This window comes from Lissotriton helveticus, chromosome 4_1 (genome assembly GCF_964261635.1).
Source record: "Lissotriton helveticus chromosome 4_1, aLisHel1.1, whole genome shotgun sequence".
Taxonomy (NCBI): Eukaryota; Metazoa; Chordata; class Amphibia; order Caudata; family Salamandridae; genus Lissotriton; species Lissotriton helveticus.
This window is the reverse complement of record NC_136063.1, coordinates 52,600,431-52,672,519: the sequence shown is the minus strand read 5'-3', so window position 1 is coordinate 52,672,519 and position 72,089 is coordinate 52,600,431. Positions and strand designations below refer to the sequence as shown.

At 41.9% G+C, this 72,089-nt stretch overlaps 1 protein-coding gene across 1 annotated transcript; it reads right to left on the bottom strand.

Annotated features, from left to right (window-relative positions):
* Window positions 1–27,723: 27,723 nt before the first annotated feature.
* On the bottom strand, window positions 27,724–64,721 carry LOC144827847 (GTPase IMAP family member 1-like). Its single transcript, XM_078686009.1, has 4 exons — window positions 64,619–64,721; window positions 32,937–32,981; window positions 31,405–31,449; window positions 27,724–28,376 (listed from the first exon to the last, which is right to left on the bottom strand). Exons 1-4 carry the CDS (start codon window positions 64,719–64,721, stop codon window positions 27,724–27,726), a joined length of 846 nt encoding a protein of 281 aa, XP_078542135.1.
* Between the last annotated feature and the right edge of the window lie 7,368 nt (window positions 64,722–72,089).

Here is a 72,089-nt window from a genome sequence, read left to right as displayed (position 1 = left end):
GTAGAAAGAAAGCTTGCACTGTTTCTGCCCTACCTGTACCGGTCCACTAAAGGAAGGAAACTTTCACGCTCTCTGCCAGCCTCTGTCATATTGGTTTACTTCAGGTCTTTATTTTCCGTGCCCTATTAAACATTTCCATTCCTCAAACTCATGCTCTCCTCCTCTTCGACTGTGGCCTACTCTCCCCTTCTTTCTCACACACTCTTTCTGCTTCTCTGTCTGGAGTTCATTAACCACTACCTGCACAAACTACCAATCCTTCTCTATCTTTGTGTTTGTCTACTATGTGCAGCTCTCACTCCTAGCTGTTCACCATACCGCATAATTTCCTAGACAAATACACTACACACCACACAATTCCGACCCACACAATTCCACAGCTAACAATTTCAGTTCAACCCACAAAAATCTACTCCAAACCACATGCATCCACTACACTCCAAAGCAAAACACATTGGTAAAAGTCATTGTCATTTACAATGCCAATAGCCCTAACTCTGACAAATGCGAGACCGATGCATTGCAAATGCTTGTTATAAAAGAAGTATTGGCATGAAGTCATATGGTTTCCTACCTTGGGGTCCGCATCAGCTTCTGTTTGAGACTTGTAAATGTGAGCACTGTATAGGATGCTGCACACCGGGCAGGGGGGTTTCGGGTCCTCCTTCCGGGCACCTTTCAGCAGCTCCAGGTGCTGATCGCACAGAGGCTGCCCATTGGGTGTCTCTGGTCCCACAGGGAGCTGTCTCACCAGCTCTACCATCCTCAGCAGCTTCCTGTTGAGTTTGAGGGTATCTTGTGCACAGATGTTTCCACACTGTGGGCAGGGGGTGCTGGGCTTTGCTCCCTTGCAGCGCTTAGTGATACATGTGCAGCAGAAGTTGTGTCCACACTCCGTGGTCACCGGATCTTTATAAAACCCCCGGCAGAGGGAGCAGGTGGCTTCATCCTTCAGACTCTGCAGAGGGTTTGCAGACGCCATCTCGCCAGCAGGAGCACAAGAGGGAAGTGAGGCTCACTTACTTGAAACGCTTCTCAGGCTGTGAGTGTTAACTCTGCTCTCACCAGAGCTGGTCGTGCTGCATTCCAGCCTCTCGGCGTGCAGGGTCACACCCTCCACACCTGCACAGAACCTCTGGAAGCTTCTCACACGGAGCAGTAATGCTTTGAGGGCAGAATAAACAGTGCTGAGAATCCGATTCTATCACAATGGTACACAACAACTTCCAGTGCCTAATGGCACCAGTTTATTTCACACAATAACTTCTTTGAAGATTCTTTTTCAAGCTACAGTCTGACTCCTTTTGACTATGTATATATCTATGCATATTTAAATAGTGTGGACATTACCCAAAGATGCTACAGTGCTTTACACATTTAATTACATGGAAGTTACAGATGGTTTAAGATGAACAAATACTTCTGTAATTACAAAAGTCAGGAATACAACATAGTAGATCATTAAATAAAACAAACAAAACGTACAAGAGGTATATACAGCAGTGAAAAGGCTGCGTTACTGTAGCTGTCTGTTCCAAGAGGAGATTACAGTGATGGAGCAAGGTTTCACATAAACTGATACTTGCTTGGACTCAACCCTCTCAATTTAACTTGTAATATATTAATCAATATGTTTTGTTTACTAATATTTGCACAAACACGACATATCTAGTATCTAGGGGAAGCTTGCCTATGTGCTTTTACTAACATTAACTTGAGTGAACTAAAATGGCCGCCGAAACCGTGGGAATTGTATTGCGCATGCGTCTGCCACACTCCTGTGGTATTACGTACCTCTATGCTTGGTGGGAATTTCTCACTTCTGCGCACTAGTGCCAGAAATGGCTGCTTTAAATTTCACATGCTAATGCTTATTCTGCAGCTTGTGCTAAGCTTGTTTGTTCTGCTTAACTATTAACGCACAATTTAAAATAAAGTAATGGAGTTAGTGGTATACAGTGCATTCATTTATTTTTATATTCCAATATGTTTCTTTTTGACTTTGCTACTAGTTCGTACATTGGGGCTGACCATTGTCTCATCCTCCATCTTAAATGATGCTGAACATGCGCCCTCTGACTCTGAAATTGTTGAAGTATTGGTATTGAAACCCTGCCAAGAAGCATCTTACCCACGATGTTCCTGGGAACCTGCTCTACTGACCTCAAAAGAGGAAGCAAGAAGACTCAAATAAATACAATGTATATGATTTGTATGCCAATATTGTTGGGTGGAATAAAGTCATGGGAAAGTAAATTGTGGGTGGAGATTCAATCAATATGAATCAAACAGAAATTACATTATCTTAGTATGGTGTGATGTCCTCTCCTCGTCTTTCCAACCAACCACTGAAGGGGAACACATAGATTTGCAACATGTAGGGGTGGTACATTGCCCGCATAATGGTATAACTAAGGAAGGTTTAGATAGAGAAATTGTCCGACTTGTCCGAATAGCTGATCTGTCACTGACCCAATGCACTTTCAATCACAGAAAATTGGGGGAAATGTGTGTTTGTTTACGTTTGATGTTTGCATGGGACTTTGGGTAACAGAACCTGGTGAAAGCAATAAAGTCACTTTATCCTGAATTCTCCTAGGTGTCTAATTTTCAAAAATTTACAGGTTTACTAGGTTTAACTTGGTGCTGGCTAAGTTAGGCTCCAAAAACCTCAGGTAAGCACATTGCGAAAAAAGGGCCAGTTTTCACTGGGGAAAATGTTATGCACCCATGTTGCTATTTGGGCTGTTTCCTGTCACTGGCACTAGGCCTAGCCACACAAGTGTGGTACCATTTTTAACGAGAGACTTGGGGGAATGCTGTGTGGGCAAAAGTGTGTGGCTCCCCATAGATTCCAGAACTTTCCATCACAGAAAATTGATGAAATATTTGAGGTTTGCAAGGGATTCTGAGTAACAGAACCTGGTAGCACAATTTACCCCATCCTGGATTCCCGTGGGTGTCTAGTTTTAAAAAATGTACAGGTGTGCTAGGTTTCTCCAGGTGCTGGCAAGGCTAGGGTTCAAAATCTCCAGCTAGGCACTTTGTAAAAAAAAGGGTCAACTTTCATTAGAAAAATGTGATACGTCCATGTTGCGTTTAGGGCCATTTTCTGTTGCAGACATTAGGCCTACCCACACAAGTGAGGGAATAATTTTATTGGGAGACTTAGGGGAACACAAAATTGTAGGACAAGTGTTATTACCTGTTGACTTTCTATGCATTTCTGCCTTCCAAATGTAAGAAGGTGTGTAAAAAATAAGTAAATTAAAAAAATGCCCTCTAATTCACATGCTAGTATGAGTATCTACAATTGCAAATGACTACTGCTTTTAAACTATATATTTTGTTCCCATTTTGGAAATACATATGTGTCTTTGATGCCTATCTTTCACTCTTTATATTTTACCAAATAAATTGCTATACACAATGAAAACCCAGTGCAAGGTGCAGCATAGTTAGTGGCTCTGGGTACCTCGGATTCTAAGTAAACCTACAGTCCTATTAATCACCACAACCAAAAGTGTACAGTGGATCTATCAGTATATTGGTTTTAAAAATTAGCCATAGTTAGAAGAAGTTACAGGTGAAAACGTTGGTGCAAAAGCCTGTTTTTTTAACTCAATTTCAATATTATTTTATTTCAACTGTTAGTTTCTATAGAAAAGCGTTGAAGGATATATACATATTACCCCTTGCTAAATTCAGAATGTTGTCTACTTTTCTGAAATGTAAAGCTTTCTGTAATCCATTATTGCTTTCTCACCCATTTTTACCACTAACTGGAAGGAGGTTGAAAGCACAAAAAATAGTAAACATAGATAGTGTAAATGTAAAATGCCAAAACTGTGTAGAAAATACACTATATCTAGCAAGTAGGTGTGACATTCAGTCTCTAACTTATGATCTAGGGAGTATGCTGGAATCCTAACGTTTGTTGTGATTATTTGGGCGGCATGATACTGCTTATATTGCCCTGGGATAAAATGCTGTGTGTTTTCCTTCAATGGCTGGGTTCTCTCCTTTTCTCCATTTAGAATGGTGTTTCAATATTGAAAAGGACTAGTTAGGGAGTTCACTTCACTATTAGGAGTTTTTATGACTGCCATTGGAGGCAAAAGATAATCCATACCTCCATGGTGGACTTTGAGCCTTCATCAATTGTTTAAACAGCTTTTACTATTTCAACCTTCCAGCTTTGTATGTTTACATGGTTTTTACCTTGGCTTTGCCGATTCAGAAATCATTTTGATCCATGGTGCCAACCTGCAATCTAGGCACTTGTGTTGGGGGAGAATTACAACTTTATAAAGAAGCATGGGATTTGACTAGCTTCCCCTGTTTAGTGCCTCCCAGGTGGATTGGATCCCGCTAAGGTATGTGACTTGCTCTCATACCTCCCCACCCCTCTTACTGGACTTATTTAAGCCCCTATACCTGATTGGAGTTAGACAGGTCTTTTGTTCATTTGTTTTTATTCTTCCTTTTTGTAGGATACCCCTACTATTATATAAAACGTTGGGCATTCTTTGCCCTTTCCTGTATGCAATATAGTTATCTTGGATTTTCAGTATGGTTTTCTTTTCTGAGCGAGTTTGACTCCCTTTTATTTCATGTGTGGTGTAATGCATCTGGGGCTTTCTGTTCAGGTATGCCACTCTTACTCAACATGTATGTTTATTATTTGTTGAGCTGGCCAGGTGATTCTATTGGTTTTGTTTTTTCAAATATGACCTCATTCTGACATATGCCTTAGCCCATCTTCCTCCTTTCAGGTTGGTTTTAATTACTTCATTTTGCCCTGAAGAAGGTGTGGCCGATATCTGGGTCTTCACCGAAACGCGCGTCAGTGCTTACCTGAGAAGGAAAAACAAGCAGTAGAATATATGAATTGATTAATGTTCAGATTTGACTGACCTAATTTGAAGCATTAAATGTATGGAAGATTTACATGACAAATATCTATAAATAGATTGGACAAGAGACTATCCTTGTGGCCTCCGATAAATATTTCCATCATATTTTTATAGGTGTTTTCTGCATGAATGATATTTGTGATATGACATGTGTTTGCAACATGCAAGTGACTGTGTGTGTTTGATTGGGAGGTGATGTACAGTCATCCATAGAACGAGTTTTTCTAAGTTCATTGTGTTTCTTCTATATGTATACTTATGATATAGTATATGTATTCAAATTGTGTGTATAAAAATGTTACATTGAACTTGGAATAAAAATGCTGTACAATATTCCATGTGAAACAAACTGAGATATATTTTGTTTATGTATTTGTTGAATCAGTTGGCTCCATTGTGATGCTTTAGCATTCTATACTAAGGTGAGATATTATGTCCCATCATTTAATTAGACAGGCTGTTGTTTTGTTGACCTTTGTAGAACTGCTGCAAAGACTGCAACACAATGCAGCCCCCACTTTGGGACAAATCTTGAGCTGCAGGCCCTTATTGATGTCAGCCTCGATCATGGCAACGAACTTCGCATTGCAGTCTCACAGAACTTCTGAACTGACGCATCACCCCAACAGCGTGACTCATCCTTTATGCTGGACATTGCATCACAAGCCCTCCTTGGCAGAGTCCTTGATAACGACATAGAAGATTGCACTGCAGCCTCATCTCATCTTGAACGCAATGAATCACTTAAGCTGTGAAACACATCTTCAATGCAGATCCTAGCAATGCTCCTCACACCAGGATTTAAGGTACTTTGTTCAGCAGCCTAATTGAGTCCCTCTAGCTGGCCCGGGATCCATCGTGGTTGGCCTCAATTTGTCACTTTGCCCCCGTCCAGCGCAACCAGATATTCACAGTTGGCACTGTGTGCCTTTTGTTGCTATTTTTACTAAAACTCTTAAAATTGAAGATTTTCAGTTCTACACATTGGATTTTTGCTGTTATGGTCCTTTTTATTTATTAAAGAGTAGATGACTTTCTAAACCAGTTGTGGGATTCTTTGTGGTGTGTCTTCACTGTAAGTGTTTGAAATTTTGCACACATACTTTATACATTTCCTTTCAGTTAATCCTGACTGCTCTGTGCAAAGGGTTGCTTGTGACGTCACCCTGAGGACAATTGTGGCTGCTGCTGGAGAAGGGTTTCACCCCCAGTAACCCAATTTCTTAAACTTCTAGTTTGCCTGGCAACCAGTTGCGGTTCCAAAGTAAGATATTCTTGCCAAAGATCACTACTTCTGTCTTGCAGGTGTTGAGCTTGAGACAGCTGGATTTTGACCATTTAGAGACTTCAGCCATGCAGGCGGTGAACTTGTTTCCTGTGTTGGGGGTCATTTCTGAAGGTGAGAGTATAAGTTGCATGCCATTGGCATAGGAGAGGAGATAGATTTCATGTGCACAGCAAATGTTGGCCAGAGGAGTCGTTCATGAGCCTTGTGTCACTCCACAGATACATTTGTGGACTTCCAAGGAGTGAGGTGCATGGCTGACAGCTTGAATTTTTTGTCATTGAAGGAGAAGATCCCACAGAGAGTGGGTCCTTGGAGGCCAATCCCATGCAGGTGCCTTGTGAGGGTGGGGTGTCAGACTGTGCCAAATGCTGTAGATAGGGCCAGGAGAATAAGTGCTGCTGTGTCTTCTGTGTCAAGGATCATTTAGACATCTACTGTATTTGGGCCTGACTGTATGGTGTCAAGGAGCTGATGGTTCCTGAGTTATTGATTAGTTCTCTAAGACCATTGCAGGGTATGGTAGGACGAATATTGTTCTCTATTTGTAAAGTGTGGCTGGGGCTGCAGATGGTTTCTTAAAAAGAGGTATGTGGAGTTCTTTTTCTTTGTCTCTCTTTAAATGCATCATAAATTGAGCCTATACTAACGCAAACTGTCTTCGATCTTGTATTAATGTCTTAATACACCAGGGTCTGACTACTACTGATTAAATAAAGATTTGCATGCTTTACTGTAATAATAGGAGATTGTTCCCAGATACATTCCTAACTTTACCCAAACATGGAGTAGTGTGGCTCACTGGTTAGAGGCGGCAGGCCCTAGAGCAGAAGTCGGCCTGTGACCAGGGTTTGATTCCCGACGCGGCAGGGTCGTGGACCTTGGTCAGCGGACTCGATAATTCTCGCTTCGGTGCTTACTCTAATCAGGGGTTCCACTCGGCGACCCTGGGCATTAGCTTGCCTAATCTCCACAACGGCCCCACCAATTCCGGGGATGCCTGGCTCCACCTTGGGGACTCCCAGCAAGGGACCATCCCACAGGGAAAGCCAGGACGGGTTCCCCAGAGTTATACAGCACCAGGAGACCTATGGACGGGTAGCAGTGCGCTTTACAAGCTCAAAAACATTTACATTTACAAACATCTCAACTGTCTTAGGCTATTGTAGTACAGTGTATCAAATGCAAGCTGAGAGCAAGATTTGGTGTCCCTATGTGTGATTTTCTAACACAGGCAGCCAGGTGCATTGCTTCTTGGGTAGATTTACTGCTGCTCGAGCTGATTATCCACTAGAGTGGCATCAAAATCAACTCAAATGGCTGCGCACTCTTGTGCACCACATTGTGCAATTCGCACTGATTTTTCAGCACTTCTTGTGATACTGAATCTAAATTGCAATGCTACATGCCTATTTTCCACCAGTTGGTGGAACTCCCCAGAATCTTGTAAAGATTTTCTCTAACTCTGCTGAATTACACAAAGTGAAACTCCATGAGTTTCACCCTCCCCTATTTTTAACATGATAACTTGAATGAAGGTCTTTTATGCCTTGAAGTAATCTTTACCTTTAAAGGTACTAAAAAAGGAGGCACGTAAAAACTGGGAATGAACCCGCCCTGAATTTATTTATTTATTTAATGCAATTTTATATAGCGCAAACATTACTCGAAGGTGTCAGAGTGCTTTACAAAAGAACCAGTTGCGATACATAAGGATTTAGGATTACATGAGTTACATAAAATATACAAACAGAAAACATTGCAAATGTACAAATTGTAAAGTTACACTATGGAAGAGATACGAATGGATAAACTCTAAGAATTACATAGGAATGGTAGTGAGTACAAGGGTCTATTACATATACTTGTGGTTAGAGTTATCTCTATATACATATATACACAAATAGTAGAGTTTCTCCGGATTACATTTTACTAGCAATTAGGCTGGACAAGTATATATCACATATTTACAGAGTTAATGGGGAAATAAGACAAAAATCAAAAGGAGTAGAGAGCGGTGGGGGGGGGAGAAGAGTCGGAGGCTGAGATTGGTGAGAACAGAGAGGGCGACCTGAGGGGGAGAAAGAGATAAGGCAGTCCAGCAAAAGAGAAATGACCAAAGGTCGGCCAGATGGAATCCAATGGACCAAAGGAAAGGACAAGAATCCACAAAATGGCGGACCCGGGTAGTGGACATTGATTGAAACCACCTGAAAATGGCAAGATGCACCCAGGTCAGGACCCAAAAACCATGAGAGCAGAGTTCCATTAAGTGGGGTCGGAGGGGGGACACAGTCACAGCACCAAAATCTTTAATTTAAAACAATGGTCAGTCAGCCTAAAAGATGATGGCAGATACGAATTGAACTTTGGCTTCTGTACTGGATTGGGGAGCCTAGGGAACCTTTAGAAGCTGAGAATTGATTCTCGTCATCAAGGATTATGAGCCATGGTCCAGTGTGACAAGGATTAGAGGGGGAAGGCCTGGATCTTGGTGGAGTCCCAGAAAAAAGCCCTCCCTTGGGCACTTGGTATACGGCACACGTTAGGACCCTTCTGCATTAGACCTCTCAATCATGATCAAGCATGGTTAGTTCCAGAAAAAGGGGGTCCAGGGTTTTGCTTCTGAAGGTCAAAGAACATTTAATTTTAAAAAAGCAAAGTGACCCCACACACTTCAACAGTGATTATTACAGTATCAATAATATTGTACAAGCTGTTCCATTGTCTCTCCAAACATTCTCCCAAGGATTCCAAAGTCAGGTTTCTTCAGTAGACAAGATTCTTTATTCACAAGAGATACGTTAAAACCAATAGCCAACGCGTTTCGTCCGTTACCGGACTTCTTCAGGGCTATATTAAAAAATACAAAACATAAAAACATTTACATACAGATAACATTATTCCATTCAGAAATGATCTGTACAGATATTACACACATTATTGATATCATTGAGAATAACCAGACAATTAATGATAAACAGTCAGAATCTAAAAATGGAAAACTTCTTTACCAGGGAGAACATATCTTTTGTGAGGAAATCAAATATAACCATCATATGAGAAGCATTTACAGCTGAAAAACGTATTTATATAGAGAGTGGAAAAAGTCCCATTTATTTCTCGTTTTAATAATTGTTAATCCAAAGTGCTCAGGAAACAGGAGCTCAATTAAAGGAGTGTGATACTAAGATGTTTAGTCATTAAATACCTTGTTAGAAATCTCTGTTTAACAGAACTTCACAATGGTCTTCTAGCTTCGTACTTGAGTATTCTGTTAAAGGATTAACGTAATTTTAACATTTTATTCGACTGTCATATATTATGTAATTCCGTACTTTAACACCAGACCCTAAATAGCACATTATATTATTTCATAGTAATATCACAGATAGACAGTCTAACTATGGAATTCACAGCTCTTCATATCAGTAATAAGTCAGCATTTTTGTTGGATATCATTGTCTATCATGTTTATACATATCACCTGTTATATAACCCCACAAATAGGGGATAGGAGGGTTATCGTATATAGTTATTACTCAATTAGTGTGTTTTTTTCTCTTTTCTATGCAGATAGCATCTATAATGAGTCTATTAAAGACACAAAATCAATTAAGCTACTTACTTCAGAAAATCAGTTTGTCATCCCAGTTACAAGGGTCTACCAAGTTTCCCTTATGATTTTTAGGAATTTAGTTTATATAAAAGCCTACAGAGGAAGAGAAATTAAAAGTGTTTGTAAGGATATAACACGCTCGCGCTTGTAAAAGTATAATATACTCTAACACGCTAATATTTCCAATGTAAATATACAGTTCTAACGTTTATGGAAATATATAAAGCGCTGACATTGGTGAGAATATAAAACGCCAACATTTGCAAAGTTGGAAATGTATAGCACGCTAATTAGATCGTCAGCATCCTAGTTCGCAATAGACTGCCTGCTGTCAAGTCAAACATTGTTGGTAGCAACAGGTTAGTTTCATGAGCAGTAAATTACTAAAGGCCCAACTGAACATCTAGCTGAATTTGTGGACTCCTTCCTTGAACCGATTGTACGGAATCTGCCGTCTTTCTTACAAGACAGCAGGGAGTTGCTCTGCAAACTAGAGGATATGACATGGGATGAGGATCTTTTCACGTTCGTAACCATGGACGTGGAAAGCCTATATACCTGTATCAAACTGAAAAATGGAATTAGGTCCCTAAGGCATTTTTTATACAAACATAATGCCTGTCATCTTGAACACACTCAGATGCTGCTGGGTATGGCCGAGTTGATACTGACACAGAATGTCTTCCTACATGAAGATGATTGGTACCTGCAGAGACAGGGCACTGCCATGGGTTCCAGGTTTGCTCCATCTTATGCAAACCTTTTCATGGGTTTGTATGAGATGGAGCATGCCTGGGGCCGTGGTGCCGCACAATGGATGGATGACATAATCTTTTACGTCCGTTACATCGATGATGTCTTCCTCATTTGGAAGGGAAGTATTGATGGACTAACTGATTACTTTCGTTATCTGAATGATAATGATCGGAATATAAAATTGACTATCAATCACTCCAGAAGTGAAATTGTTTTCCTAGATTTAAAACTCTATGTAAAGGAAGGTGTAATTCATAGCGATATGTATAAAAAACCGACTGCGTGCAATAGCATACTGCATGCGGAGAGTTGTCATCCTAGAAACACCATAGCAGCCATCCCATATGGTGAGATTATACGTGCACGTCGCAACTGTAGTGAGGAGGCCAATTTTGAGAACACCATTGATAGAATGAAAAATTATTTTGTATCTAGAGGATATGCTAAAAATGACACCTTGAAAGCAGAGAACAAGATTAGAAAAAAGAAACGGTCTGATACTATAATCAAACAACCGAAAAAGAAAGCTAATCTATCGTTGAACCAATGCTCATTCATAACAGAATATGGAATGTATAGTGGCCATATTTACAATATCCTAAGGAAACATTGGCACCTCTTGAAATCTGACATATTACCAACAGGGGTTGTTTCCGACAAACCGAGAGTTGTTTATAAAAAGGGCACTACAATCAAAAATATTCTCTGCCCCAGCTATGTAAACCCACCTAAACGTTGCGGCTCTGCATGGTTAACAGAGAAAATGGCTGGCTTCTTTGTATGTGGCAATTGCTCAGTATGTGAATGTGGAGTGAATAAGATGAATAGCTTCAGCTATAACAGTCCTTAGAAGCATTCAATCACGACATTCATAAATTGCAACAGCACATTTGTAGTTTATGTCATCATCTGCCACTGCCAAATGATTTATGTAGGCAGTAGTATTAGATGCCTGAAAATACGCATTCAAGAACATCTAAGGAATATAAGACACAATGATATTCGTAGCCCGGTGGCACAACATATCGTACAACATCATCCTCTGGAAAAAGGATTTACATTCCATGCGATTGACAGAGTCTCAATGGGCAAACGGGGTGGTAGTAGGACAAGGTGCCTCAGGCAATTAGAGGCACGTTGGATCTGTAGATTGAGATCAGTGACCCAGGGTTTAAACATAAATAATGAATTTCATCATTTCCTGTAGAAATCTGTATTCTCATAATCTGCCTCGCTATTGTTCACACTTGAGCTCAAAATCCGGTAAGAACACATGCATTAGCTTATTACTTCTGCTGAAGCTTGTACCTTCCTGGATCTATGCATACTTGAATCTGGTAAGAGGAACATAGAAAAGAGAAACAAGAGAAATAATAAGTATGATGTGTTGAATCTTGGATTCTATATTATCAATGCTGTTATTTAGATTTTCGATATCATGGATCCTTTCCATAATATGATTTAGGATGATGTGGTGTGGCCCCTGTCATCAAATATTGTGGCATTCTCATACCACTACTGATTCTTGACCCTTCAAAATTATGCTTTTATTTGCCAAATGTGAGTCTAATGTGGATTGAATCTTACATATTATGGACTGAACGACTGTAACTTGTACTATACTGATATATCGTATTGTATTGATGACCACTTGATTCTACACCTTACTTTGAAGTCAAGACATCTTAGAAATATAACATCGGTCTATAATGTTGGCGATTTAAGAGTAACAATGGGGCCAATATACTGGTTGCAATTTGCCCCTTTTTCTGAAGATTTAATATCATTGGCCAATTTTGAAATTTGTGACAGGCATGGCTGATGCTGTGTGATTGCCAAAAAACATACGGATAATCTTTGATCCATGACTTATTTTGAGTGGTGCATACTGCACCCAGTTCCTTGGACCATGACCAATCCAAGATGGCAACTTATATTAAGTAAACCTAAATACATTATCATCGAATGCAAGCCTACATATAGATATATCTTGTAGGGCATTCACATATGTATTTACAATCATCGGATAATATTCGGGATCAGTACCGTACAATGTGAGCTCTTTTAATAATAACGGGTCACTTCTAAACAGTATAAATATGGGTATTGCCTAATGGCATTTGTACAAAAGGGGACGGCTATATGAGAAACTTTTTGAACTATTTTTTATTGTACACGATGTATATTTGACCACTGTAAGATGGCGGACATTATTAAATAGAGGTATATGTCATCGTCGTTCTACCCCATCTGATTTTACTACTAACTAGTGTCGCTATTCGTTTGCCAGAGATTGACCTTGGGGGGTACAAACTTACCCTTTCGAACTAGATTAACATATTAAATGATAACTTTGTCTTTTGGACGTCTGAATTGAGAAATGCGATAAATACTTTTGTTTATTTTGATGTATCTCCTACCATTACAAGATGGCTGACAACATGAGGTATTTGCACACGTCATCTTCGTGCGACCTATTCTATCGTTATTACCAATTAGTGACACCAATTGTTTGCTAATTACTGCTCGAGGGGGGTATAAATATACCGTCACAAAAAGCAGTCTACTGTACCAGACGACCGCATGATTGACGAGACGCTGTCACTTTGTTCTCGGTGAGTAACCTTCGAGGGAAGAATGGGTTGCGTTACACTAAACATAGGTTCTCGTTTCATGTGGTAGATACCTATTGTTTTGATCTTTGTAATTAGACTCGCATTGTGATAACATTCATGTGTCGAGTAAGCCCGATGAGAAAGTGGGCTTGAGATTTTGAGTGCAAGACATTGTATTTAAAGATGGCGACCGTTTGTTGTTTTTCTTATCAACTAGAATATCGAGACCGGTTACTATGGCGCCCGTAATAACTTTTTAGCTCATGATACGAATGTTTTAATTTCATTTGTGTAGAGTAGCAACAAAAACCACACTTCTATGGGCGGACATTTGTCAATCTTATCTGTACCTTGATTTATACCGTCGCTAGTATACACATTTTGAATAAATCCTATGTGTAGATTCCGCTGTTTCTTGATTGCCCAAAATGTCACATGATAAAATGGTGACTGCTTAATATGCTACTTTGTTGATTTGAAGTTCGAGACAATGTATCAACATGGTGCATTTAGTAATTTACTGCTCATGAAACTAACCTGTTGCTACCAACAAAGTTTGACTTGACAGCAGGCAGTCTATTGCGAACTAGGATGCTGTCGATCTAATTAGCGTGCTATACATTTCCAACATTGCAAATGTTGGCGTTTTATATTCTCACCAACTTTATATATTTCCATAAACGTTAGAACTGTATATTACATTAATATTAGCGTGTTAGAGTATATTATACTTTTACAAGTGCGAGCGTGTTATATCCTTACAAACACTTTTAATTTCTCTTCCTCTGTAGGCTTTTATATAAACTAAATTCCTAAAAATCATAAGGGAAACTTGGTAGACCCTTGAACTGGGATGACAAACTGATTTTCTGAAGTAAGTAGCTTAATTGATTTCGTGTCTTTAATAGACTCATTATAGATGGTATCTGCATAGAAGAGAGAAAAAAAACATACTAATTGAGTAATAACTATATACGATAACCCTCCTATCCCCTATTTGTGGTGTTATATAACAGGTGATATGTATAAACATGATAGACAATGATATCCAACAAAAATGCTGACTTATTACTGATATGAAGAGCTGTGAATTCCATAGTTAGACTGTCTATCTGTTATATGACTATGAAATAATAAAATGTGCTATTTAGGATCTGTTGTTAAAGTACGGAATTACATAATATATGATAGTCGAATAAAATGTTAAAATTACGTTATTCCTTTAACAGAATACTCAAGTACGAAGCTAGAAGACCATTGTGAAGTTCTGTTAAATAGAGATTTCTAACAAGGTATTTAATGACTAAACATCTTAGTATCACACTCCTTTAATTGAGCTCCTGTTTCCTGAGCACTTTGGATTAACAATTATTAAAACGAGAAATAAATGAGACTTTTTCCACTTTTGGAATAAATCCTTCTACCACAAAAGTCAATGATTTGTAAAGACTCTATATAAATACGTTTTTCGGCTGTAAATGCTTCTCATATGATGGTTATATTTGATATCCTCACAAAAGATATGTTCTCCCTGGTAAAGAAGTTTTCCATTTTTAGGTTCTGACTGTTTATCATTAATTGTCTGGTTATTCTCAATGATATCAATAATGTGTGTAATATCTGTACAGATCATTTCTGAATGGAATAATGTCATCTGTATGTAAATGTTTTTATGTTTTGTATTTTTTAATATAGCCCTGAAGAAGTCCGGTAACGGACGAAACGCGTTGGCTATTGGTTTTAAAATATCTCTTGTGAATAAAGAATCTTGTCTACTGAAGAAACCTGACTTTGGAATCCTTGGGAGAATGTTTGGAGAGACAATGAACAGCTTGTACAATATTATTGATACTGTAATAATCACTGTTAAAGTGTGCGGGGTCACTTTGCTTTTTTGACTTGTAAAACAAGGTTCTTGTTTTCTAATATTGGGATCTAGGGGATTGTATCCCAGACCACCTGCACCTATACACATATACATCATAGGGATCCTATCACCAGTGCGGGTAAAATAGCCTCAATCCCCTGTTCTGGCTTGATCTTCTAACATTTAATTTTGTTCTAGTTACTTTCCTAAAAACAGGTAATGATGTCCTCAATACCTCCACTATTCAACACTTTCCTTACTGTTTTTCTCACTGAAATGGGAATAGTGGGAATAGTTCATTATTGTGCAAAATACCAACAATTTGTTTCAACTGGGCACAGCCATGTCCATTCAGTAAAATTCTAATTTGTTTGTGTTGAAGAAGTAATTAATTAATCATTTATTATATGCTGAAAGAGGATCCACATGCTTTTACTAAAGAAGGGCTGAAATTGTATTGGGTTGATAGAACATATTGAAGAGTGAAATATCCAGTCTACCAGTTTGCCACTTTCTTGACAGAATTTGCTTACATGGTCTTTTTTTTCACATTAATTTCTCACTTGTCTGGAAATAAAACAAATGTTGTATTGTGCTATGTTTATTTGAAGGTGGGAGTTATGCTAAGCTTAGTGCAGCTAAAGCAGTTTCAGAACCAGTCCAAACAGAGAGAAGTAGAAGTTATTGGTTAAAAAGCAAGGTATTATTGTTTTTTCTGAATTGAATTAAAATAGGTTTGAAGTGAACAGAAACTGGGAGAGAGTTCCGCAGTGGAGAAGTATCTGTCCCTATTTACAATCGTCATTCGAGCACAGTTGGTAAGAACTGATCATGGTGCATAAGGTTTCGCTTGGCTGAAAAGGTTAATATTTGAAGGCTAGAAAGTTAGGACAGTGATGATGTAAGATTGTGTGTACGATCATAAACGCCCTCAGGGCAACTCCAGTTCAAGACCTGTGCAGGCTTCCTAAGATTGCTGATCTTCTGCAATGTTTCCAGATGTAGAATATAAGAAGGGCCACAGCATTTTGTTGAAGTTGAAGTAGATTCCGAGATTTGCCGGGGTGACTTGAATAATTGCCAATGACCTCAATGTAATCCAACCTAGATTTAATTAAAGTCATTGACTACTGTTATGTGCCACGTGTGTGTATGCAGTATAAAGGTTCTTAGAGGTCGTGAGGTAGCAAAGCACATACCAGACACTTTTGTCACTTAGGCTTAAAGTGACAGATTGGTGTTGAGATAGATTGTATATGTCCTTGGTTAGGGATAAATGAGGTTGCATACATTTGGGTGATGCTTTTGGCATTACAAGCACCTAAGCTTTCGTAGAATTTATCTTCAGGGGGTTGGAAGACCTCCAGTGGTGTGTTAAGTTAGGCACTTGGTCAGCGTCATTCGACATTGAACAAGATTGGTCTGACTAAATATGTTATGAGCTCTATCAATGAAAATTGAAAAACTGATCCCTACGTAATGCAGAGGGTGGATTAGAACTTCCAGAATAGGATTTTCTACTGCAGGACGCCACAGTTCAATTGCATAAGTGTGGAAGGAAAAGGTGCTAATCCTCCAAAGATTTGGAATGATAGTCCCATATCCATCTGGACAGCCTGAACATTACATCATGATGCAGTAGCAGTCCATAAACCATGTACTCTTCTTATCACAAACATACAGACAATATGCACTAATCTGAAAACAAACTTGAAATTTTATTAACGATATAAGGTTTAGAGAGACCTGGGGTGTGGTTTAACAGCTAAAGATAGCAGACGTGTAATTGCATTGCTCTGCACCAATCCGCAACATCATTCTGCAATAAAATTCCCCATCTGACCCCATAAGTTTGCTGTGGCTCATCTCCTTGCTGGGAGCAGACAGTAGCGTCCCTCTATGCCGCGTGGCTTTTGCGACAGGACGGCCAGTTGAAGTAGGGTGGGGACCCTGCTGTTAGTGGCAAACTAGCGGAGATCCCAGAGAACAGCACTGGGTGTGGACCCCAGATGCTTTGGTGGAGCTGACGATCCTTTATGGGAGGCGCATGACAGTGGAGCACTTCGGCCATATTGGTGAGTGCGGCCCTAAGAGTGGAACAGTGTGTGGCCACTGAGCTCACACCAGGAGCGAGACTGGCTGCTCCCCCCCACACTCTCTGGCACCCCTGAGGATTCCAAGTAAGGCACTCCTGTTCCGTGGTGGGGGCAATTACCCAGGCTTTGCCTAGAATCACTGATGACTCCTTGCGACTGGCACATGGCCCCACTTGTTGGTGGTTGCTTTCTGGGCGCGACTACCTGCCCGAAGGATTTCTGCAAAATAACAACCTTTTTTTACCCACTTAGATTACCTGCTCACATGATGCCGGCTGATAAGCTACTGTGAGGAAACCTGCAGATGATCACTCCTTTCCTTATTTGTCCTACCTGATTCCTCATTCATCTGGCAGTTGCATTCTGGGGGAGCGACAACCTGGGAACCTGGGCCCGCTCGAGGCTGCGGATTGGTGCGGAGTCTCTGGGGCGGGACAAAGGAGCTGTAAAGTAGCAAAAAAGAGACTGTACAAAACCAGACACAGATACTCCCTAGCGCCCCAAAGACTTAGAAGACACTAGGCACCGCTGAACCATTGTGCATAGGCCTTTGATGAATCCCAGCTGAGAGATGCACATTAACTAGCATAGATGCTCTGTGGTATTTGTTATGTTTGGCCACTACGCTTCTCCCAGGTGGCAATGGTCAGAAATGGGAGTGGCTATATTGAGTATTTTGGATAAATGGAAGCCGAACCCGAGCTTTTGTATTTAATGGTGCACAATTGAACACTGGCCACGAAGTTGGGATTGTCTATAGTGCCGCGCATGCCCCCCTCCTCCCAGGTCAAACAAGATTACTTTAGAAGCCATCCCAGAGTCATTGGATGATCATCCAACTACTCTAGAAGTCATGTGCATGTCATCAGACATCATCAAGCTCTTAAAGTCATCAGCAGAGTATAGAAACTTGAGCCCGATGATTTGAACATGATTTGAAAATTAGTATCTGATGACTTCACAAGATGTGATTAACCCTGATGATTTAAGGATGATTTGAAAATGATTATCCGATGACTTCACAAGGTGTTACTGTTCCTGATGATTTGAGGATGACTGGAAACTGAGACCCTGATTACTTCACAAGATGCATTGGTACTGGTGGTTTTAGGATTGTTTGAAAATTACTGTTGAATTACTTGACTAGCACCACAGTCTTCTAACTAAAAAGACGGGTTCATGATCATTTTAGAATGATTCGTTGATTACTTCAGCTAAACGCTCAACATTTTAGTTTTTTTATTTATATTTAGTGACATTCAACCTTTTGGAAGATTTCAGAATCTCCTTGTTACTGCATAATGAACACCATTTACACATTACTGCATTTTCAACTCTGGAATTAAACCTACAGTGCATGCATTATCGGAGACTTCAATGCTGGAAGGCCTGGGTGCTATGCCAATAGCTCTAACACAAACAAATGTGAAACCGGTTGCATTTTCAATGCTTGTTGGAAGGTGCATTACAGAGGGTATAAAACTTCTTGCTTTGTGCACTTTTTGGTCCTGGTATTTAAAGCACCCAGGCTTGTTTTAACACTGCTTTGTTTTATTCTAGATACCTGTTTTTTCATGATATAATACTTGATGACATTTTAGGGAGAGGCCTCGCCATTTGCAGATAAATAAGCTACAGAAAATATTGGACTGATCGAATAAAGTTTTTTTGACACACTGATTCTGATGTGGATGTAGGCTGTTCAGTTTGGGAGGTCAGGCGGGAGTTCCTCATAGCTGCCAAGGTTTCAGATTGCTAAGTGTGACATTTTCACAATTACAATGTTAATATGAGTGACAATTCAAAGAGTATGAGTGACACTTTTTCGCGAGCAAAATTAAGCAATGAAGACAAGGGAAACATATAACTATCAGAAATTACACCTATTTAAGAAACAAGAAACTCTAAGGAGATCTTAGAACTGCAGAACATCACAGTGACAGTGTGGACTCCCGGGCATCTCTGTTCCACTTGGGACCCAGCCCAAACAGGATTTGAGGCCCCAACAACATTCTCATTTCAGTCGCCTATTAGTGTCACTGGGCGAGCCAGCAAGCAGAAAAACAATTAAATTGATTCATGCCTTAGCCAGCCTTTGACCACTGGACACCTAGATCCTCTTAGTCATACACCATAGAGTGGAGTGCTGCATAGAGAAGTGGCGTAATGTGTTGTTGGATAACATTGTGTGGGGTGGAGTGGCGTATAGTGGAGTGGTGTAGAGTGGAGTGGCATAGACTGGTGTGCCGTATATTGGGATGTATGACATTACAACGCATGCTTTTACCACGCATGCCTTTACAACGCATGCCATTACAACGCATAGCGCTTTGGGGTGCTGGATAGTGAATAGTTTAATTTACTATTCCAACTCCAGTCCCCGTGGATAGTAGGGAAGGTGTTGGATAGTAAAGTAAATCTATTCCCTATCCTAGAGCACCCCCCAGCGCAATGCGTTGTAATGGTTTGCGCAGTAAAAGTTGCGATGTAAAAGCACTGCGTGGTAAAAGTTGCGTTGTAAAGGATGTTTCCCAGATACACAGCGTCCACCCACTATTTTCACAGGGTGGACGCCGTCCCCCTGCTAAGAAGTTGGGCACCACAGAAATATGTTGAAATTGTCCTCGTGTAAATTTCAGACACAGGGCCACGTTTGGCAGCTACTCCACCGTTGTCTGCTTTCCATTCCCAGCAGCAATGTGCAGGCATTGTTTTCACTTTCATCTGTGCAAAAGATAAAGGCAGAAGTTAAGGGGCCATCAGGCCTCCTTTTCATAGAGCATCGGAATGGAGGCAGCCTGGAACCTTACACTTAAAGGCAAATGCAATGGAGAGGAAACAGAAGCACACAGCTGCTTATCTCTTCACAGGTACTTCAGAGATCCATGCTTTTTACTTGCTTTAGTCCCTGTATATAAGTGTATGCACTGTAAGGATGTGAGATGGGTTAGTCTGTCCCAGTATTTACACAAATAACAATTTAAATAGCAGTATTTTATTTATTTTATACCACTACTCATCCTTATACAGAGTGTTAGAGCACTTAACATAACATACACATTATCCATTCAAAAGAAATCATGTCAGTGTGCAAATTAATCTAATATACATATCAAAGCACTATTGCATAATTAAGTGATACATTTATGCTCACAACACTGTATAAAATGCACACCATATGTGTTGCGACATCATGAATAACAAACGCGAAGAAGGTAGCAACAAAATAGTGGTTCAACAATCCCACCCGCTCAGGAACAGTGCGTGAGTTAAAAAAAAATATGTATTAGATGAAACCCAGATTTTGCGTCAGGATTTCGCCACTTTTTCGGCACAACCCCGACTCCAAATCTGATTTGTTAAATATCATAATGCACTTAAATGTACTCATGATGCACCTGATAAATACATGTGTGATGTCTTAGAATCTGATGTCACTTCTTGTGGTGTCACTTCCAGTGAGGTCACTTACTGTGATGCCACGTGGAATGTCACGCGTCGTGACGTCATGTGCTGCGAAGGCTCGCGTCATGAAGTCACTTGCATACTGCCTAAGTTGATCAGTCCCCCCACTTTTTTTATAGGACTTGTGCCCTGCATACACCATCGCTAGTGCACAGCGCTCACGTTTCCCATGCCCACATATGAGGCGTTTATCTAGTCCCGGTTTTAGCTCTTCATTTTGGACTCGTAGGCCCGAGTTTTATAGAGGCAAAAACAGGGCTACAGATCTTGTGATGAAAACTTTTGTGGGTAGATGTATCAAAATTCCATTTTGGGATTTCTTAATAGCGATTTTTAAGGAATCGCTATTTAGAATTCGCAAAATGGAATGTATGTAAAAAATGGCTATTTTTTAGCGATTTCTTAGTATTTCTTATTTGCGAATTCGCAAATAAGGAATAATTTCCATTCCTATGGGCCAGGAGGCCCATAGGAATGATTGCGAAATATTTCTCAATTTGCGAATCGCATTTTGCGAATTCGCAAATTGAGAATAATTTCAAGGGTCCAGGGGTGTCTCAAAGATGCCCTGCTGCACCCCTGAAATTTACATGTGTGTGCATATGGCGCAAATACATGCCCTATGGGCATGTATCTGCGTCACATGCCACCTTCACAAATGCCAAATAGGGCATTTTTAAATGAAATCGCAAATTACCACCAATTACAAGTTGGTGGTAATTTGCGATTTCTTAAAACAAAATTCGCAATTTCAGAACCCCACATACATCGCATTTAAGGAATCGCAAAATTTGCGATTCCTTAAATGCTTAAGAAAAATAAGGAATCGCAAATTATTGCGATTCCTTATTTTGCGATTTTTTAATACATTCCCAGAAATGCAAAAAAGCCTTAAACGATTCGCAAAGGCCGAAAGGCCGAAATTCGCAGAATTTCGCCTTTGCGAATCGCAAAAGGCTTGATACATCTACCCCTTGGTCTCTGTGAGTTTCTCGCAAAACTTGAGAGGTCTGGAACTGGCTTTTCTGTCTTTTTTATCAGAGAATCCTTTACTGGAGAGGCCAAACTCTGTAAGGGAAGGAAGTCTCAGCGCTCCTTTAAGCAGTCTAATTAAGTGTCATTCATGTCATGTGAGACGGCTCACTGTTTCTTTCTGCCATCACATATGTTTCCATATCCAGAGTTAAATCTGTTTTATTTTTGGATAAAATGTAAACCTAGGTGCTTCTTTCGTTAAAATAAACAATATAACCCCTCCGGTTCCTTGTACACTAATATTATTGCTGTGAAATATAGATATAAATCACGATGTCTTACTAGCTGCATACAGACGGACACATTTTTGTTTTTACGGAGACATTAAGGGGCAGATTTACAATCCCTTGCGCCACTTTTGCGTCACGTTTCCCATGTTAAAAGTGACGCAAAAGTGATGCAAGGAGCTTGTAAATCTGCCCCCAAGTGATTTGCTCAGAATGACTGGATGTTGAGCTGACGCCGAGATTCAAACTCGGTTCACAAGCTTCGAAGCAGCCGCTGTAGCTGTTATGCCACATCCTCTCTCTGTTGTTTAAAATATGAAGGAGGTGTTGTCCGTATGGAATTAAATGAAATTAGAGTAGGAAGGTCCAGTGGTAACACGGTTAAACGGAAAAAAAGCAGCACACACTGCCATGCAACCAGATAGGAAAGAAATACCTGTAAAAAATTTGACACAGGCTGCCTCTATACAAACATACGAAACATAAGTTTCTCTAAATGCAAGTTGTTATAAAACATAAAAAGCTGTCACAAGGTGACAAAAATACAGATATCTCATCCGATTGCGACCTGAATTGAGAACATAGGATAACATTGTGAAGGTCGGGGGTGACCATGCTGCGGTGCGACCTGAATTGAGAGCATTAGATTACATTGTGAAGGTCGATGCCTCCTTGCCTTAACCCCGGTTAAGCCCTGAAATCAGTCTTGTCCCGGCCCATCACCACGAATTGATATGCACGAAATTGTTCGTTTACTGGTTAATTATCACACTAGGCGATCAGAGTATTTTTCACAGCGGATTTTACGCACTTATAACCGCAGATTGTACGCACTTCGCAGCATGGTCACCCTCGACCTTCACAATGTAATCTAATGCTCTCAATTCAGGTCGCACCGCAGCATGGTCACCCCCGACCTTCACAATGTTATCCTATGTTCTCAATTCAGGTCGCACCGCCGTAAGTCGCCCCTGTTTTGGTTATCTAAACAAGGCACAACACCAGTGGGCTTACTGCGATTCTGATAAAATGCTAACTGTGGTAATAACGTTTTTAAAATGCTGACTCTGGCTACTTTCTTAAAACTCCTTGTTTTTCCTCCCTGTTCTACTTTTTCAACAGGCGTACTAATCAAACCAGGCAAAATAATTTCAATTTTAGTCCTGATGATGATCCGTTTCTATTAGAACGATGGATCGAAACGTCGTCGACTTTTTCAAGTAGACATACATGTAACTATTGTGTATGATTGTGTATAGTCTACGCTGGAGAACACTACCTACACTGATCTAAATAGTGTCCAGGTTGCTCTGTCTCTTTGTCAGAAATCTCTAACTTCTGAATTTTCTATTATCTTTTCTCCTTCACAAGTACGGTACAGGACTGTCCCCTACTTTCAATACATGTTGTTTTTCTATTTAATCTCATTCGTCTATTTAAATAAATCCCTGGTCCGGCTGGACAGGAGAATTATATAGCTACCATCGTGTTCTATATTATATTGGTTTGCATTCCTTAATGTGCTCAGGACCTTTGTTTTTTGAAATAGCATATACCCTTGGTCCTTGGCTACCTACTGGGTCCCCTTGTTTTTCCTAAAAGCATGCCTAATGCAGCATTCATCCCAGGATGGTCACAGCTGGACTGCCCCTCATCCCCTTCCGGGTCAGTGCTTTGCTTATATAATGAGCCCACACTGTGTTCGAAGCACAGTTCTGGTGCGTTGCTATGTCCGGGTGTTAGAAGCGCTCGCCTGAATGGGCATCGCAAGAAGCAGGATATCATGTACATTGTTCTTAGCCTTGAAAAAAAAATTCTGATTACATGTCGAGAAAAGACTAACTAAACAAGCACGCTGTACAGCACAGTCTTAAAAGAACATCACGCAGAGAAAGCGATGCAGCCAAAATGTATAAATGGGGCAGGGGTGAGCTGAGATTCCAAGCTGTTCATGCTATCATTGAATGGAGCATCAGGATTCCTTCTCGCATTTCCCTGCTTGAAAGAGGCGTTTGTGAGCTTCTTCACCGCTGCTCTGGACTTCGCATATATGCCGTGAGATAAAGCTGATTATCTGACATTCGGCCCATTTGTACTTTCAAGGGAAGAAGCCAGCTTGCTCCTGGTATGGGGACTCCAGTGCCCACAATCCATTGCTCCACCAGGAGGGAAGAGCAGAGCAGCAGCTTCACGCTCAAAAGCGCATTCAAACACCGGTCCTTGCCCGTCAGTGACCGGATGAGGCTGGGCCACCCCCATCACCTGCCCCACAGACCCCAACTTTGCTGTAGAGGTACTGTGTGTCTTATTCTATTTTCTCCTATCCTGGATACCAATATGAAGGACTGAACCGGATCTCGATCTCCATAGACTTTTTTGACACTGACTATTGAATTAACTGTGGTGTTGGGTGTTTTCTCTTTGCCCAATCTCCAGCTAAATTGTGTGTACTATTTGAGTGACAGGTGGAGATAAAATGGGAATAAAGGTAGGACTAAGTAGAAATAAAATCACCAGCGCTCCCTCACTTCCTCCAACATCAATTGATAAAATGCTACAGAGGGCTATTTGGGCGGTGGACACTGAAATTGAGCTTACGGAACGGCGGCTGTCACTTACCCCTGTCGTATTTATCCAAGCACCGGATCCATCCACACCGACAAGCACAACTCAATTACAGGTAGTTGAGCCCATCAGGTCACCCCCACGGGATGTCCTACCAAAGAAATCATTGTGCAAGGGCAGAACATGCACAAACATCACTATGAATGGTAAATGCAAACTAACAACTGAGGTCGGACCCAAGAAAAAGAAATTCTGTGAGGGCACCACAGCTGACCTCGAGCGGGACCTGCAGCAAGAACACAATCGTGATAGCCCTCAATCTGTCAGTGTGGATATGACTCATCCACTGTGGGCACAGAATTTGATGGTAGCACTTCATGATAAATTGAGAGCCACTATTAAAGAGGAACTAGCCCCCCTAATTATTCGACTAGATACATTTGAGAAATCACTGGCAGCAGGGGTGTAGGGCCACCCGCTCGACAAGATTATTCTACCAGCAAAGTGAGAGGAGGGATCGAAATATGTTGCCAGGTGGACATTTCAATCACAACACACCAACCGGTGGGGGCACGTACCACAGAGGGTTCTTCTACTACCCAAGAGATAGGGGAAGCAAGTATCAGCAAGGAGAAGGGAAATAGGAGTGCTAGACACAATTCTAGCGTTAAAACCGCACCCCCTGCTTACCGAAGTAGTGATAAACCTCACCTCCAGTCCTGGATGCTATTAGAAAAAAGAGCAGGCAACTAATACAAGGCCATAATGTAGAGAGGAATGTGATTGTTGATAGCCACTTTCCCAACATAAATCTCCCCCCGGCATGTGCCCTATATATAGTTATATTGACAGGAACCCCGCCAATCGCACCCAACGCAATGGAAACCCAACGCGAACTCAGAAACAAATGCCGGTTTTGGCTTGCAAGATATAAACATTTTGAGCATGCTAGAGCAGTGAAGATCATAATGGTCCAAAGAGTAGCGTGGTTGGGAAATTGTCAGAAAACAGATCCAGGGGAGTGTGTTGTTATTAATTTTAAACCTACTGAACACTACCACTAATTGTCACAATGTCCCAACAGGAATTAGACTCCGTCCCTTAGACTTTTTTTATCCTCAACTGCAAATAATCATAAGACATCGTGAAATACCTGCAATCCAAATGATTGGGCCAGGGACTCTAATGGAGGGAAGCTGGGACACATACAACAGGCGCCCTCAATTTAATATCCCGGTGAATAATAGATTTGAAAGTCTGGAGGAGGTAGACTGACTGCGGCAGAACAAATATGTCAACCATAGACCAGATTTTCAGATTACAAATACTGTTCTGGAAAACGGTGACCATAGAGGGTGGCAGCCTCTATCTTTTATTTGTCGATCTGAAGTCAGCCTTTGACCTTGTACCCAGGGAAAAACTCTGGAAAGTAGTAAGTGACCTTAGGATTCCACAGTACATCCTCAATGTGCTAGTGAGGCTTCATTTAGGGAACTATGCCCAAGTAAGATGTGGAAAACACAGAGAACTTTCTGCACGTTTCCCTGTCAAAAAGGGGGTACGCCAGGGATGTGTTCTCACCCCCCACTCTATTTTGTCTTTATATCAACGGGCTCATAGACCACCTAAATAACATCAAGGATAATGACGCCCCTCAGGTAGTTTCGGGGAAGGTTCCCACGTTGATGTTTGAGGATGATACTTTGCTACTGTCCAAATCGCCAACGGGTATACAACACACTCTTGATGGCTTTGCTGAGTTTTGTAACATGAGGGGCTTGGAGATCAACCTAACTAAGACCAAATATATGGTCTTCAATCCCCCAAAACCTCTCGTCCAAATCCTTCCCTAAATGGTACACTCCTGGAAAGGGTGAGGATATTCCAGTATCTGGGTATTACTCTAATAGAGCACTTTGAGTGGGGCTCCTAGATGGCCAAGGTGAGACTTAGGTTAACTCAGAATGTGGGTGGGATTATGAGATTTCACAGAACTTCTACATTCAAGCCAGCTGCCCCTGTTGTGGAAATATATAAAGCCCAAGCAAGGGGGGCCATTCTATATGGGGCGGAACTGTGGGGGCATTGCTCTTCCTCCAACCTTATGAAAGTGGAGAACAACTTCATGAGGAAGTTACTGGGACTTCCTTGTAGCACCCCCTAGTTCCTCTCTGTATGGATTTGGGCATGAGGCCAATTGACAAAGAGATTGCCCTTAGGCCTATTCGATTCTGGCACTGGGTGTGGGTGACTCCAGAGTTGTCCTTCTACAAAGCTGAGCTCAAGGAGATCCTGTCTATTCCAACTACTAAGAAAATACAGTGGCTTTGCCACATAAGGCATCTCTTTGCTAGGCTAGGCGGGAAGGACCTCTGGAAAACCCCTGTGATATCATGTGCATCGATTTCCAGGCTGGATCTCGTGCAACACTATAGGCAATCCAACTTAATGTCCCTAAAGGAAAGCACCACTGTCGGTCGGATGACAGTAGAGTTCCTACAAGTAAAGGATGAATACAGTAAAGAACAATTCCTGTATGTGATCTATCCCCCACTGGCCAGGAAATTGTATATACAATTTAGATATGCGAACCTTCCACTAATGAACCACACTAGCAAATGGGCCACGGAGAACAGGGGAGATTGTCCAGCGTGCAATTACAGGCTAGAGTCAGAAATCCTTGTATTGTTTTTCTGCCTTGCACACTACCTGCCTCGCAAATGCTGGTTAATTCAAATATGTAGAAACCTAGGGTTTGGGCGTGCTTAGAGGCCTACCGAGTCTTGAAATACGATACCCACCCTCCAATCGTATTCGCTGTATAACACTTTTTAAAGACTATGTGGTCCATGCGGCGGGGCTTCCCAAAGTAACATTCTGGGATGTTTTACGTAATGAAACTGTTTTTAATTGTGAATATTTTAGTCTGTCATTAACCCAATGGTAGCTTTTTAATGGATTTTAAGAGAAGCAGAGGATGCATTTTTATAATTGTCGTGACTGTATTTATATGATTGCTAGTGTGCACACATTTAATGTCTACTGTGTTTTTGTAATGATGTACTTTTATGGTCCTAGTGACCGCAATAAAGTTATTGACTGACTGACTGAAAATGTATAAAATATAAAACACGAGATTAAGCTACTAAAACGGGGGAAGCAACTCAGGTCCAAGGCGTCCTCACGACAGGGGCAGTTATATTGGGAGTTCTGGCTGTTCTTCTTTATTAAACCTGGTAGTTGATAAAATTAACTACACTTGTGTCTCAGAAAATGTTCAGAAAAGGACACACTTCATAGGAGGCTTTGGAGGGGTGCCTGACTGATCCAGCCTGTAATATCTGTTGCCATTACCTTTCGCTATATTGTCTATCATCTGAATGAGCTCCCCCACTTGCTGCTCCCTCTCTGCTCCTGTCGCTCGGTTGTTGAAGGCACAGACCCTCCCTCCACAGCTCTTGATCAGCTCTTTAAGCTTCTTCTCAGATTCATGGACAAAGGATCCTAACGTTTTACTTTCCAGGTCCTCTTTCCGTGTGAACACGATCACCGTGAACTTTAGCGCCTCCTTTCCAAAGAGGCGCTGGATCCTTTGCACTGACTCCCGCTCCTCCAAGGTGAACCGTCCGGCCTGAAGCACCAGTAGGATGGCGTGTGTGACTGGGGGGGAGGGCTGTGAGCACCGCTTTATCTCTGTGGAGAGCTCGTCTGGGACTGTGGAGGGAAGAATGCCCGGAGTGTCCATCACTAGTAGACGTCTGTCCCCCCACACTCCCTCTCCCTTCTGGCACTGTGTGGTCACGGGCACTGCTGAGCCTCTGGACTCAAACACTTTGTTCCTCAGGATGCTGTTTCCGGTGGCACTTTTCCCTGCCCCGGCGCTGCCGACAAGGATTATCTTCAGTTCAACTTTTCCTCTGTTCAAACCATCTGTGGAAACACATAATTAGGAGTGATATTAAACAATATTAGAGGAAGAGGAGTGAAGAATTCAATGGGTTTAAATAACATCATAAACATCTTCATCTGTCTTGCACCTCTTCCATGCTCCTCCCCCTGTGCAGCAACTACACAGTGCATCCATGGTCTTACCTTCCCAAGAATCTGGAAATATCTAGTCCTGGGTCTTTATTTTACCCATAATTGTTCTGGAGTGTGGGAGTTGTATTACATTAACTAAACAGAACCAAAACTACAAATCCCATAATGTATTAAATTATAAAATGACAAAACACAGACTGAACCACCCAGGGGTGCAACTAGAGCCAAATTTGCGGGGTGGGCTAAGAAAACATTTTGTAGGGGCTGACTCTTCCAGAAATAGTTAGAGTGGAGATGCAGGGGCTTTGCAGGGGCTTAGAAGGGGTGAAAAAACAACAAAGCCTAATTTACAAGTGAATGGTCTTTTAAAAACCCCTGAAGCACACAGGTGTGGTTGTGTGTGTGTCTGCAAGCTGTCTCAGCCCAGGCTGCCACACACAACGAGGGAGGTTGAGGCCCTTTGTTCCCAATGGGCGTTGTGCGCAAGGCAACCACCTCATTTTGGTGAGTTGGAGTCATCTGGTAACCTTAACGTAGAGATGTATAAGAAAACAGCCAGTATAAACCATTAAAACAACTTTTCTTAAATGTGCACTTTTTTGTGGTATCAGCACTGTGATAATGTCCCTAATGTTCTTACTGCTTTCTATTAATCTTCATTACTCCAGGGTTTAGTCTTGCTTATCATGGTCCTTATAAATGCAGACCCTCACCCAGAGAAAGATAACACTTTAATTTAAAATGGGTTGGGAGACCTGTTTCCTTTTTTACACCTAGTAGATGTAGTATTTCTTCCCTCGCCATATATGTCAACACACTCCTTACCAGTATCAACCCATTGACTGGCAGCCTCAACCTGTCAAACACCAACGAGAAACAATTCCAGAATTCACAACAAACCAGGAAAGAAAGTAGGGGCAGAAAAGAAGATTGCAGACTGGCAAACCCCTAGCCCAGTCAACGGCCTATCGGAATCAATGAGAAGGGCCTTGCATGTGCCCACAGAGAGAAGACACTGATCCTCCTCTGAAGCAGGAACATGGCAGACCACAGCAAGGACAATATTCTGACAGGCATGAGATGGGGAAAGCAGCAAGAAGGCAATTACACAGGTCACAAGACTGTTGGAAAGTACCACCCTGTTTGGGTAAAAGGAAATAAAGATCGCACCACCAAAAAGAATGACACAGTAAGTGTCTTAGAATTTAAAGGAGACAAAATTGTCCAGCCATCCAGAGGTCTGTCAGGATGATGTGAGAAATCTTCCCAGACCAATGCATTGGTAAAGGCTCTTGGGGTTGCTATAAGGACGAACAACAGCACCAATATTTGGAAGTGGAATGAACCTCTTTTGTGGTGGAGTGGGATGTGAATGCGGCATCTTTTAGTAATCCACTGGAGACACCAGACCCACAACGTACTGCAGTGCTATCATCTTAAAGGAGACCTACCTGTCATAGTGGTTGACTCCTGAACTGTCTTTTGTCCTGTGGAACCAGAAAGAGAATTATCATCTGGGCCCCCATGACAACTGAGTGGCATTTTTGTTTTAAACATTGTTCGGCACCACAAGCTTCCCACCCAAATCATTCTGATGGGGGGGCCCCAATTCACTTATAAGTTTTGGTGTAGTCTCTGTACATCACTAGGCATGGATGTTGCCATATAGTCATTCTATCGTTCCCAGAATGATGGGCAGATGGAACTGGGCAATCTATGGAACAAACAATAAGAAGCCTATTGCCCACTGTAACCAGTTAATGGGACATGGCTGAATTTGTTAACAATAATAGTGTACACATAATTTTGTTTTCAGATTCGTAGCGGGTTGTGTGATTTATAGGGGTATAGATCGGGAAGTTGCTTAATTATACCTAATGTATTTTTTATTTTATTTAAAAACATTTATTTTATTGATATTTAATTATGTTCAGTGTGCTAATATATTTCTTTTAAAGCAATTTCTGGGGTTTATAGGGGTGAGGGTTGGGAAGTAATTTATTTTAAATTAATTATTAATGAATTGTTGATTAATATTAATTGAGTAATGGAAAAATAAATATGTTAATTGTTTAACTTTTCTGGGTGTGGTTTGAGGAGTTCTTAGGGTAAAGGATGGGTAGAAAGTTATTTTTAATTAATTGATATTTTTGGGTAAACTGTTATTAACTATTAATTATCAATTACAGATGTTCCTTGTTTGATTAGTTCTTTTGGTTGTGGACTGTGTGGTATAGTGAGAAAGAGTGGGAAGTAATTTATTGTAATTATGTAGTCATTACAATTAATTAATTATATATATTATATTTTTATATATTACATTATTTAATGATTTTGAAATTATAATTTAACTTAAAATTATTAGCTAAAATTGTTTTAAAGTAGATATATGTATATATATTATTTATATATGTTTGTTTAACTTTTTAAATTCAGTACATTTCTTATATTTGTTAAAATATGTATTAAATGTATTTTGCAATTTTTAATAAATATAATTATTTAATTTATGGTATATTTATTTATTTCATATATATTTAAAAAAGGATTTTAAGGGCAATGATATTAGTTACATCAATGTTTTTCTTTTCTTTTTGGTACTTACCATTATAAAGTTATGATGATGATATTTTTGTTATCAATATTTGGAAAGCAATATTTTTGTATCGCAATATTTTGGTGGTTGATATTCTGTTAGTAATTATAACAATGCACTCATCACATGGAGCATTTAGCTTCCAGCAATGCGTTCCCACAAGGTTACGCTCTGCATGTAGCAGAGACGTCATTTTGAGACACAGCCCATAATAGCCACACCCTAACCTCAAGCAAATTCTTAGCTTCACCTCAACAGAATCGCACCTCTCTCTTGAAGCTCCTGATACCCTCTTAGAGTACAGAGATGATCGTCACTTACCTGTCTTTGGATCGTCTATAACTCTAGGAGCGGCTTCTAGAATGCCTGCAAAAAAAAAGAACAAGGTATCGAAACTCATTCTCATTACACAAATCTAAAGAACAAAAAGCACACTAAAAAGACAGTGAATATTTCACAAGCTACGTCTGATATCTGAGCGAGCAAACCTGAAGAGATTTAGGGTCTTATTTTGAGTTTGGCGGATGGGTTGCTCCTTCACTGTAGCCGACGGTTATCCTGTCCGCAGCATTATGATATCCATAGTCTAAAATGCGAACGTAATACAGTAGATGGGATATTTGTCATGTTTGTGATGGAGTAACCCCCTCCTCCAAACTCTAAACCACACCCTTAGTTGTGAGACTAGAGACTTACTTAAGACTTGTTGAGTTTTTCTTAAAACTTGACAAACTATTTCCAGACTTGTTTAAGAATCCCCTTTCCTGGAGAACTTTTTAACTAACCCATCCTCTGAAATTGTGCACAGAACAGTATGCAGAGACAAATCTTTCAGACGTTTAATCAAGGGCTATTGTACTATCCCTTATATGGAGAGTATTTATTATAGGTAATGCATATACTGGGTGGATATCATTGTATTGCTGTTTTAGACTGTAGAAAGGATCATTTAGTGATATGTAATGATTAATTCTCTTGCTCCTTTTTTCACGGCACAAGTCGGGGGTACATGCAGGTACACATCATTCAACCGCTATTTTCAGGGGGTGGACGCCATCCACCCTGCCACTAACGTGGGCCCCATAGAAGTATGTTGAACGTGTCCCAGTGTAATGTTCAGACACCGGGACACGTTCAGCAGCGCCTGTACACTGTCTGGTTTCCATTCCCAGCAGCAACGTGCAGGCGACGATGGGGCTGTTTTTTTCAGCTCCAGCTGGGCCGAAGATAAAGGCTGATATTTAGGGGCTACTGTTATATATTACCTTATTTAATACTTTTGAAATTATAATATAAAATAAAAGGATTAGTTGAAAAAATATTTTTAAGTAGCTATATGTAAATATACATAATAATGATATATTTTTGTTTAACTTTTTAATTTCGTATATTTGTTAAAATATATATGAAATGTATTTTGTATTTTTTAATTAATACTATTATTTAATGTATTTAATATGTATTTATTTTATATATATTTAAAAATGATATTAAGGGCAATGATATTAATGACATAAAAAATTCTATTTTTTGTACTTACCGTTATAAAGATATGATGATGATATTTTTGTTATCACTATTTTGAATGCAATAATTTGGTGGTTGATATTATGTTAGTAATCCTTTAATTATAACAATGCACTGATCATGTGGAGCATCTCATTCCCTGCACTGTGTTCCCACAAGGTTACACTCTGCATGTAGCAGAGAGGCCCTTTTGAGACACGGTCCATAAAAGCCAAATCCTAACCGCATGCAAATGATTAGCTTCATCTCCTTTGAATCAACAGAATCCCACCTCTCTCATGAATCTCCTGATACCCACTCAGAGCACAGAGATCATCTTCACTTACCTGTCTTCGGATCATCTGTAATTCCAGGAGCGGCTTGTGGAATGCCTGCAAAGAAAAGAACAAGTTATCAAAACTCATTCGCACTAGACAAATCTAAAGAAAAAAAAGAACACATAAAAATACAGTGAATATTTCACAAGCTACGTTGGATATCAGAGCAAGCAAACCTGAAGAAATGTAGGGTCTTATTTTGAGTTTGGTGGATGGGATGCTCCGTCACTGTATCCGACGGTTATCCTGTCCGCCGCTTTATGATATCCATAGTCTATAATGGGAACGTAATACAGTGGATTGGATTTCTGTCAGGTTTGCGAAGGAGTAACCTTCTCAGCCAAATTCAAATCAGGCCCTTAGTTGTGAGACTAGAGACTTTTTTTAAAACGTAACAAACTATTTCAAGACTTGTTTAAGAACCAGCTTTCTTGGAGAACTTTGAACAAACCCATCCTCTGGAATTGTGCAGAGAACAGTATGCAGAGACAAATCTTTCAGACTTTTAATCAAGGGATATTTGTTGGGTTTTAATGTTTCTTTAATTAATGTGTTAATATTTCTTTAATTAATGTGTGTATTTACAAGTGTAGCACATGCCACCATGATGTTGGTTCCATCCTGGATTGGTGGCATGTGGAGTGGCTGATTGTCAGTTACTATTTGCTGTCCCTCTCGCCGGTCGTTTCACTGGATCTTTCTCTATGTAAATAAAGGATTAAAAGATAATGGGATTCATCCCCATCTTTTCACTGGCGACGATTGGGAGAACAACCCTAGACCGGCGCAGAACTCTCTTAAAGGTCATCACCTTTTGACAGCATTTGTAATTCTTTGGAGTTTATTTAACTCGAAGCTGGGTAAGATTTTGGATTTCCCTGATTTTCGTCTACTTGACTACCCAGCACGATTTATTGCCCTTGCAACAGTGACCTTTTAAGCTTTTTTACTGGCCTTTTGTTAAATAACTGTTCCTTCACTGAACAATATTTAATTTGGCAGTGTCTGTGTACCGTAACATTTTGGAACATTTTTGTGACAAGCCCTGATCGAAATATTATTAAACGCGGAATTGGCTTTCTCTTTGTTTTTCATTAAACATTTGTGCTGCAGCCAAGCGTTAAAATAATTTACATGACAGGGTGCTTTTGAAAGTACACAGTTTGCTCTCTTCATCTTCAGCCAAACAGTGAAGGGATTTATGAAGCCGAGCGTGAAGGAATCATGAAGAATTCATCCATTTGTGAGGAAGGTGTTTCACAATTTTTAAAAGTACAATTGTCTAACATTAAGCGTCCGCATTGTCAAGTAGAAATTCATGGTAAGCAAATTGGTATGATGGCTGATTCAGGTTCCTTTTTCACTTTAATTGGTCCTGATGAGTGGCTCAAATTGAAATCATCTGGTGTTTCCTTAAGGAAATCGTTCATAAAACCTGTAGCTTACAGGGGTAAACCAGTTGATGTTTTAGGTGAATTTGATTGTACATTAACCTTTAAGACACGCTCTGTCCCAGCTACAGTGTATGTTGCTGATGATAAGTCTTCTCTTCTGGGCTGGTTGGAACAGAAAAATCTGGGTAGAATTCTTGATCCCAATAGTGAGGAACAAGTTCTTCTCAGAGATCAAGTTATGCCTGTTTGCACCATAAATTCTCATGATTGGTTATCAGCTTTTCCTTCTGTATTTTCTAATAGGCTGGGTAAGATTAAAGGTTTGTCACCTCAAATTATACTTAAACATGACACTCAACCTGTGGTACACAAGTCCATAAAGGTTGCTTTAGCCATGAGAAAAGAATTAGCTTCAGAGTTAGATGCTCTGTGCAAGCAGAAAATAATTGAACCTATAGAAAGCTCACAATGGCTTTCTCCAGTTCTTTTGGCCAGAAAACCGAATGGAGTTCTGAGAATGTGCATTGATTTGAGGGATCTTAACGAGAGAATTTGGGTGGACAGACATCCTCTGCCGAATATCACGGAAATGTTAAATTCTCTCGAGGGTACAAAAGTTTTTACCACATTGGATATGTCATCAGCATATCACCAAATTTCTCTTAAAAAAGACAGTCGTCACCTTACCTCCTTTGTAACTCCATCTGGTGCTTATCACTTTGAGAGAATGCCCTTTGGGTTAGCCTTGGCATCAGCGGTGTTCCAAATGGTAATGGAATCTTTGTTTGCCAATGTACCCAATATCAAGTGTTTTCAGGATGTTATGCTAATTTATGGCAAAGACATGGAATCACATGACAAAACTTTAGCTACTGTTCTATCCATTTTAGCTGATCGTGGTGCAACTTTGAAGGCTGAGAAGTGCAAATTTTCAGTTCAAGAAATTAATTATTTGGGGTACAAAATATTAGAAAAAGGGATAGAACCCAAGGAGGACCTGGTTTCTGCTATAACGTGTTTTCCTAGTCCACAGAACAAAGATCAACTTCGCTCATTTTTTGGTATGTTAGAATTTATGCCAGATTTATACCGAACTGTAGTAGTAAAACACATTGTTTAAGGTCACTCATGAAAACAAATCAACAATTTGTGTGGTCAAGTGATCTGGAGAATGAATTCCAATCGATCAAACTGGAGTTCCATTCCTTTACAGCATTTCAACACACAAGACCATTCTATTATTGTCACTGATGCTAGTCAATATAGTCTAGGTGCGGTATTACTCCAAAAAAGGGATGGCAAAGAAGAGGTTGTAGCTTTTGCCTCACGCACTTTGAGGGGTGCTGAATCAACTTATTCAGTTGTGGAGCGAGAAGCTTTGACTTGCGGGTGGGGTGTTAATCACTTCAGACAGTACTTGTGGGGTTCTGAATTCACTTTACGAATGGATCACAAACCTCTTGTCAATCTGTTTTTGACCAAGGGTGCTGGGAATGCTACCCCACGCATAGCTAAGTGGCATTATAGACTAATGGAATTTCATTTTCATTTAGAATATATTGCTGGTTCGAAGAACATTTTTGCGGATTGTCTCTCTAGACTCCCTTTAACCACAGAACATCATATTGAGTCAGAAGAGGAAGAATTTTGTATTGTAGCCTCCTTAGCGGAGGATTCGGATTTTGCATGCATCTCAGAGGATGAGTGGAAATTGGTTGTTGAGCAGGATGTAGTGTTTAAGGAGATTATTTCAATGCTGAGTAAAGTTTGGGTATCCAATGGTGAGGGAACTGGTGCTTTCAAACATGTTTTTCTGGAATTGAATTTTCAATGTGGTTTACTTAGGAGATTGGATTTATTAGTTGTTCCATTTTCTCTCCAGAGTAGAGTTTTGGAGATTGCTCACGAAGGTCATATTGGTATGAGAGCAATGAAAAGGAGACTTAGAGAGGTATTTTGGTGGCCTGGTATGGACGGTTCTGTAGAGCATTTTGTTAGGGATTGCATCTAATGTGCGACTAGTGACAAAACTCAGATGACTTTTCCCAGTCCAGTTGAAGCCATTCCTGTTCCAGACATACCTTGGGTCAAATTGGCTTTGGAGGTCATTGGTCCCATGTATGTGTTGGATGAGAGGTCTAGATTTGATTTAGTCTTAATAGATTACGGGTCAAAGTGGCCAGAAGTAAAATTTGTAAGGGCTGCAATTACTAGTGAGGTTGTTTCTTTTCTTCAATCGTTATATTTAAGAGACGGTGCTCCTGTTGAACTAGTCAAAAAACTAAAAGGGTCTTGACTCGAAATCTCAGCAAGGCTGAGCCAAACTATACTAAAGAAACAATACAATTGCCAGTACTGAGAACATTAGTTTCAATTTTCTTTAAACCTGAAATATGGTCAACATGAATGTAGCATGGAAACCTGCTTTATGGATTGCAACATATAATTTTATTGCTTCAAAGAATTATTCAATTTTAACACATACTTATTTTATGCATGGAAAAACAAACTATATACATTTATATACAACAATGAAATGTTAATATACACAAAAAGTTCAACACGCTATCCTTTTCAAACATTCTTGGCCAAACATTCATCCAACAACTCATACACACACATACTAGTCCCGGTGTCAGCAATACTATACAGAAAGATAATTGATCCTTGTTTTTTCAACACTTTGTACTTCTTTATAAAGTTCAACAAAAAAGGGGAACAACAAAATTATTCCTCCTATTATTTGCAAAAATAATTGTGGAAAAAGGATTTTTTATATATGACCCGGGACCGGGTCGGTCGACGCGTTTCAAACCCCGTGAATGCCAGGGTTCTCCTCAGGACCAATGTAAACTCAATTCCTGGGTTCAAAGCTCCAAAAGCCGATATTCTATAACAATGGTTGTCCTCCAATAAACACAAGAGGGGGCCGTTTTTTGTGCGAGTTCTTATTTCGTGGGGTCAGCTTCCTATTTAATTTATGATGGGGCACCGCTTACTTCGCGCTGAATCATAATTTTGTGCCGCTGCGCTGTTACACGCAATGGACCTCCTCACAGTGGGCTCGCTTCTGCCTGTTGAACTAGTAACAGATAATGGGGTACAATTTATGGCTAAGGAATTTCAAGACGTTTTGTCCCATTGGGGTGTTAAACACATCACTACTTCGTTATATCACCCTCACAGTAATGGTCTTGTAGAGCGCTGTTTACTTTGGGCATTACGAACTCCTCCTAATGCTATCACCAAAGTCTCTCCTTTTACTTTATTGAAAGGAATATTAGCTTTTTCTAAGTTGGTCAGGCCTTGGATGGGTGATTTGAGTGCTTCCAAAATTGATTCTGATGCAGTGAGGGCCAAGAATCTGATTGCTCAGGGAAAGTACATTACCAAGGAATCTAGTAAAGGAAGGAACCAAGTTTGTTTCAAAGAAGGAGATTGGGTCAAAGTTAGGTTGCCTAGTTACATTGCCAAGTGTCATTCTAAATGTACCTGTTCCAAACAGATTGTTTCTGTAAGGGGCAGATCGGTGATGTTAAAGGATGGTAAATGGTGAAACATGGAAAGATTGTCTAAACAGAATTTGCAGTCTGAACAGAAGTTGCATGTTGACTCAAGCTCGGAATCTAAATATGTGCCGTTTCTGTACATCATGGATCGGGTTCTACACAGGATAAATCTTTGATCAGAGTTTCTGCAAGAGTGCGTAACGTTCCTGTTAAATACAAGGATTATGTGTAATCTTTATTTTTTTTCTTTTCCTTCTGATTGGTTATGATATTGCTGTATTATATTTTGTTTCAAATGTAAAGGGGGAAGATGTGTGTCTTGATCTTAATGTTTCTTTAATTGATGTGTTAATGTTTCTTTAATTAAACAAGTGTAGCACATGCCACCATGATGTACATCCCATCCTGGAATGGTGACATGTGGAGTGGCTGATGGTCAGTTACTGTTTGCTGTTTCTCTGGCCGGTCGTTTCACTGGATCTTTCTCTATGTAAATAAAGGATTAAAAGATAATTGGGTTCATCCTCATATTTTCAATATTGTATTATCTCTTATATGGAGAGTATTTATTATAGGTAAAGCATATACTAGGTCGATATTATTGTATTGGTGTTTTAGACGGTAAAAAGGATCATTTGGTGATATGTAATGATTAATTCTCGTGCTCTTTGAGAAGATGAACTTTAGGTCACAAGTCGGGGGTACATGCAGGTATACGGCGTCCAACCACTATTTTCAGGGGGTGGACGCCATACACTCTGCCACAAAGTATGTTGAACCTGTCCCAGTGTATGGTTCAGACACCGGGACACGTTCAGCAGTCCATGTACATTGTCTGCTTTCCATTCCCAGCAGCAACGTGCAGGCGACGATGGGGCTGTTTTTTTCGCCTCCAGCTGGGCCGAAGATAAAGGCCGACGTTTAGGGGCTATCAATCCTACTTTTGTTTCAATATGCGGACTGGAGGGAGCCTGGAACCACACATTTAAAAGTAAATGCAACTAGGGGAAACAAAGGCACACAGCTTGCTATCTCTTCACAGGTGCTTAAGAGAGGCATGCTTTTGTCTTTGTTCAGTCCCTATTTATAAGTGCATGCACTGTAAGAATGTCAGATGTGTTGGTCTGTTCTAGTATCTACACGACAATTTCAATAGCACTGTTTCATTTCTTTTATAGCGCTAAACCACCCATTGTAGGGTGTCAGAATGCTTTACAAAACATACACATTATACGTTGACAGTAAATCATGTTATTGTGTAAATCAATGTACAAGATGAGTGACATGAGACAGGGTTTCAAGGTGTAGGAGTCACATGTCCTGCATACCTCACTGTACTATATTAGAAGGATTACAATGTATGAACTCGAAGTTATAAAATTATTTGTGTCTTAACCGCATCAGCGCTAGCGGTTTTCCCGCTGTGCGCTGACTTTTTTAAAATACCGCGTTCCATGACGAGCTGAGCTCGTCATGAGCGTGCGAGCGGCGCAACTCATGACGAGCTCAGCTCGTCATGAGCGCGGAAGGGGTTAAAGGCAGTAACCCACTTACCTATCTCCATAAAATACAAATCTGTCATCTGCATGTTACCTGATGTGCTTAGCAGGAGTCATATTAACCTTCTATACTACTTTGATTCAGATCTGGGACTTCACAGAACACATATTTCTCCCAAAAATGCGTTAACCTCCAGAGTTTTCTCACTATTACTACTACTCCCTGAGATTTCCTGGGCACCTGTGCAGCAGATGCTTTAACCCAATCAAATATTTTAATATGAGCCTTTGCAACCAATTTGCCATCTTTCTCCTCGTTTCCAATATCTTTGTGGCAGGGTTTAAATTTATTTTTTATTTTTTGGGGCCCAGACTTTGCGTCAGGATTGCACCACTTTTTTGGAATAACCCCAAAGCAAAGTCTCATTTTTTAATTCTTTCAATGCGCTTAAATGTACTCGTGCTATAACTGATAAATAAATGTGTGAGGTCTAAATATCTGATGTCACTTCATGGTATGTCACATCCTGTGATATCACCTACAATGTAACACATTGTGACATCATGCGCTGTGATGGCACGCATCATTCTTTTACTTGCATACTGCCTAACTTGGTTAGTCCCCCCACTTCTTTTTTTAGGGACATGTGCCCTGCTTTGATTGTTCAGCACTACACCTCCTGGGAATGCCATTTCTCCAACATTGTGGAAAGGTCAACAGCACGTTAATTCTCCTCCATGAGAAGTGAAGGAAAACTGTTGCAGCTTAAGCCTTTTGTCTCTTTTCTCTCTTATGATATTCCCCCTCCCTCTGGGGGCAACTGCCAGTCGCGGATTGTAAGACAGTGTCTAAGTGCCTGATTTGGAATGTGGCGGACAGATTACTCTGTCACACATGTAAAGAATATCCCATCTGCCATAATAAGATTTCCATAGGACATAATGGAATCATAATATTGCGAATGGAATTTCCGTTACATTTGTAACAGAGTAACCCCCTCCTCCAAACTCTAAATCAGACTTTAACACTTCTTCTCAGATGGAGTGAAAAACTTAGCATCACCTCATGGGAATCGGCTGTATTTCAGGTGTGTGGTACACTTGAGAGCTGAGGTCCATGATCTCAACGGTATATATAGGTATATATACATGACCGCCCACACCTGCAATTAAGATGAACCTGGAGGAAGCTAATTCTTGCCTCAATTAATACTTCATGACAATTTCTGAAAATGATTTAGTCAAGTTACAGTGATACAGTGACAGAGGTATGACCATGTTGAAAACGCAGGAAGACTGTGAGCTCTCTAATTACATCAACAAGAGTCATAAATGACAACTAATAGAGGGCAGTGGTGTGCATACTGTTTCTAGTACATTTGTGTGGCATAGCATGTTCTTTTAATACTAGCTTTTGCAATACCTGTGGCATGATCGTAATTCATTCCCAGGATATAATAGACTATTTTGTCTTGTTTTTCTCCTCTCTTTCTACAACACAAATTGATGTCTCCTTGGCTCCTCTACATCACCCCACGCTCAATGGGAAGGGCAGGAGATATCTTGAGAGGAACCAATTGCCCTTCTCCTTAGGGAGAACAGAAACCATTTGGACTGTGCCAGTTATTATCCAATTTAAATGGTCAATGATGATCTTAAAATATTGGCCAAAATCTTGGTGACCTGGTTTTGTAAAGTGATCCCACAGCTCATTCACACATCACAGGTGGGCATTGTGTTGTGTCAATGTTACCATATCAATCTCAAGACATTAGCTCACATGTTGTGGCATACAAAGGATGATTGTAAGAACAAATTGGCCCTCCACTTGGAGTACGAAAAGGTATTTGACTGTGTGGAATGGGCATATCTTTTTTGGGTGATGACTAGAATGGGTCTAGGTCAGTGGTTCTCAAACTTTTTTAACCCGTGGCTCCCTTGACCTAATTGGCAGTTGGCCGTGGCTCCTCCCCCATTTTTTTACCGGTGGACAGGTGGGTGGGGATGTAAGCCCGACCTCGGGAGTACTTCCTGTTGTCTTCCTTAAATTAATTGGGATGCAATGAAGGTATTTAAGCATATTTGTAACAAAATAAAAAGATAACAGTTGTAAAAGGGGAAAAACAAACTTTTTTTTATGTGCTGATACGTTTTCTCTCATCGAGAATGTAAATGCGTTGTGATCTCAGGCGTGGGAGGCTGTATTGAAGCCAGTGACCATACTGATGTTTCAGTAATATTTGAATGCCTTCCCCTTTCAGGGACCATCCGAGAGTTCTGCTGGGTTTGGTCTAGAATAGATTAGAAAAATGACGATAGCCCGGTCTGTAAACACACATTTGAAGATGTTTTTTAAACAAAATACACTTTCTTTTTATTTAATTGTAAATGCATATTCGCTATTGAATATATGGAATATGCATTTACAATGAAATTTAAAAAAAGGGTAGTATGTTTAAAAAACATCTTCAGATATGCATTTACAGACAGGGCAATCGTCATTTTTCTAATCTATTCTAGACCAAACCCAGTAGAACTCTTGGTTAATCTGGAGTTAAATTCCACCAAGTTAAGATAGAGCCACTCGGTGTTATCATTGCATACTGGAGGAAAAATGCACCCATCAGGCAAACACGCACGCCGAAATTCATTTAATACACCCCTGTCAACTCTCTCCCCTGTCTGCCAGAACCCTGCCAACCCTCTCCTCCCTGTCACCCTCTCCCCCTGCCTGCCAGAACCCTGCCAACACTCTCCACCTGCCCCTGGATGCCTCCCCGTCTCTTGTTTTATGCCTTGTGGCTGGCCCTGCGCTAGGAGTGTCCTTTCTGCCCATGCTTGCTCCCTTTGTGACCTCTCCTGCCCCCTCTACCCATGACTGTCCCCTTCGTGTCTTGAGACTGTCACTTATTTCCATGCCTACTCCCTTCGTGTCCTCTGACTGTGTCTTCTATCCATGCTGCTCCCTTTCTGTCCTCAGACTACCCTTCTCTGCATGCCTGCTCCCTTTGTGCACTTAGTCTGCTCCTAGTGTCCGTGCCTGCTTCTGTCGTGCCCTCAGAATACCCTTCTGTCTGTGCCTGCCCCCATACCCCTGACTACCCCCTCTGTCCATGCCTGCCCATGTGCCCTCAGACTGCCCCTTCTGTGCATGCCTCCTTTCTTCATGACCTCCGACTACTCCTTCTGTCCATGCCATCTCCATACGTGCCTTCTGACTCCCCTTTTCCTTTTTTTAATTTTTTTAAGATCTTTATTTAGTCAACCAAATCATATGCTCATTACAGATACATAAAAGAAAAAGAGAAAATTATGAATGATACATGCCGCACAAGCATAAACATAGTGTATATACATTTTTGTTTTCCCTGCCCCCCTCTCCCCAGAGGCCCACCCCTGTCCCCAGAACCATGAGAAACCATACTTTGGATTAGATTGCAACAAAGAAAACAGCATATGAATTCCTGAAATAAATACATGATTGAAGCAGGTATTGCAGGGAGGGATGCCAATAATCTACATTCCGTTTTGTACAGTTGAGTCTCCTGTCAGCTCCCTAAGATCATCTGTAGCATCCCAGAATTCCATCATATCTGGAATATTTCAAGCACATATGACCATCCTCTTCAACTAAAATTTAAAACATAGGTTCATTAATCCAGGTGCTGATTGGAGACCAAATATCACCCACTTTTTTCCTAGCTCTCAGGCCTCTGCGTTTGTATACCTCTTTCCCCCAGCGAAACGTTACTAACAATTTTCCCAGCCAGCTGTGGACTGAGGGAGGATCTTTATCTAACCAGACAGTTGCTACGGAAAGCCTATACACAGCCATCATAATAAAAAGCAAGGTCTTCTTGGGCACTGTCAGAACCTGATTGCTTACCCCCAGTAAGATTACTTGTGGTGACAGTGTTTTATCATAATTCCAAAATTTGCTTGACATAGTAAGCCATTTTTCCAATCAATACAGTTAAGCGTGAGCAAGTAGCAAACAAGTGGACACTATCAAAAGCGAGCTCTCCACAGCGAGAGCAATAAATGCCTGTAGAGCCTCCCCAGGTTCAAGGTTCCCCACTTGAACCTGTATGTTGGCGGATATGGCTGCTGTTGAACTTAGCAGCAAGGAATCCTCGCACACCCCTGGGTCCGCCTGAACCTTATCCTGCCACCGGGCCATATGTTTAGCGAGGTCATCCTCCATTGTATCACTAAGCAGTGTGTAAAATTTAGAGATGATACAGCTTGGGTACCCAAGGACGCCTCCATAAGGGGGATTTTATAGCCCTGAATCTTATTTTTCTAAACAAAATCCCTGATTTGTAAAAATTTAAAGAAGTGGTTATATCCCACTCTAAATTTTTCCTTAATTGAGTCAAACAATAAAGTTGTGTTATCCCTTATTAGGTCCCCAATATGTCTAATCCCTTTCTCCCTCCATAGTTCCATATAGCCATCGTTAAAAATTTCTGGTAGAAGTGGGTTATTTTGCAAAGTCGTATACCTATGGATCCTATTCAGCTTAAGTTTTTTCCTAATTGCGGTCCAGATTTTGAAAGCACCCAACAAGACCTTAAACGTTACTCTTTTAATGTAGGCATAGTCAATATGCTGCATCAAACACCCGTGTGCCTCCTCCCCAAGCAGTAACCTATAAATGGAGGGATAAGATCCGTCTAGAACACATGGGGGTCCTTTCCCCAACAGATCAGTCATCTGACAAAGATTTGCAGCCCAATAAAAGATTTGGATATCGGGGACGGTCCACCCACCCCGGGTCTTAGGGAGGGTCATGAATTTCAACGCTCTCCGCGGATGTTTCTCTGCCCATAAAAATTTAGAGATAACTTGGTTGAAGGCAGAAAGCCAAGTTTTGTTAACTTCCAGTGGGTTGGATCTGAAGAGGTATAAAATTATGGGCAAGAACAGCATCTTGATAACATTGCACCTCCCAGCAGTGTCAAAAAGTAAACTATTCATTCTATTGAAATCGGATTTGGTTTTAAGTAGCAAGGGCTCCAAATTACATTGCACAAAATCATCCACATTAGCAGAAATTTCCACCCCCAAATATCTAGCCGTCTCTGTAACTCTGCTATCCACCAAGTCTGCCCCGGAATTTCTGACAATCATTGTTTTTCCCCTGTTCAAAAAATAACCTGAGACTTCAACAAACTTTTTGGCCTCTTTTTCCACCTCCCTTACTAAGTCCGCAGGATTAGTAGTTGTTATAGCAAGATCGTCTGCGTATGCTAAAATCTTTGACTCCCCCCCCAGAGTTTGAATTGCCCGGATGTTATTATTCCCTACAAATATCCTAATAAAGGGGTCTATATATGGCGCAAATAGTAGGGGAGAGCAAGGACACCCCTGCTGAGAGCCACGTGTAATTTTTATTAAATCCGACGCAGCACCCATCATGGTGATCCTAGCCTCAGGGTTTTGATACATAAAGCCTATTGCGTTAATATGTTTACTACCCAAGCCTTGCCTTTCCATAGTGGCCCAAAGAAAGGGCCAGGAGACCCTATTGAAAGCCTTCTCGGCATCGAGAAAAATGACTGCAACAGGGTCTCCTGACACCTTTGCCAGGTCAAACACGATGATTATTCTTCTAATGTGATCAACCGTGCCTCTTCCTGGAACGAATCCGTGCTGGAGTGCAGAGACTAGTTTTCCTATGACTGATGACAGCCTATTAGCCAGAATTTTAGAGTAAATCTTCAGATCACTGTTCAGAAGGGTTATTGGCCGGTAAGACCCTAGTTCGGCGATAGGTGTGCCTTTTTTTGGAAATACGATGATGTTAGCCCCTTTCCAAGTATCTGAGGTGGCCTGGTCCCGTTGAGCCCTTTGGAAGACTTCCAGCATCAAGCCCATGATCTGTTCTTTAAATTTTTTTATAAAACTCCCCTGTGATTAAGTCTGGACCTGTAGCTTTGTCTGAGGGGGACATATCTATAGCTGTTGAAAGTTCTTCCCAGGTGATCGGCTCATCTAATCTCCCTCTTTCTTCACCTGAGAGCTGACCCAAGGCCACCCCCGATAAGTACTCCTGAATTTCCCGGGGCCCTTCCTGAGAGTCTTCGGTATGCAGATTTTGGTAGTATTTCTGAAAGGCTGAAATAATATCTTTTGTCTCCGACACCAGACCCATCCCCGGGTCCCTAATTTCTCTTATTCTGGCATGAACTATTTTTTCCCTGGTGCGTATTGCTAATAAATTGCCTATTCTCTCGCTACTCTCGTAAGCCCGGGTTTTGCATGTCATATATTTGACGGCTGCTTTTTTAGCTAAAATTTGTATGATTGCGGATCTAGCGACTGTAACTTTCAGCTGAATTGCCTCTGAGTCTGTACCAGCAGAAAGTACCTCTATTAGTTGGGCCTTTGCCACACCTAGATCTCTATATAGTGTTTGCAGAAGGCTTTTCTCTTCTCTCGGCGATTCCCACCGAAACCTGTTTGATTCTCCTCTTATCCCTGCTTTCAGTGTATCCCAGACATTGCTCAGGTTGGTAGGACCTTAGAGATGTATTCATTACCTAATCCCAACCTATGTAATGTACTGAACATATAGCGCCATTAAATATGGTCAAAGACATTCTCGGCATCTAAGAATAAGGCTACTATGTGTTCTCCAGCATCCTTGGAAAGCCAGAGTATGTGAGCCAAAGTGCATGAATGGATACGAGAATTTCTGCCTGGTATGAATCCCACTTGAGAATTATGCATGAATTTAGAGGAAACTTGTTTGGTTCTTTGGTGAATGGTGGCTAATATCTTTGAATCTGTATTCAGAAGAAAAATTGGTCGATAGCTACTGCAGTATAATGGATCTTTCTTTGATTTGGAAAGAACCACAATGATAGCTTTATTGGAGAGTGAGGAGAGACTACCAGTTTTCTCTGCTTCTTTATAGAGGTTGTCTATTGCTTTTGGTTATACCCTATGGTAAATTTCCCCAGGAAAACCATCTTCTACAGGTATTTTATTGTATGGAAGATTGGAGATCGCCCGCCATTATGAGCCGATCCTGTTCATAGAGGCGGGGGAGTGTTATTTTATCAAAGAATTCCTGATGTTTAAGGTGGTCTTCATCAACCACTGAACTATATAGCTTCTCACAATAATCTGAAAATGCATTTGCTATTTTCTGTGTCTCAGTTATTAGATTACCTTCAGAGTTATAAACAGCTGGAATAGCTGTCATAGCTTCTCTCTGTTTTATTTGTGCTGCTAGTAAATGACCAGCTTTTTCTCCTTGCTCGTAATTTAGAGCCGTAGGTCTATATAACAGATATTCTGCTTTTGAAGTATATAGTGTATTAAGCTCCATTTTTACCTTTTCCAATCTACATCTGTAAGCTTCCTTGGATTGGTAAAATTTGTTATTGTCAGGGTTTTTATATAATTTTCTAAAATGGTCTGTTGTTCTATACTACGTTTACTGGCTATGGCAGCATCTCTCATAATTTTCCCGATAAGGGTTGCTTTTGCACCTGTCTATACCATTTGTGGAAAAGAAACTGGACCTTGGCTGTCTTTCATAAAAGTAGTCAAACGTGATTGTAATTGTGATTATTCTGTTGGTAGTTTGTATCAAGATATGTGTACACCTTATGGTTTCCTACAAAGGTGTTTCAGACCCCAATCAAACTCGAGACTGATAGGAGCATGATCTGAAAGTGCAATTTCTAAAATGTCATAATCAAGTACTTGTCGTATAATAGAATGTGAAATAAGTAAATAGTCTATTCTAGAATAGGAATCATGTACCTCAGAGTGATATGTAAACCCCTTATCTGATGGATGTAGTCAGATGACAATCAACTCATGATCTTCACGGATATCTCACAGTAACTTTCTATCTCTGTGGTGTGTCATGTCTAGGGGGCCCGCTCTGTCTAAGATCACATCCGGGGCAAGATTCCAATGACCTCCCAGAGCTATTTTGAGAATTCCCATTTCCATTAGAATTCTGTTTAGACAAGGAAAAATTTAGCTATTTATGCCCCAACGGGGGCATAAATCGAACCCAATCCTAATATGTTATCACCAATTTTAAACTTCAAACTGATCATGTTCATCTGACCATAACTGTAGTATTTGACATCTCAATGTTTTCCATATTAGAATGGCTACACCACATGTTCTAGTAGAAGTATGGGGTTATAGGATCTCCTGACATCTCGTGTTCATTTTTCTGATTCTATACCGGATAGATGTGTCTCTTGAATGAGAGCAATATCTGTATGTTTGGAGGCTAAAAAGGAAAGCATTTTCTTCCTTTTTATCTAATTAGTAAAGCCATTGACGTTGATGGACACAATGTGCATAGGACTAGTTGTCATGATGCTGAGTGGAAATGTTAGAGTATGTTTCTATTGTGTACGAATGGATCCAAAGGGTAAAAATGCTAAATACGGTTGATAAATGATGTGCAAATGTGGTAATGGAAAATTACTGAAGCAAAAAACTATCTGGAGTAAAATAAACCTTAAACCAACATGTGCAAATATAATCAGAAAATACTGTTAATACTAAACTACGAAGTATGCTTGGTTGGTGGGTCTAAACCTTGATGTGAGTCCCAGACTCTTCAGGAGAGAAAAGAAAACCACTCATGGTAAATAGTACATCCAGGAGAAAGTCTGCATATACAAATACTGTATGAGATGTATATGGTGTATTAACTTACAATGTAGGAGAAAATTGAAATGATTCATATGCAACAAAGGTAATTATTGCAGTAAAACAGCAATACAATTATATCAATACCTAGTATGTATATATATATTCAGCTGTAAAAGGTTTATCATCAGTTACTTTATCAAAAGACGAGGATGACTTTAGAGGTGATCACAATTTGTCTCTGGTATTTACAGCGGACCACATATCTCTGTCAGACTGTTTCTTAAAGGTAAGGACATGTAATCTACCAGTATAGTGGCTTTGATGATCATTCTGTAATTGAAGTTGACTGTTCATTGTTGTTTCGGTCAGGGTTGGTGGTGTTAAGTTCATGTGTTGATCATATAAACTGGTACAAAACAATTCTTGCTTTCGGTATACTTAATCCTACACACCTCTCTCAATCAGTCATCAAACCATATAGTGCCACATCTAATTAGCACAAGGGAGTCTAGTTTCCAACCCAAAGCCAGTTCACCAGAAGTAAGTCAATAGTAGAAGTTATGCATATCTTTTTTATTAAAAATGTTAAAAACATTTGTGAAGATAAAAATTGAGTTAAAAATCATAACATATTAAATCACTAATTTCATACTCATAAAATGAAGCACCAATATTATAGCAGCATTTAACAAAAAGGTTAGTCACCACTTATAGAATCAACTAGTCAGACAAACAATACTGAAGACAATGAGAGTAAAAAAGACAATACACTTTGTCATAAGCAACACATTTCTGTGTAGAAAACGTCTGAACTGGGAGCCAATATGTAGGTGACTGTTGAAAATCCATGGTTCCAGCTACCAACACTAATTGTGTACCAAGGTGGTGTTGTCCAAATTTATACCATCTTTATGAAAATCAAGTTTAGACTCTCACAATATATACATTAAGCCAATCTTTGTCGCAATCCTTTCACATTGTATACTGCTGCTCAGCCGGATCCTGAGATAAATTAATCTTCAAGGGCTAAAGGGTCCCTTATAATTTCTTATCCCACTTGCTACTTTGCGAGACCAATCTTTATAAATACTGTGCCGGAGGTAATGGATATATGGTCCACAATGTACCTTTCTTATTTCTTCTGTGGAAAAGTAACTTTTGCCATGTTCTGTGTCCCTACGCCTCATCCATCATATGTTATGTGTGCATGACCAATATGCATATGTTATTCCCCATGTCCGATTAATGACGCAATTCCAGTTGTGTCCACCTCTAGTATGTTAGTTTCCAGTCCTCGTGAATACTACGAATATCAGGCCTATGTAAAGTAATGTTGCCACGTTTCTCAGTGTGCACGTTATTCCATTATAAAGTCCCCGTTTCCAGGCCTCAAAAGGGCCCGGACCACAGATTCAGCTCCTGTCTCCTGAAAGCCTCGCTGAGGAGCAATACAGCCCCCACCTGTATCCTCGACCTTTCACTTACTTCCTGCCTCGCAGTGCCCGGTGCAGCTTGGCTCTGCCTCTGACTCTGCCAAAAGTATGTTATAGTTCCAGTTATCAGTTCAGTCCTCCTCTTCTGCATTCCTAAGCTACTGAACTGCATCAATAGTTTCCGTCATTGTCTAGCCTTCTCGTCTCCACGTTAGAGAAATACTGTATTTAATGGTCATTTAATATTCTTCATCACGCACTACATGTAGAATAATGCATGGTCCAGTCTTAGAATCAAGTTAGCTTCTCCCCTCATGACTTCTAGTTTATATCAACATGTTCCCTAAACATCAGATACCAGATAGGGTTTAGGTACATGTCGCTCCGACCCTCCAGACTCTAGTCTCTGCTCCTAGCACAGAGTTCGTAGCCCCCAGCTTCTCCTAGTAACACGTCATTGCCAGTTTTCGCGCACCATTAGGTTAGAGGTCCCGGCTCCTTAGGTAGCCCCCTCCTATGTTTCCGCCCATTCATGACATATTCTGTTACGTTTGCACCACATGTCTATGTATACGCCCAGTTACACCTCTTTTTACTGTTATCTTTCGCGACTGCTACGCGTCATGCCTTTCTGCTCCACCCACTGCTACGCCTACTGCAATGTAATGCTATGTGTTTGCACTATGTATATATGCCTGTGTTTTGTTATTGAATGTTAGCGCGCTCATCCCAGACCTACCCCCAGCAGCTGCTGGGCCTCTTTTCCCCTGCTGGGCCCCAGTTGTCCTGCTGGGCCCTGTCACCTCTGTTCTATGCAGGTTGTCCTGATCCTGTCCTTATGCTGTAATAAACCTGCACAAACTCCTACTACCTCGAATCTTGACTCTTATTTTATTGAGCTATCTGTTATGCTATAAGTCTAGTCAAAAATAGGGTATTATTTATTTATTTACCACATAATGGCGCCCGAATAGGGACTTGCCCTTTCCCCACGCGTCGGTGAAGCCACGCCGACCCCCTGACCCTCTGCAGTCGTGACGGAACTCTTCTGCGCAGTGGCAGATATTTCTGCTCAAGTATCCCTCAGGCCCACGGAGGAGACGGAGGAGGCGGTCCAGCATCCGAACGAGACGGTGGAGGAACGCGGCGAGTCCCGACCAGAGCCCAAGCCGAGAGTCCAAGGTCCGAGGTATCCGGAGGCCCACCTGTAACTGAAGTCCGAAGTCCGAAGTTCGTCGTCCGTCGTCCAGTCCAGTCCGAGGCCTTCCGTTCCGTGCTGCCCGGTGAGTACCATTGCTGGGGTAGTATCTAGACAGGACCAATTTAAATTGACTCCTGGTCCGTGGGTTGGTGGTGCCCAGACTCACAAACGAAGTGTTCACCTAGGTGGATACGGGTCCTGATGCGTCCCTTTATGGGACCGGTATGTTCCGTACTGTTACAGCAGTGCATCCAGTAACTCTAGTCTGTTCCGTTCTCGAGAAAATCTGTTCTATTTCTGTTCTCAGTATTCCAGGTAAAATTCTGTTCGAACTGTTATTTATAATGTTCTTCATGTAATTTACTGTTGTGGTATGAGTGCGATGTGATTTCGTGTTTTTATTGTGTATTGTATTGTGTCCAGATTACAGTTCAGTCATGCCTATATTTTCCAAGTTACGTCAGTTAAAAACTAGAAAGGGTCTGTTAGAGGAAGCGGTTCCTGTCCCACCTAGGGACAGTCCAGGTCATTTTATGTATCAGAAACATGGCATAAGCGCCATACTGTATCTAGATTTATGGGTAGAGTATACCAAACAGTTAGAAGAAAAGTACAGATGGCCCGTATCGGGTACATGGGATGCCGAATGTATCATGCGAGTAGAAGAAGCATTATGGAAAAAGAAAGCCAGACAGTCACAGAAAGATGCCATCGAGTTATGGCGTAAAGAAGCGCATAAAAGAACGGAAAAGGAAGTCAGAAAGTCAGAGTTATGTAGAGAATCCCAGGAACGAGCCCAAGAGAGAGAATTAATCGAGATAGGTGAACAAGTCAAAACCGAACAGTCAGACAGACAGAGGCATGCCCTCATTAAGGGTATGTATCCTCTTCTTGCCGAAGGTGTGCCAAAAGCGACCCCAGAGGCACCCAGTAATTTCCCGCCACCATTAGTTCCGACTAAGCTACGTCACAAACCGACCGCAGCTGATATTTTTATTTCGTCCTATTTGAACGACACAGTCCCCGAATATGCAAATCCTGTTCGCGCTCCGCTAGTCCCTGTAAATCAGGCACTTCCCGCTCCTCCAGACACCGGAGTACCTGTTACGGTACCCCCGGTCCAGCCTACAGTTCCATTTCCCACTCTGCCAGGACGTAGAGCCTCAGTAGACGACTCCAGTTTAGGGGCCGCAGGAGGAGCTACTCCTCAAACCCCGCCGCCACACAAACGTTTATCGGCACTCGAATTACATGCTCAAGCATCACAGCGTACTCCTAAAAGTAATAAGTCTGTTACAGAAATCAGGCAAGCCCTTAACGAATGTGTCTATGATCCAGTTCCAGGCGAATATACTATGGTTTTATATTCCTTACGTGTAAGGAGAGTGACCGAGTATCTAGTCACCTTACCGAATATGAAAGAAGATCTAGACAGAATATATCGTTTCATCCGTACAGGGGATGATCCAGAAAGTATTGGCGAGATTATGCCTCAAAGGAAAGCCGAGATTCAGCTCATGATATTAAAGTTCCTGATCAATTGTCTAATAAGAGAACAAGATTACCCGTCTAAAGATCCCGCCGAAATGAGAATCCTGACAAGGTGGAGTGATAATATAGCCGAGGGTAAGCACAAGACCGTCAGTGCCATGGAGAGTATGTACAAGAAAATTCGTAAAGAAATAATAAGGTTACACGACCAGCGTAAAGCAGCACAAGTAAGTGAGAAAGAAAGTATCTCTGATCCTGAAGAGGAAGAGAACGAGAATCCCGCCAGAATAGCGTATGTAGGAAAATCCAGATTTCCAGATCGCCATTTACGTCTAGAACCCAAGTCTATTTTTCATCTAGCACCAGAACAAGGTTCTCTAGAACAAGTATTTCAAGCTACCGATCACATTCTGAAATCACGAATCGGTTACAGTGAATTAAGTACCATGCATGAACAAGAACTAGCCCGATCAGCAGTCCGATGGATTACTGATTCTACCACTTTTCCAGACGAAATAGTGGCACAAATGTTTCTGAAACTGCCCCCAGCCGAGCAACGACTGGTGGGTATGTATATGATCCAGTACCTCATTACTCTGTATGAGGGTCAACATTCTGATCCAGGTCCGTTGCACGATATCCTGAACGAGTTACTCCAGTATAGATGGAGAGGTCTAGGTACCGATTTAATTAGTGTCATTCTAGAACAGCGCCACAAATATAGAACGTTTCTGAACCCGCATTTTGTTCATGTCTCACCTCCAGAAAGTAAATCGTTTTACATAGACAGACAGAATCCGTTACGAGAAGTCCACCCAGTCCAAGGGGCGGGTGGCGTAATGCAACGAGTGTTTGTATACACTCCAATATCAAAGATGGAACTTCTTGAAATGAAGAAATTAATCCCCTGTCATGACAAAGATCCAGCAGGGTTCCATAGAGAATTAAAAGACATGCTCCGTATGGGAGAATACACTTACCCAGATATCATTAAAATGTTAAAGGTCCTGTTACCCGCAGGGGTGTATGAAAAGTTAAAGGAAAAAGAATGGGAGGTGGGAGAGAAAAAGATCGATTGGACAGCTCTAGAAGCTGAAGACAAGGCACGAGTACCAGGTACCGGTCTTGGAGATAAATGTAAAGAATTACCAGAATTACTGATTCAAGTTTTACCCAGATTATTGACAACGAGGAAAGAAGACTGGGATGCAATCTCAGCCTGTAAACAGAAACAAGATGAAGATATTAGTGATTTTTATTCTAGGTTTGAAAAATGTTTTAGTATTAATAGTGGTCTCAAGACAAGTAGTGAGTCATACCCTCATCTTTTCGTTACCAAATTAGTCGAGAATTCAAGCCCACAAATTAAAAATCGAGTTTTGAAAGTCGAAAGCACCTGGCAAGCAAATACTCCGTCCCAGATGCTCCAGATGCTCCAGTACCACCAGAATAGAATCAGAGAAGAGCAAGAACACGAGAGAAAACGTATGAAAGACACGAAAATGAAAGTGCTAGTTGCACAATCTGTTCCTCAAGACAGTCAGAAGAGGGGTCCAAATCAAGCCAATCAAGCCAGTCATCCTGCAGCTCCCGTTAAAGGGAACTGCAATTATTGTAAACAGCCAGGTCATTTTATAAACGAGTGTGCAGTTCTGAAACACAACATAGCTACCGGTAAGACTAAAGAAAGACCACGTCCGCCAAGACAAGAACAAGTTTCACAGATTCCTCAGTCACAGAATGCACAACAGACAGTTTCCGCACCGCAGCCTATCGCTGCAACACAGCATGTTACGTCACAGATGTACCAGTATGCACAGTCCGAGTATCCAGAGTATCAGTCATATTCATGAAACAGCCTAGAGAGGGAGGTAGGCTTGCCTCTCATCGAGATACCTGTAGATCAAGAAGGTCCCTATGTTCACAGTCAAGTATTAGGGAAAGACAGAAAATTTTTGATCGATACAGGGGCAAGTAGGACCACAATTAGTCATGCCGAAGTTCCAGGGGCTCCGCTCTCAGGCTCAAGAAATGTTTCCCTTGGATTTTCAGGAAAACCCATCGTTAACGAGATATCAAAGCCAGTCACTCTAGAAGTAGGTCCATTGTCCCGTACTACTGATCTGTTACTTACTAAGTCATGTCCAGAAAATCTATTAGGCATTAAGACACTGAAAGAGTTAGGTGCAGTTATTTGCTGTTCCCCAGAGGGAATACGTCTGTTCCTACGTGACTTTAAGGGTCACTATGTATTACGAGATTTTGATTCAAGATTGTCTAATGTTCCACAGCATTTATGGGCGCGAGGTCCAACTGATGTAGGTTACATGCAAATCACACCCCATCGTGTGACTCTCAAGCCAGGTGTAGTGTTACCCCGAATCAGACAGTACAGATTGCCACCTGAGGCTGTAGCAGCCTTATCCAAAATTATTGACGAGCTCATGGCTCAAGGAGTAGTTGTAGAAACTGACTCCAATGTATGTAATTCTCCGATCATTCCAGTCATGAAACGTACTGATCCGAATGCACCCCCAGTATATCGATTAGTGATTGATTTACGAGAGCTTAATAAATGTATTATTCCTCAGTACCCAGTTGTCCCAGATATTTCTTCCCTGTTAACAGCCATTGATTCCGAAGCCACGTTTTTCACTGTTATCGACCTCAAGAATGCATTTTTCAGTGTTCCAATTCATCCAGACAGCCAGTTTCTTTTCGGATTTTGTTTAAATGGAAGGAGCTATATGTTTACACGCGCTCCTCAAGGTTTCACGGAAAGTCCTAGTATTTACAGTCAAGCACTCAAGAGACAACTAGACAATATTCACATGCCAACTGACACTGCCCTGCTCCAGTATGTCGATGATCTACTGATCACAGCCCGTTCTGAACGTGCTTGCGAGCGAGCATCCCTTACAGTTCTGTATTTTCTCGCCGAAATGGGGCACAAGGTGTCACCTTCGAAGCTTCAATTCTGTGTCCAGCAAGTGGTATACTTAGGACACTTGCTGTCCAAGAGGGGTAGGCAGTTGACACCAGACCGTATCCAGTTAATAGCGAGTCTTCCCCAGCCCAGAACCCAGAAGGAGGTACGTGCCTTTATCGGCCTTACTTCTTATTGTAGACAATGGATTCCCCAGTATGCATTTCTAGCCAAGCCACTGATACAGTTAACGACACAGGAGGCAGCCGTATCGACTGTCCTCCATTGGACATCTGAACATACACTTAGTTTTAACGAGTTAAAGAAAGCCCTATGTCAAGCTCCAGTTCTAGCTACACCGAACTACAGTAAGCCTTTTACACTTTTTGTTACTGAACGCGAAGGTACAGCATTGTCTGTTCTCACACAAGATCAAGCAGGACAATACAAGCCCTGTGCTTATTTTTCGAGCACATTAGATCCAGTCGCCCAGGCGTTACCTGCGTGCCTCAAGTCAGTTGCAGCCACAGCACTAGCTATCAGACAAAGTGATTCCATAGTTTTAGGACACTCCCTGATAGTACAAGTCCCACATTCAGTAGAAGTTCTTTTAAACCGAACACAAACTCAGCACTTGACAATTGCACGTTTAACAGGTTATGAATTGACACTGTTCCAGCCACACATAGAAATTAGACGCTGCAACGTTCTGAATCCTGCTACACTGTTACCATCAGTTAATTCAAATCCAGACCCACATGATTGTGTGGAAGTAGTTAACATTACGACAAAGCCAAGACAAGACCTGACAGACATTCCGTTACCAGATCCTGACCTGACACTTTATGTGGATGGTTCATGTATGAGAACTAGTACAGGAGAACTAGTCGCCGCGTATGCAGTGACTACTGACACTGAAGTTATTGAAACACACCGTATTGACACCCTGTCCGCTCAAGCAGCAGAGCTAGTCGCTCTGACACAAGCCTGTATACACGCCAAGAACCTGAAAGTTAATGTTTACACAGATTCACGTTACGCATTCGGAGTTGTACACGACTTCGGAGTACTCTGGCAGGAGAGAGGTTTCATGACTTCTCATGGAACCAAGATTCAGCATGGTCTCCTTATTCAAGCCCTGTTAGATGCCATACATTTACCGACATCTATTGCTATCATGAAATGCAAAGCACATACGAAAGTTACTGACATTATTTCCCAAGGTAATGATCTAGCAGACCGCACAGCCAAGCTTACAGCACAGACTCCAGACATTCCAGTTAACATGACACATACTTCAGATCCGATTATATGCATGACAGTTAAGGACCCTACACAAGATGTCATAGATATCCAGTTACATGCTACTCCCAATGAAATCAAGAAATGGTCTGAACAAGGAGGGGTCCAGACAGATCAAGGATGGTTAACGAAGGGTAGAGCCACATGGTTTCTCCCCGATTCTATGGTTCAAGTCATTATCAATACCGCACATAGTCCAGCACATTTAGGAGAAAAAGCTATGTTAGACAGTATCCAGAACATTTGGTTCAACAAGCATTTACGAGCTGCAGCCAAGCAGAAAGTCCGTACCTGTATGATATGTTGTCAGTTTAATCCAGGTAAAAGTGTCCCGGTGGAACAAGGTGGTTTCCAGCCCCCTGACCACCCTTTTGAGGTCCTCCAGATGGATTATATTCAGATGGAGCGATGTCGAGGTTTCAAGTATGTCCTTGTAGTAGTATGCGCTTTGTCCAGGTGGACAGAAGCATATCCAGTCCCAGATTACACAGCCGCGACCACTGCCAAGCAGTTGGTTCGTGAATTTTTCCCTAGATACGGACTCCCTAGAGTCGTATATTCTGATAACGGTCAGCCATTCTCCTCAGAGTTAATGAAGCACGTTTCCCTGTTGTTAGGGTACCAGTGGAAGTTCCATTGTGTACGCCATCCTGAAGCAGCCGGTCTCGTAGAGAGACATAATCAGACTCTGAAAATCCGCATTGCAAAAGTCTGTAAGGACAAAGGTGTGGACTGGTTAGTAGCTCTGCCAGTCGCTTTGTTTTATATGCGCATGGTCGCACATTCCAGATCAGGTCTGTCCCCGTATGAGGTCGTATTCGGCCGCCCCCCTAACATGTGGGGTACTCCTAGACCCCGAAGTATTACCGATATTTCATGTAATATGCTGACAGATTACCTAGCTTCCTTGATGTCTGCCCTCAACTCATGTCGTTCACAGGTTGCCGCCGCATTTCCAGACAATACCGAGGTGGCACCGCACGAGATCGTTCCAGGCTCCCTTGTGATGGTCCGGAATTTCGACAGATCAAGTCCGCTGGAACCACGTTGGAAGGAGCCACGCCAGGTCCTCTTGACCACCCGTACTGCCGTCAAGTTGGAAGGCAGGAAGGGGTGGGTCCACCTTTCTCATGTAAAACTTTTCAATGGATTGAAACCAGCCTCTAAAAACATTTCCAAGGATTTCCAGGATTCGAAAGATTGCCAGAACATTGTTTTAAAGGACTGTCCCGCACAAGACATTATTACAACCCCTCCCTTGTTAGAGAAAACTCCGCAACAGGAGTATAAGCTCAAATTAAGGTCTAGTAAAATAAGTCAGTCAGTTTGATTGTATAAGTCCTCCCCTAGGTGAAACGGTTAGATTGTTTCTGACATGTATAAAATAGACCCCCATAGTGAGAGAGTCAGTCGAAGTTCACTTCAATGTATCGTTTTTCTGAGTTTCATATTATTTCTCAGCATAATGATTTCCTGCACTAGTTACGCACTTTTCCTGTGTTTTCCAGTTCCTCATGTAAATATGTCTGCTAATGCTACAGTAGAACACACGTTTAGTGATCTGCCTCCTCACGAATATTCTTACCGCCTCGCTATGCGCAACAACACATTTATCCGTATGTTACATTATTCACACCAGACCAGCAATGCCACTAATTGTTGGGTGTGTGGTCGACTCCCCCCTTTCCAGACATCAAAGGGAGTTCTGCCACTCTTTCCTTATCCATTCTCACACAATGGTTCATGTGGAGCATGGTCCACGTTAACGTCATCCTCAACAGATATGTATTTTCTTAACAGTACATGTTTTCCAGACAAGCAAGGTTTCCCCCACAGAACAGGTTTAGATCTAGAAAACGAAGTATATAATTTAGGTAATTATTCGTCGAATTTCATGGTCCTGAATGTTCAGTCTGATACTACTCCAGACTTACCTGCTATTTCAGTACTACCAGTCAAAGGCGAATTATGTGTCCGTAGTTATGGTTCTGTACACATAGGTCATAGTGAATGTACTACTATTATCAAGTATAGTGACAGTGGGAAATCTATTTTCAAAGCTTCACGTCATTCTTATTTTATTTGTGGTCAAACTGCATATGTCCGTCTGCCCCTCGATTGGGAGGGAACCTGTTACATTGCTTTCCTACTGCCACCTGTTTTTCTAGCCCCATCTGATTATCACAGAAACACACATCTAGTACACATTAGACATAGAAGGGAGTCCCCAATTGTCGATTATACTGAAACTACTCTAGAACAGTATACAGATTTCAATAAAGGTTTCTTCTTCTTTGTAGGACCTGTCCAGAATAGTAAACTGATCCGTAGGTTAACAAGAACCCTTGAAGCTGTAGTTAATGAGACTGCTTCTGCTCTAGGTAACCTAACCGAGGAACAATCTGCTATGAGATTTGTCGTTTTGCAAAATCGTCTCGTCCTTGACGTCATACTGGCCGATAGGGGCGGGGCCTGTAGAGTCATCGGATCTAGTTGCTGCATTTTCATTCCAAATAACGCGCCGTCTGTTTATTCAGCTATAACCAGACTCCATAAAATTGCCCATCTGTTACATCAAGATCCAGGCACCTGGACATGGTCCGGTTGGTTCTGGAATATAATTTCCGCATGGGGATGGAAAGTCCTGTCCTTTCTAGGTATTGCAGTAGCGATCATATTTAGCTGCTGCCTCTGTATACAATGTGGCCCTGCGATTTGCAGCATGTGTGCTACCTCTTGTATTCCTAGTCCCAAGCCCCGTTCCAAATCCCGTTCCAAGACAATTCGAGACGAGCAAATGGTACTGTATGAAATGATAGATGGTATCATGAAAATTGATGTTTCCTGATGGAAACGTAGTGACAAGGAGGGAATGTGGAAAAGTAACTTTTGCCATGTTCTGTGTCCCTACGCCTCATCCATCATATGTTATGTGTGCATGACCAATATGCATATGTTATTCCCCATGTCCGATTAATGACGCAATTCCAGTTGTGTCCACCTCTAGTATGTTAGTTTCCAGTCCTCGTGAATACTACGAATATCAGGCCTATGTAAAGTAATGTTGCCACGTTTCTCAGTGTGCACGTTATTCCATTATAAAGTCCCCGTTTCCAGGCCTCAAAAGGGCCCGGACCACAGATTCAGCTCCTGTCTCCTGAAAGCCTCGCTGAGGAGCAATACAGCCCCCACCTGTATCCTCGACCTTTCACTTACTTCCTGCCTCGCAGTGCCCGGTGCAGCTTGGCTCTGCCTCTGAGTCTGCCAAAAGTATGTTATAGTTCCAGTTATCAGTTCAGTCCTCCTCTTCTGCATTCCTAAGCTACTGAACTGCATCAATAGTTTCCGTCATTGTCTAGCCTTCTCGTCTCCACGTTAGAGAAATACTGTATTTAATGGTCATTTAATATTCTTCATCACGCACTACATGTAGAATAATGCATGGTCCAGTCTTAGAATCAAGTTAGCTTCTCCCCTCATGACTTCTAGTTTATATCAACATGTTCCCTAAACATCAGATACCAGATAGGGTTTAGGTACATGTCGCTCCGACCCTCCAGACTCTAGTCTCTGCTCCTAGCACAGAGTTCGTAGCCCCCAGCTTCTCCTAGTAACACGTCATTGCCAGTTTTCGCGCACCATTAGGTTAGAGGTCCCGGCTCCTTAGGTAGCCCCCTCCTATGTTTCCGCCCATTCATGACATATTCTGTTACGTTTGCACCACATGTCTATGTATACGCCCAGTTACACCTCTTTTTACTGTTATCTTTCGCGACTGCTACGCGTCATGCCTTTCTGCTCCACCCACTGCTACGCCTACTGCAATGTAATGCTATGTGTTTGCACTATGTATATATGCCTGTGTTTTGTTATTGAATGTTAGCGCGCTCATCCCAGACCTAGCCCCAGCAGCTGCTGGGCCTCTTTTCCCCTGCTGGGCCCCAGTTGTCCTGCTGGGCCCTGTCACCTCTGTTCTATGCAGGTTGTCCTGATCCTGTCCTTATGCTGTAATAAACCTGCACAAACTCCTACTACCTCGAATCTTGACTCTTATTTTATTGAGCTATCTGTTATGCTATAAGTCTAGTCAAAAATAGGGTATTATTTATTTATTTACCACACTTCAACGGTAATAGATACAGTGACTCATCTTGGGATGAATCTGCTCTCATAAGTCTCGAGGTAACTGGGGTTTTGAAAGATTTTCAGACCCCTTCAGGATTTTCTAAGTGCCCCCTTCGTCAATTGGGCCTTTAGACCGAGACTCGGGTACATTTGCTTGCTACATGCAGTGTTTTTTCTTTATTAAACTAAATTCATAATTATTGCAACTCAAGGGGATGCTCAAAAGATATGTTCAGTAGCTGTGGTATTAAAGTTAGTAGCAAGTTAATTTCCATTTTTTATGGTATTACATAAAATCAAACTTTATTTCTTCAGGCCCTGTCTTCCAAATAATTGTTTTTTGTTTTAAATGCCAGGTATCTGGACCCCAATACTTTGCATTATTTAGTCTTTATTCCAAAAGAGTGATGTGTTTATCTAGAGTTTCCACTTTGTAATGAAAAGAGTTTAGGTCCATCCTTATTGACTTCCTTTCTGTTGTGAGATCTCAAATTTTTCATCATAGATCCCAATCGTTGCCCCACAGCAGAGATCTCTTTTAGAATAAGGCCAATAGAAGCAGTATCTTGTAGGACTGTAGTAGAAGTGCCGGAAAGTGGAGTGTTCCCTACTATTTGTGTAAGCAAAGGTTTGCCTCTGGCCATACTTTTATACTTGAATGTTCAGTAAGTACATCCTAATAAAAAAATATGATATTCTGTCGCCTCTCAAAGCAACAAATCAGGGATTGGAAATAAAACAGTGCTTTCCCCTGTTTATCTAAGTTTGCTCTGCACCCTTTGCTGATGGCAGTGCAGCTCTTATTTGCTCTTCCGGTTCCGCACTTCTGGTTCCGGACACAGGGGACATATTAACAGGATGCATCCCCGAGCACGTAGCGGGCTTGTCACTGGCCCTAAAGGCGCAATAAAAGGAAACCTATCTGCACCCATCCACACCTTGATGCCACCATCATGCTGCCCTCTTTATCTCTGACAGCAATAATTCCCAGAATATAGTACACGCAAGGTCCCACCTTCATCCTAAATCTCAGCGCAGGATGGTGTAGATGGGACAAATCTTATCACTGCAGACCATTTCTGGGAATGTAACTTCCGCCCCATTAATGATCAGGCCTCTATCTTGGGTCCCATGGTATGGCCCACCAACAGAAAAAAATCATGAACTTTAATGTGAAGTAAATAAAGTATTTGTAAGTGAGTTTCCTTTGTAGAATCTTCATGAGAATATATTTCTTTACTATAACTGTCACTTCAACGATCAGGTTGACATTTTGTGTTTTCTGTAAATTATCTTGTTCTCCAGAAAGAATTTGAAGTGACTGTTATAGTAAAGAAATATATTCTCCAGATCATGAATATTCTACACAGGAAACTCACTTACAAATACTTTATTTACTTCACATTAAAGTTCATGGCTTTTTTTCTGTTGGTGGTAGAGATCTGTCTCTGTTTTCTTTGTTCGTATATTTCTTCAGGTAAATTGAGGGGTTTGAAATTTGGTCATTGTTTTGTTGGGTATGTTGGTGATGACAGGGCAAGCAGATTGGTAGTGCGAGGGGATTTACTTTATAGCAGACAGCCTTTTAGCCTAATTATATGTATACGGATTGATGCCATAGTTCAAATAAAATGAGACTATTTTGAAATCATAACACAGGAATACTTGGTCTGTCTACTTACACTAGGCACAGAGTCTGCAAATATCCACAGAATAATTAACCTAAGGTGATAGCTAGTCAGTGTTCTTGTTGTCAGAAGCAGGTCTCAATAAAGTTGGAAGTCAACATGAGTTATATAGCATTTATCGCACAAGTAGTATGAGTAGTATGCAATGTCTAGAGTTATCTTTCAATCAGGCAACATAGTCCTCGACAGGTATGGGGACCTAGAACTAAATCACAGTTAGAAGAGAATGTTGTGATCTTTTGACTTAGCTTCACTATGGTCTAATACGTGCAGGTTCAATCCTTATATAGTGTGGGCAGCAGTGCAAAGGTTTAAATGAGAACAAGGAGATTTGTGGGTTATCCAAGTTTTGATCATAATCGCTAATGTAGTTGGAAGACAGAAGTAAGAACAGCCCTTAGTTATCAGTGGAATATTGCAATTTTCAGAAAGTGGTTATATTGATCCAACGACAGGCTTTATATTTGTTTACAGTGGTAGCAGCACCATTATGGCTTGGAGCAACGTTCGTTACAACGGGTATCGTTTATTGTTAAATTTTCAAAACACGAGTGAGGAAACCACCAGTAGGCTTGAGTTTGCTTTTTATGTGGAGGTCACATTATGTTTTCATTATCAACAAACATTGAGAGGTACTTATGCATTACACTTTACTCTTTGGTTCCATAGATATTGATTCTTCGTAATCAGTAAGTTGCTCTTCTCTAATGAGTAGAATGTTTTTTTCACGCAGTGATTTTTTAGTCTGTGGGACTACACTCTCTCTTGGTTTTGCCTCTCATCAGTTATCATGTCACAGTTTTTTAAAATCAACACACGGTCACAGTCTTTTTCCTTTGTTGTATGAAGCTCTTGTGATCTTCACCATCTTATTTTTCTATTGCGCAAAATAAACCAAGATCTATCTAGGTATGGTTTACATATATGCTTATTTATTTATCATTCCTGTTGAGAATTTCCAGCAGCTGAGAAAGAGAGTGCATCCCAATGTGCATTGGGCCAACAGATTCTTTTGTCTCTAAGCCTGACAATTTCAACACCTGGATCTTCAAAAACCCTTCTGGAAACATCTTCCACCTTCTAGAAGCAGAACACCAGGATATAAAATTAGGTCTCTCACATCCACTTTAAGTTCACTACTGGGCCTGTGGAAGTACTCTCAGAGGAGTGCCTGTTCTGTTACCTGATCTGCACTCTTCCAGACTTCTGTTGTACCTAGAAACCTACTTGAACACTCAGAGGCCAGTCTGGCCGTTGAGCCCCGCATCTTCACCTTCACCCAGAAGTTACTCCGAGAGCTAAGTTGCTGGCCTCTAGTTCTGAGCGACCGCGATATATCATCCTACTATCTTGAACAAAACCTGAACCCAGCCTGAGTGAGTCTTCAGCCTCCAAGACATCTTCCTCCACTCCTGCAACCCTTGGTTATGGTGCTAAATGTGCCCAGATAGCCAAGCTCCAAAGCTGAGCCAAAAAGTGCTCTAAGAACCAGGAGTACACCAGGACCAACCTGCTTGCTCTTTTCTACCTGAGGTTAATCACAGGCCGTATTAACTATGTGGCTTCTCCCATTATATTCTTCTCCACAGCACCAAATCCTTCTCAGCTGTCCTTCGCGAAATGGAACCTCGTAGAACTGTCAATCAGATACAGCCTTCTGCTTAATGCCGAAGGTTTTTGACTTCCATTTCGATGATTAAGTCCGAAGTTATAAATCTTCATTATGGCTTTGCTCTGCGTCTATCTGATGACAACCCTCCATTCTTGGACACTTCTGCACCTTGCCCCACTGAATTTCCACCTACTCAGGGACATTTTCTTCAGAAATTGTCTAAGTACTAAGGTAAGTACTGCCCTGGCCAAACCCCTTTCAGTTACTCAGATCATGATCCGTCGCGGTCACCTTAACTTTTGACTTTGCCCCTGTCTCGGGCAACCAGATGTCAGTCGTTAGCGCTTTTTGCTTTCAATCACTATTTTAGACAGAAAACTTTAAAAATTCATAACCCTGTTCTACTGATTGGATGTTTGTCACCGTGATGTCAAATAATTCATTGAAATGTTCTCTATTTTTCTGTATTGCTGTTTGTGTGCTGCATAAATACTTAACACGTTGCCTCTAAGTTTAGCCTGACTGCTTTTTGTGGAAAGCTATCCTGGGTTAAGCACAGTTTGAATTAGTGACTTATCGTGGGTCACCCTGCAAGAGACTGTGGCTGCAGCTCGACCAGGGCTCACACCCAATTCTCCAGGATCAAACACACTATAGTTTGATTTTGTTCATTATGAGTCCCTGCCCTGAAGAGACCCCTTTGAGTTATTAGTAATTTTCGTTGGGTACTGTTCTGGGTGACAAAAAGGGGTTCTGGACTTAGAAGGGGTATTTTTACAGATCTGCTTGAGGGTAACGTTTTAACCTATCGCACCTGCTTGGAGACAGTAGAGGCCAGCCAAAGGTGTCACTGTGGATTTCAAAACAAAATTACATTCAGCTGAAGTCCACTTGCCTTCATAGTTCTTCATCTCTTCTTCAGATTTCGGAGTTTTTCCAATTTCAGCATTTGTTTCTTTTTCTTGATTTTCCTTCATCTCCTGAAAGTGTACCTGCGAACACCTAGAAGGACACACAAATCATTTTACTACTACAGAACACTCTGAGGCTACAAGTTCTGAAAACATCACATCCATCCTGTTACTGGAATAAAATACTGTAATCACAGGAGCTCCTACAGGACAGCACTTGCCGCATCTTATTCCATGCACACACACACACACACACATGCACAAACACACACATACAATATCTCTTCTCACTAACACTCCTGATTTGTTTGTCTCTTTCTCTCACAGTTCTTTGGATCTCAAAAGAACACGTGAATAATCACACACACACTTTCTCTCTATATGTGCCTCCCAATCTTATATACACTCACAAACTCCTGCATCTGTTTGTCTCACTTTCTTTGGGTTTGTCTCTGTCTCTGTATCTATTTATCTCTTCCTCTCTTTCTCCCTCTGCCTCTTAGGCATTGTGCACATGAGTATTTCAGAAGTGCTGAGTATAAGCAGTGCTTAATTTGAGCGTGTGGTTTACGATGCTTAGCACCTGCATTTAATTACCAACACCGGCACTTATGACAGCTGAGATATGGTGGCACAGTTTGTGTAATTTGAAAATGAGCTAAACAACAGTTGTTTATTAATTCAATATACATCAAGACATTAGGAACAACTATTACCTTCCACCCAAAACATACTTATAGCTTTTGGGGACCTCGAACAGTCTGAATTGCCATATTTGAAGCAGTGATGGGTATTAGTAGTTTCTTAAGTACTGTCCTTGGCAGTGCTGACTGTGGGAATGGGTGGTGCAAGTTGCACAGGCCTACTTAAGTGGTCACTGGCACTTACTTTTTTTTTTTACAAATGAAGCACTGAGTATAGGTTTCTGTGAAATCTTGCATCCTGCCCCCTCTCTGTGAAAGCCTTCAACCTGGAATTGCGGGGTGCCCAGCATCTTCGAATTACTGAGCTACTCCACCTTGGGATCCTTCAAATCCACTACCATTGAATCTCTGGATCCATGCGTCTAAGAATCTCTAACCACCCTGCAGTTTCATGTCCAAGAAATCTTGTAACTTGGAATCCTTAAAGTCCTACACCTTGGAATCCTTAAAGTCCTACACCTTGGAATCCTTAAAGTCCTACACCTTGGAATCCTTAACGTCCTACACCTTGAAATCCTTAAAGTCCTACACCTTGGAATCCTTAAAGTCCTACACCTTGGAATCCTTAAAGTCCTACACCTTGAAATCCTTAAAGTCCCACACCTTGGAATCCTTAAAGTCCTACACCTTGGAATCCTTTAAGTCCTACACCTTGAAATCCTTAAAGTCCTACACCTTGGAATCCTTAACGTCCAATACCTTGGAATCTCTAGAGTGATGATCATTGGGCACTTGCAGTACTTCACCTTGTAATTTCTGCATCCTGTATCTTGGAATCTCTGAATTCCTGCAACTTGGAATCGGTGAATCCCTGTACTTTGGAATAACTAAAGGTCTGCTCATTGAAATGCGACTATTGGTATTCCTTTCATGTTCAATGGGATACTCTTTGGACCAACTGTATGCCATTGCATGGATGTGCCTTTGATATTATGCACACTCTTAAGACTCACTTTCGCCTGTTACTCATGGGCACAATTGACTGCCCGCTAGATTTTGGCACACATTCATTTTGCATAGGAGCTGCTTCAGAGGATGCCAGGAGGGTTTTTTCCTTGCAGCAACTGCGTCGACTTGGTCACTGGTCATCGAATTGTTGTTTAAAATGTTAGAAGTTTTAATTAATGTTGAAAATCCATTTTGTTCTTGCTAACATGTATCTCTTTCTAGGAATTTTTTTCACCCAACTCTTAAAACAACTGGAATATGTAAGCAGGAAAGAAATAAATCGTAGACTTCACGCTACAACATTGATCCTTGTAGGCGCATCCCAAGAGGCCTCGGAATAGTACTTAAACCTATGCTGTGCAGGAATACCAAAAAGTTTGTTGAAAAATTGTATCAAATATTAAATAAGTGTTCTTTGGACCTTATTCTTTTAATTGTGGAAGAATTATCAAATATCTTAAAGGATTTAGAAGAGGAATTGTTCAACATTAAAGAATAACTAAATAAGCATGATAATCTTCAGGATACATTGGATGACATCAACAAAAAGTTAGACAAGTACGCCAAGGAGATTCATGAGAGAAAGATAAAAAAGTGTAACAGAGATACCACAGAATATAAACTCGTGGTAGTGTATACCTGGGCGGAAGTCTACAACCAAAGAAGGTGGAAATAAAAAGCACAACCAAGTTCATCGCAAGAAAGTATAGTTTCCGACTCGGAGGTTGCACACAACAGACCACCAATAAACGGGGAACCCAGCACGTCTACACAAGTCACTAATGCACAAGCATCCTAAGGAACAAAGGTGGCTTTTTTGTCCATAAGCCTTGCAGAGAACAACGCATCAAACATGGAAGAACCTGCAGGGGCAAAAGAAACAGAAACAGAGAAAGTAAAGAGATTCATGAGAAGTACGACAAAAGTGACTTAATTATCAATATATCAAAGACGGGGATAACAAATGTGCAAGTACAAGTTTTGAACAAACGAACGTCATTTGTCCCCACATATAGCAGTAACATTGCAGAGACTGAAATATCTATTTTTAAATTCTTACGTACCTTGAGACTTAAGTATTTTTTTAGCATATGTTCTCCCATCACTGAAAAGGTTGTCGAACAAGAGTATGTGGAATTCAAGAAAAAGAGCACTTTCTGCGCACCATCTTCTCACAAAACAATATATATCTTTGAACGTCTGGTTAAGACTGATTGTAACAAAATCAGATTTGGTAAACCAAAAAGATCAAATTTCACCAAAAAGGAATTGAATATTCTCCAAGATATGGCTAAAAATCCTGAACTTACTTTCCAAAAGGCTGACAAAGGCTTGTCACCAATGCTGGTCGCCATGGATTTGGAATTTTGTTATTACAATGTGTCAATACATGTTCAAGACCAAGGAGTTTACATGAAACTTGATAAAGATCCTAATACGGAATTTCAAATGATCTTCAGACAAATTCGCAATAAAGCACTGGAGATGGGTTTGGATTAGCAAAATAACATATACATTTTTGGACAGTGAATATCCAAGATGTCCTCAGTTTTACATGCTACCAAAAGTTCACAAAAGTCTAACATCACCTCCTTTTAGACCCATAGTGTCAGCATGTGGGTCTTTATCAGAACCGGTGAGTCGGTATTTGGACCATTTCTTTCAGCCAATGGTACAGAATTGGAAGACATACATTAAAGACACTACAACCTTTTTGAATGTTCTGGAAACATTACCAAAAGATGAAATCACAGATTGGTTGCTATGTACGATCAACATAGCTTCTTTATACACCTCAATCCCTCACAATGAGGGCCTTGAAGCTATAGAATGGTTTCTACTGAATAATGATTGCATTGGAGCTAATACGATTTTTCTTTTAGAATTAATACATTTTGCTCTGTACCACAATTATTTTCAATGGGACGATAACTTTTATGCCCAATGCATTGGTACATCGCTGGGCTTTGCGGGAGCCCCAGCTTACGCGAATATCTTTAAGTCCAAATTCAAACATGATAACATCCTCCAAGAGACCACATGGAATGATCACCTTGTGTTGTTTAAACGATACATAGACAACATTTTTAAAATCTGGAAGGGAGAAGAAAAACATCTCATTGACAACATTAACAGATTGAATGAATGTGATCAACACATAAAATTCACTTACACCCACAATAAACAGAGCATATCTTGTTTGGATGTCCTAGTAACAATTGAAGGATGTACTATCAAAACCAACATCTATACAAAACCTACTGACCGCAATAACTGTTTACATTTCAAAAGCTTTCATCAGCAATTATTGAAAAGACATTTGCCACAGTCTCAGTTTTTAAGGCTCAAAAGGATTACTAACACAGAAGAGGATGCTAAAAAAACTATTAACATCTTCGCCAAAAGGTTTAACCAGAGAGGATATCCTGAAACCTTGCTGAATTAATCAAAGAAAGACACAACAGATAGAAAGAGCTACTCTGTTGAAGCAGAGCATCAAAACCAAGGAGAACTTTAATATATGCATTTTAAAGCATTCAACAGAAGCTAACAAGATCAAAGACATCATTAAAAAACACTGGCATTTGATCGAGAACGAAACAGACTTGGAATGCATCAATAAACACGAGATGATTTTTGCATACCAACGGTCAATGAACATAAAGGAACTGTTATCCCAAAAAGTCAAAAAAGAGTCACCTGCGAAATTAAAAGGCATGCAAATATGTGGCAATTGCCCACATTGCAAAAATGTAATTAAAGGAAAAGAACTGACACATCCCGCAAAAGGCTTCAAAATTGAGTTGAAACACAACAGCACTTGCGACTCAAAAAATGTGCTATATATGCTGTCAAGTGCCGATGTGGCAAAATGTATGTTGGCATCACGGAAAGGAAAATCAAAGTTCGAATAACGGAACTTAAAGTAACATACGATTGAAGAATGAAAAGTCGACGATTGAGATGCATTGGTTAGAAGCAGGACATAATGTGTCCCAACTGGAGGGGCGTGGCTTGCAGCCGATGCCGATGGTCGCAGCCTAGCGAGGCTCCCGACCCACTGCCCATCATCCGACGTAATTATCCTGTTTTGGACCCGGGATCCCCGCTAAAACCGGGTCGATCCCGCGGACGACACCTAGGTCTGTCCCGGCTAGAGTGGCGAGCTGCAGAAGCACTCGTGAAGGGCACTGCGTACCGAGGAGCTCCCGGACCCTCGGAGGGCAAGATGGCGGCTGCCTGACCTGCGGGGGCGAACAGACGACCGTGAGCCCACATAGGGGGTCTTGCTGCCCGGGAAAGGAGTGCTGAGCACCATCACACGCCGAGGGGAGACTGCAGCCCCCCCGGCATACCGGCGGACCCTGAAGGCGGTGTGCGGCTCGGCCGGGAGACGAGGCTCCGGAGTGGCTCCGCCCCTTCTGCGGGGCCGAAAATCCAGACCCCGGCTTTGCGGCCTATGATCCCGGTGTGGCTGCCTGAACCCTGACGGATCGCTGGGAAAAGATTGCCCACGGTGAGTCTGGTCCCCCGGGGACGAGGGGGAAGACTCGGAGCGGGCCCTGACCCCTGGTGTAGCCGGGCCCGGCTCGGGAGGCCCGCCCTGCGGCCGAGTCTCGGACCCGAAGATAGAGATCCCTGCCCCTGCCTGCCCCGAGGCGCTACCGTTGGCGGGAAGAGCCCAGGAGGATCTTGGACCGGGCCGCCGCAGCAACGCGCTAGACCCAGGCGGCGCCGAGTCTGTGTCTGCCCGGGTGCTGGGGTCTGCACTCTCTCCCTGAGGGGAGGCCGGCGGGGCCCACTGGGGGGCCACCTGAGCCCTGACCTGCAGCTACGAGAGCGGCCGGCGTCCCTGCTGGTGTTGGGAGAGGCCTGCGGGGACCCCCCTCGGACCACTGCAGCCCGGCCCCGTGCTCTGAGCGAACCCCACCTGGGAGTACCGGCGCACCAACCCTGTGAGCTGGATCAGGCCGCCTGACACTGCCTGCCCCCCCCCCGATACTTTGGAGGGGCTCTCTTTTCTGGATAGCGGCGGCTCTGACCCGCTGCTGCTGCCCGGTGCGGACACCCCGAAACGGGGCTGAGTGGGGAAAGGGGACTGGAGCTGGCCGCGCACACCCTGAAGCAGCTCCCTGGCTCTCCGGGCAGCGGAGGCGCGCTGTGAGATCCCGGGGTGTTACTCCCACGACTGGTGCCTGACCTGATCCACACAGAACTCCCCAGAAGAACCACCACGCACCCGGACACCAAGCCAGTGGCGGAACCACCGGGGGCCGCCGACCCACCTGTCTCCGGGGCCGCCGCCTTTACCCAACCGACCGGCCTTGAAGGCCCGGGCCAGCTCGGAGGGTGAACGATGGGGAAGCCTAAAGGACCTAAGGGAGAGGGGGGCCCATCCACGGAAGCGCCAGACGACTCCTCACGACCCCCCACGGAGTTACAGCGGATGCAAGATCGGATACTGGACGCCATTGCAGCCACGAAGGAAGCTTTGCACCAGGATATTGGTCAGGTGGCGACGGGGCTGGGGCTTCTGCGTGCAGATCATGCGAAGCTGGTGGACAGGGTCAAGGAAACAGAAGATACCCTGAAAACTGTCGTACCGGCTCAGAAATCAATGGAGGGACGGCTCACGGACGCGATGGAGCGGATACACGCCCTGGAAAGGAGGGCAGAGGACGCAGAAAACCGCAACCGGCGGAATAATGTGCGCTTGGTGGGCCTTCCGGAAAAAAAGGAGGGCACGGACATGGTGGGCTTCCTGACCGACTGGCTGCAAACGGTGGTTGCCCCGGAGGGCCTATCTCCCTTCTTCACCTTGGAACGGGCGCACCGTGTGCCTTCCCGGCCCCCACGTGAGGGCCTACCGCCCCGCCCAGTGATCTTCAAACTACTCCACTATAGAGACAGAGACTGGCTCCTGCAGCGGGCCAGAGATGCAGGCCCATTTCAAGTGGACAACAGTAGGGTCACACTGTTCCCGGACTACACGTTTGAGACCCAGAGGCAGCGGGCCACCTTCCTCTCTATTAAAAAGGAGCTACGCACAGAGGGGCTGAAGTATTCGCTGTTATTCCCGGCCAAACTCCGAGTGATTGTGGATGAGAAAGCGTTGTTTTTCGAAACTTCAGCAGAAGCGTGGACTTGGTGGGACTCCTACAAGGCGGGAACAGACGGGGCCCGGTCCCGGGCGGAGGAGGAGTACCAGAACCACTCAATCAGGCGATCACGTAGGCTTCGTAGCCGTGGCAGAGGGCCCAGGAGGCCAACGACCTCGCAGACTGAGGAAGAACGGAAGGCGGCACTACTGGCGGTGAAAGAGGTGTCGGGAACAGCGCCGGCCCTATCGACAAGGGACTCGGCCTCGGAGGCCCTGGCTACGGGCTCGGACACTGACTTGTCGGGGTTGGAGGGCGCCAGGGGCCCGAAGGTCACGCCGCAGACATCGGGAGAGATCATCGGACCCTGATAGCTGTCCACGAAAGTGGTGAGATATGACTTTGAAGGTGATGCCTCCACAAACACTGGGACAGACCACTGTAAGACTTTTCTTTTACGAGTCACATTGAGTATTAATGGGCAAGGGGTTGGGGGACGGGTTTGGTAAGGGTCAGTAGCCAGTTCACGTGCCACAGGGCCCATAAGGCCTCCGTGGTGTTTACTACGGACTGAATAGTTTCGTGGGCACGTTTGCTCACAGGTTTGGATGGGAGTGACTACTTTGCAGTTAGGTCCTATTCTGGGGGTGGGAGGGCCTGGGGTAGTTGGGGAGACCCGAGGT

What these genes read in the sequence shown, in the direction of transcription:
- LOC144827847 (XM_078686009.1), bottom strand. Translation starts at nt 64,721, where the DNA reads ATGAAGGAAAATCAAGAAAAAGAAACAAATGCTGAAATTGGAAAAACT. An exon ending in TACAGATGATCCGAAGACAG is followed by an intron (nt 31,450 to 32,936) that starts GTAAGTGAAGAT and finishes TTTTTTTTGCAG; the next exon opens with GCATTCTAGAAGCCGCTCCT. An exon ending in TATAGACGATCCAAAGACAG is followed by an intron (nt 28,377 to 31,404) that starts GTAAGTGACGAT and finishes GTGTTTCCACAG; the next exon opens with ATGGTTTGAACAGAGGAAAA.